The sequence below is a fragment of the Cynocephalus volans genome, chromosome 8, assembly GCF_027409185.1.
Source record: "Cynocephalus volans isolate mCynVol1 chromosome 8, mCynVol1.pri, whole genome shotgun sequence".
Lineage (NCBI taxonomy): Eukaryota > Metazoa > Chordata > Mammalia > Dermoptera > Cynocephalidae > Cynocephalus > Cynocephalus volans.
In genome coordinates this window covers 54,050,462-54,111,409 of record NC_084467.1, presented here as the reverse complement: position 1 = coordinate 54,111,409, position 60,948 = coordinate 54,050,462, and the positions used below count along the sequence as shown (strand labels likewise).

At 36.1% G+C, this 60,948-nt stretch overlaps 1 protein-coding gene and 1 non-coding gene across 2 annotated transcripts; one reads left to right on the top strand and one right to left on the bottom strand.

Moving 5' to 3' along the window:
- Nucleotides 1–206: 206 nt before the first annotated feature.
- ALG6 (ALG6 alpha-1,3-glucosyltransferase) lies at nt 207–55,606 on the bottom strand. The gene is given in 15 exon segments (XM_063104067.1): nt 207–874; nt 13,486–13,684; nt 13,811–13,879; nt 16,930–17,000; nt 20,087–20,171; nt 21,671–21,756; nt 23,577–23,712; nt 24,299–24,508; nt 27,848–27,912; nt 28,577–28,659; nt 32,382–32,470; nt 33,546–33,635; nt 38,564–38,648; nt 51,202–51,468; nt 55,522–55,606. Coding segments are annotated over 14 exon segments (1,548 nt in total). The 5' UTR covers nt 51,284–51,468; nt 55,522–55,606; the 3' UTR covers nt 207–676.
- On the top strand, nt 4,890–5,078 carry LOC134385442 (U2 spliceosomal RNA). The gene has a single exon (XR_010024406.1). It is a non-coding gene; the product is annotated as a U2 spliceosomal RNA (small nuclear RNA).
- Nucleotides 55,607–60,948: the final 5,342 nt, after the last annotated feature.

Genomic DNA, 60,948 nt, shown 5'->3' with positions numbered 1-60,948 from the left:
CAGAAAAAATTCATTTTCTAATTGGATTCAAGTAAATCTGCATTCTTGTAAATAAATAAGTTTATTTGCCTTAATTAAAAAATCAAGTTTGCACATTTTCAAACTTCAAGCAGTGTAAATTGTCTTCTCAGTAATTAAAAAGATTAGCACAATTTAATTCCCTGAGATATAACTTCTAAACAATGAGATACACATTACTTGCATTCTAAAGTATAAGGAAAACTAAATTTAAATATGAAAATTTGTGATGGCCTTTAAAGAGAAGGACCTTAATTCTCCCATAAGCTCACTATATAGTCTGATGAAGTAGGTTTAGACAAAGCGAAAATCAAGAAGTATTTCTTTCTCAAAATTTTTTCAAGACAATTTATAGAGTACTTTTCCTAAGTAAACACTGGGATTAAGGACATTTTTCTCTCATTTTCCCACTTGAATAGCCATGAATATTAATAAAAGAACTACAATATATTTTGGCCAGGCAACTTTAGAAAGTAAAAGCCTCCATTGGTCATTGGTTCACATATACATTTATTTTGTGTAGACCACAGTGGCTTTTCACCATTTCCTTTCCTATCCGTTCCGTGATTCTCAAAATGATAATTTCATTTATACATGGCAGAAAGTTCACAAAACCTTTTAGCACTGTTCACATTTTCACATTTGTTTGGGAATACAGCTAGTTGGTTTTCTTATGATTTCTTCCATTTTTGGAATCCCACATGATTATAATGTTGAAGTATATCAAGAAGAACAGGAAATTCAAGCAGGATACGAAACACACCAATACAGAAAATAAGTCCGGTAACTGCTGAGGAGGATCCAGTGTGACAGTCAGCAGCGTCAGAAGAACCATAGTGATTACTGAGATGAGAAACTAAAAGGGGGAAAAATATTTTTAGTAGTAAAAAAGGTAAAATTTAAATGTACTGGTAACATTGATTTGTAGCTATTAAATAAGCAGAATTAAAGGTGACGGTTGGGGATCCAATCTCTTCTACTTCTGGATCTCAACTTTGGCTTCATGTTAGAATTATCTGAGAGGTTTTAAAAAAATCTCAATGCCCAGGCTACACCCTCAATTAAATGAGAATTTCTAAAGTAGGCCTCAGTACTTTTTAAAGCTCTCCAAGTGATTCCCATGTGTAGCCAAAGCCTGAGAACCCATCTTATACTTCATACTATCCAGGCACTAAAGAAAGGTTTCTGGGACAGATGTTACTGCTAGAGTTAAATTCATGGCATCTCCTAGGGCCCTGGTTTCCTACAGGATAAATAATTCTAAACTAATCCTAAGAACCCATCGTTGAAAAAATTTTCAAAGGCAAATGGAAAATTACATTTCATATTCACTGAATGCTTTCAATGAGCTAATGCAAAACACCGTGGGGCACATGAAAGAAAATGTGGTCCTCTGGCCTCAACAAGTTTTCCATTTATTTAGGGGAATGTTAAATAAAATCACAAGGTCTCACTTGATTAAATGGCAAAATGAGTAGTAAAAACAGTTATCACATGTATTGCAATTGTCTAGACCAGTCTAGACCAGTGTGCTGTACAAAAGAACTTTCTGCAATGATGTAAATGTTCTTTATCTGCACAGTCTAGTACAGCAGCTGCTAACCACATGTTGCTATTAAGCATTTGAAATGTGTCTACCGTGACTAAGGAACCAAATTTTTAATTTTAATAAGTTTAAATTTCTACATGTGTCTAGTGACTACTGTATTGGAAAGTTTAGCTCTAGACTGTAAGCTCCTTTACAAGGACCAGCCAGATCTTACTCATTTTATCCCTAGCACAGGCCATAGGTATACAAAAGCTGCGTAAGTAAATGGAGAAAGCAAGTGATCAGAAACAGAAGTGACTTTCATGAAGGACATGGGACATAAACGGAACCCCCTAAAGGATGCTTTAATGGCTATATTATGACAATATTGGTAAGATTAGAGAGTAATGCAGTAGTCATTCCAGATGGAAGAGTGGGAAGGATAAGAGCCAAAAAGCCTTACAAACAGACATAAACAGAGGCTGCAAGTATCCTCAAAGGGAAAATCCCTGAGGCAACCTTACTGGTGAGTGAAAATTTCTGAAGCGAAGTCAAGATAAAAGTTTCAAACTTAAGTGTGGGACTGATTGAATTGTCATAATGCCATGAACTTGTAATAGAGTTAAACAGGCATGCTGACATTTCTCCCATTTTAAACAAAAACCATTTTCTTCAGCTATTAGTCCATTTTTCTGCTCCAGTTTACCTAAGAGTTGCCTATAACATGCTATGTTCAATTCTCCCATTCACTAGTGAACCCACACCAACTGGGCTTTCCCTTCAATCACTCCATGAAGCTTCTCTGGTCAAATAAATATCCATAATTCCCACTGTACTAAATCCAACGGTCAATTCTCATTGCCTTCATTCTTTCAGTAGCATTTGATTGAAATAAGACATCATTCCCATCTTCTTCAAACACTTCCTTCACTTGGCTTCCATGACAACATACTGTCTTGGTTCCCTCCCACCTCACCAAGTTAATCCTTCTCAGACAACTTTGCTGGTTCCCCCTCACATTCCCTACCTCTATGCATTGGAGGGCCCAGTACTTAGTCCTCTTATCAGTCTAGACTCACACCCTTAGTGAGCTCATTCAGTGCCATGACTTTACCAACTACATACTGAAGACTCAACTTAGTCTCCAGCATGGACCTCTCCCCAAATCTAGCCTCATATATTCATTTCTACTTGGATGTCTAATAGGCATCTAAAACTAAACTCCTAATCTCCCCACACTCACCTCCCCGGTCCCCCACCCCCCCAAAAAATCTCCTTCAACAGACTCCTCCAACTCAGTAAATGGCAACTCTATCCATTCAGTAGTTTATGCCAAAAAACCTTGGAGTTGTCCTTACTCCTCTATCATACCCCCAGCAATTTCCATTGGCTTTACCTTCAAAATATATCCAAAATCTAACTGGTTAGAGCACAGTGTTAATAACACCAAAGTCAAGGGTTCAGATCCCCATACTGGCCAGTCCATCGCCCCCTCTCCCTCCAAAAAATGTACACTCACACACTCTCTTCTCCAAAAATCTGACTTCTAACTACTTCCTCTGCTACTCTGGTCCACAGCAACATCATCTCTCTTACGGATTCCACTATCCACAATCTGTTCTCCACATAGCAGCCAGTGATGTTTCAAAACCATAAGTCAGATTATAGTTCCCTTGGGGACATCTGAACCCTGTTACCTCTCTGATCTTAGTTCTTATTATTTCTTCCCTTACTTGCCCTGATCCAGTCACCAAGGCCTCCATGACGTTCACTTGATGTGCATTTCTCTCTCCTGGGATGTTCTACCCTCAATTATCTGCACAGTTCACTCTCTTACTAACCCTGCCACTTTAAAATTGCAATCACCCCTCCTCCCTGCATATCATATCCCTTACTCCCTTGCTTTATTTTTCTCCATAGCACTTATCACTGACATGCTATATGCTAGTGTCTGGTTTCCCCACTAGAATATAACCTCCATGACAGCAGGGATTTCTGTTAGTTTTGTTCACTGGTGTATTCTCAGACTCCAGAACAGTGTTTGGCACATAGTAAGTGCTCAATAAATATTTGTCGGATTGAAGAACAAATAAATCTGAGAGCCCATGGTGGTCCTCAGATTCAGGCTACTGGACCAGACTGCAGATATCACAATAGGGCTAGACTTTGACATATACGCAGGGATCTGGGCCTGTGCTAACGAAAAATGAACTTTAGATATTATTACATTCCATTTGAACTCCTAGTAAGGTTAGTTAATCCTATCCTTGTCTTACTTGTTCACCTCTTCACTTCCTACCTTCCACACCCCTATCCTCCATGGTCATTTCCTAACCTCAGAACACCCATTCAGCTCTGCCCTGAGAATGCCTGCCTAATCTTCAAGATTTAGATAAAAAATATCATCTTCTTTGAAACCTTCCCCTACACTGCCCTAGCAGAGTTAGTCATTCCTTTCTCTTTGTTATCTGAGTACCTTGTGCAATCCTATAATTTGTTATTTGCCCAACTAAACTGAGTCTGCATCAGGGGACAGGAAGAAGAAAAAGCCTAATACATTCTGAGCGCCTACTGTATATCAGGCATTCTATTCCCATTTTAATAGGCATGTTTATTGATTTATTTTACATCAATAAAATGTTATAAAAACATGTTTTATTTAAAAAATAAGAGAACATTTAAAACTGGGAAAAATCACATGAAGTTCTTCCATTCTAACCACTTCATTTTGTTTTATATCCTTCTAATGCTTGTATGCAATTTTAATTGCATAAAAAGTAAGTATACTCATTTACACATATATTTTTATGTGTATTATATATAGCTATACATACACATATTCTTTTTAACTTAGCTCTGTAATAAACATTTTCCATTTATTACAAATTCTTCATAAACATTTTTAATAGTTGCAAATATTCCATGGGGCTTATATATTTACTCCTGCGTCATTTTCCAACTACTGGACATTTGAGCTATCTCTAATTTTTCACTCCTCTAATCAGATGATGAATATTTATCATTCATTCAATAAACAAAATCAGAGTACCCATTATGTGCCAGGCACTGATGCTACAAATATAAAGTATGAATGAAATGAAAAGTCCTACCTACTAAATATAAGACAACCTTAAATATAATGTGATGGCCCTTAAATATATGAACTTTGTGAATGGATAAAGACATCACAAGAAAACTAAAAATTAATATCCCTTATAAATATGAATGCAAAAATTGTCAACAAAATACTGGCAAACTGAAATCACTGGCATACAGAAAGGATTATGCACAATGACCAGGGAGTTTTATCCCAGGAATGCAAGGTTAGTTCAACATACAAAAATCAGCTTCTCAGCCTGTTTAGCTAAGAAAGATCAAGTGTAGTATCTATTCTTATCAGTTTAATCTCTGAGATGCTGTCTATTTGAGGATACAATAGTGAGTGGATTTTTGGTACAAGGAGATGGAGTGTGTAGCTTGCTCTGTCTACTCCATGCAGTCATCTGGTGTTGGCCCCTTGAGGGTAACTATCAGTTACTGCCCTGAGTGCTGACAGAGCAAGGTCTCACTGTCTCTTTGCTCCCACAACCCACTTACTATTTTGTCCTCTAATTAGGGGGGAGGGCCTGTATTGGTTATTTCACTGATAAGCACGGATACTACAAAAAATCAATGTAATATAGTATATTAATAGAATAAAGGAAAAAAACATGACTATCTCAATAGATGGAAGAAAAGAATTTGAAAGAATCCAACACTTTTTCATGACAAAAATAAACACTCAACAAACTAGGAATAGAACTTCCTCAACCACATAAAGGCCATCTATTAAAAAAAAGCCCACAGTTAATGTCACAGTTAATGGTGAAAGACTGGATGCTTTCACCCTAATATCAAGAAAAAGAGAAGATGTTCACTTTTGCTACTTGTATTCAACATTGTACTAGACATTATAAGGGCAATATAGCCAGGGTAATTAGGCAAGGAAGAGAAAAAAGGCATCCACATTGGATGAAGTAAAACTATCATGATTTGCAGATAACACAATCTTACATATAGAAAATCATAAGGATCTACTAAAAACCTATAGCACAGAATATAAGTTCAATATACAAAAATCAATTATATTTGTATACAGTCTCAATGAACATTATGAAAATGAAATTTTAAAAATTCCATTTACAACAGCATCATAAAGAACACAATACTTATAAATTTAACAAAAGAAGTGCAAGACATATATGCTGAAAACTATAAAACACTGTTGAAAAATTAAAGAACATCTAAAAAAATGGAAATACATCCTGTGTTAGTGGGTTAAAAGACTAAACACTGTGAAGATGGCAATGCTCCACAATTTAATACACAAATTCAACAAAGTCCTGAGACATCATCAAAATGGCAGAACAGATAGTCCCCCACATCACTCTCTCCCACAACTGATCAATTTACAACTATTAAAAAGCAAGATTGCCAACCTGGGACCTCTGGAGCTCAGGGGAAGAGGAAGAGAGACCCGCAGAGTTTGTGAAGGCAGGATAAGCTGCAGCAAGAGAAAGAAGGGACTGTTCTGACTAGCCGATTCAGGGCTGGACCTGGTGAGGAGCAGGAAGAAGTTGTAGCACACAGAGCAGGAGCCAAAAAAAAAAAAAAAAAGCCACAGCTGTGCCCTTTGCATGAAGTTGCATGGAGTCTGCATGGGAGAAAAGGGACTTTGAGTGCACCATACGAGCCTCCAGGCCAGCAAGATCACTGACAGGATTCCCATGAACCCACATAAAAAGGGCCACAGCTGACCAAAGGAGCCACCCAAAGGCCACTGAGTCATCATGAGGGACCACTGCATGACCCACCCCACAGGAAGCATTTGGAATGTGGGGGGAAGGTGGCCCACTAGGGGCATCCTAGGGTGCAATGAGGGCAGCTGATCCACCTTCTGATCAGGACAAAACCACTCAGTGGAGACTGGTCAGGGTGATAAAACTGCAGGTGGTACAGTTCGCTGGACAGACTCAGTCCTGGGCCAGAAATACCACACAGCCCAAGTGTATCTGACTTCATAAAACCCTGAAGTGATTAAAAGGCCAACAATCAAAATCTGACCTGCACAAAAAGCCTTCCCCAGAGAATCAGTGGCAAAACAACACTTTAGGTCAACCACAGGGCTCAAGTGCTGGTTCCCACAGGAAGTTCCCCCAATTTTGGAATTAACCAAAGGACAACAGTTCCAGTGCAAGCTAGCTGCCCGGTTAAAGCACAGTGTTATAACACCAACGTCAAGGGTTTGGATCCCCTACTGGTCAGCTGCCCCCCCCCCCCAAAAGTTCCAGTGCAGAGTTAAGTGTTGGATATAGCTAATAATCCAATACAGAACTGGAAAAACAGAAAAACAAAAAACACAGATCAGAGACACAGCTCTGCTATTAACCCTTACAGGTCTAACACCACTAAAGAACTCAAATGTCCAGGCATCAATCTAAATACACAAAGATCAAGAAAGAACAGAGAAATATGATATCATAAAAGGAAACAAACCAAACACCATCAATGGACCCAGAAGAAGAGTGGATCTATGAAATGTCTGACAGAGAATTCAGAATAACCCTCTTAGTGATGGTTAGGGAGTCACAAAAAAATGCAGACAGAAAATTAAATGACATCTGGAAAACATTCCAGGAGCAGAATGAGAAACAACAAAGGAGTCGCATAAAAAAAAAAAAAAAAAAAAATTGAAATTCTGGAAATAAAGAATACATTATCTGAACTGAAAAACTCAATAGAAAACTCCGATAGCAGATTTAATCAGCAGAAAGAATCAGTGAGCTTGAAGATACATGAAATTATCAAATCAAGGGAGCAAAAAGAAAAATGAATTTTAAAAACTGAAGCAAACATACAGCAAATACAGGACTCCCTCACGCCAAATAACCTCCCCATAATTGGTGTACCCAAAGGAAAAGAGAAAGGAAGAGATGTAGAAAGCATATTCGAGGAAATAATGGCTGAAAATTTCCCAAGTACAGAGAAAGATGACAGCATCTACATACAGGAAACTCAGAGACTGCCAATCAAATTCGATCCAAGGAAGAACACCCCACTGCACATCATAATTAAATTATCAAAAACCAAAGACAAAGAAAGGATACTGAAAGCAGCAAGAGAATAGCAGCAAAGAAAGGATACTGAAAGCATTCAACAGAGCCCCAATACACCTCTCAGCAGATTTCTCAGTAGAAACCATGCTGAAGGGTGCTGAAGGAAATAAACCGTCAGCCAAGAATTCTCTATTTAGCAAAATTAACCCTCAAGTATGAAGGAGAAATAGTCTTTCCTAGACAAATAAAACCTAAGGGAATTCACCAACACTAGACCTGCCTTACAGGAAATGCTAAAGGGAGTTCTTCAATCTGAAAGAAGATGATACTAAAGAGCAGCAAGAAAACATTTGAAGGTACATAACTCATTTGTAAAGTAAGTTCACAGACAACCTCAGAATACTCCAATATTGTAAGGGTAGTGAATAAACTACTTACATCCTTATTATGAAATCTAACAAGACAACAATAAATACAACAACTGTATAAGAGATAGGCAATATTAAAAGGTATAACTTGAAACAACAAAATGTCAAAAAGTAAGGGGAAATGATGCCAAAGTATACAGCTGGCTTTGGTTCTTTCTTCTTAGATATCAATGTTAAGCTGTTATTAGTCTAATAGAATCTGTTATAACTATAACATGTTTTTTGTAAGCCTCATGGTGACCATAACACAAAAACATAGGAGAGACATACTAAAAATAAATAGTGAGAAAGCAAAATACACTGCTAAAGATAACCATCCAATCACAAAGGAAGACAGTAAGATCAGAAAAAGAAAAAAAGGACCAACAAAACCAGAAAATAAGTAACAAAATGGTAGTAACAAGTCCCTATATATCAAAAATATCTATAAGTGTAAATGGGTTAAATGCTCCAATTAAAAGACACAGTGGCTGAATGGATTATAAAACAAGAACCAACAATATGCTGCCTACAAGAAACTCACTTCACCTATAAAAGCACACACCAACTGAAAGTAAAGGGATAGAAAAAGATATTTCATGCACATGGAAACCAAAAAAAAGAATAGGAATAGGAATAGTTATACTTATATCAGATAAAATAGACTTCAAGCCAAGGAAACTAAGAAAAGATAAGGAAGGTCATATAATGATGAAGGAATCAATTTAACAAGAGGATATAACAATTCTAAATATACATGTATCGAACTCTGTAGCACCCAGTTATATAAAGCAATTACTATCAGACCTAATGGGAGAATTGGACTCCAACACAATAATAGTTGGGGACTTTAACACCCCTCTTTCAAAGGACAAATCATCCAGACAGAAAATTAACCAGAAAACATCAGAATTAATCTCTACTCTAGGCTGATTGGACATACTGTGCATATATAGAACATTTCATCCAACAGCTGCTGAATTACACATCTCTGCAGCACATGGAACATTCTTTAGAATAGACCACCCTTTCATGATAAAAACACTCAATAAACTAGATACTGAAGGAATGTACCTCAACACAATAAAGGCCATATATGACAAATGAACAGCTAATGTGATACTGAATGGACAAAATTCGGAGACTTTTCCTCTAAGATCTGTAAAAAAAAGACAAGGATGTCCACTTTCCCCATTCTTATTCAACATAGTACTGGAAGTTCTAGCCAATGCAATAAGGTAAGAGAAAGCAATAAAGGGCATTGAAATCAGAAAAGAGGAAGTCAAATTATCCCTATCTGCAGATGACTTGATCATACACATAAAACACTCTTAAGATTCCACCAAGAAATTACTAAAACTAATCAATGAATTCAGCATAGTGGTAAGATACAAAATCAACACACAAAAATCAATAGCCTTCCTATATGCCAATAACAAAATAGCTGAAGAAGAAATCAAGAAAGCAATCCCATTCACAACAGCTACCAAAAAAATGAATACCTAGGAGTAAATTTAATCAAGGAGGTGAAAGACCTCTACAATGAAAATCATAAAACACTGGTGAAAAAATTGAAGAGGACACAAATAAATGGAAAGATATCCCATGTTCATGGGTTGAAAGAATTAACATCATCAAAATGTCCTTACTACCCAGAGCAATCTACACATGCGATGCAATGCCTTCAAAATACCAATGACATACTTCACAGAAATAGAAACCACTATCTTAAAACTTGTATAGAACCACAGAAGACCCCATATAGCTAAAGCAATCTTGAACAAAAAGAACAAAGTTAGAGGCATCACACTTCCTGATTTCAAAATATACTACCAAAGCTATAGTAACCAAAACAGCATGGCACTGCATAAACATAGACAAACAGACCAATGTAAAAGAATAGACAGCCTAGAAACAAACCACCCACTTATGACCAACTGATTTTCCACAAAGGTGCCAAGAACATACTGTGGGGAAAGGAAAGCCTCGTCAATAAATGGTGCTAGGAAAATTGGGTATCCACATGCAGAAGAATGACTCTAAACCCCTATCTCTCACCATACACAAAAATCAACTCGAAATGGATTAAAGACATAAACTTAAGACCTGAAACTATGAAATTATTAGAAGAAAACATAGCAGAAACACTACATAAAATGGGAGTGGGCAGCGCTTTCATCAATGAGAGCACAAAGGCACAGGCAACTAAAAGCAAAAATACACAAATGTGACTACATCAAACTAAAAAAACTTCTGCACAGCAAGGGACACGATCAACAAAGTGAAGAGACAACCTACAGAATGGGAGAAGGTGTTTGCAAACTACAGATCAGAGTAGGGGCTAATATCCAGAATATATAAAGAACTCAAACAACCCAACAGCAAAAAAAAAAAACAATTAAAAAATGGGCAAAGGACCAGAATAGACATTTCACAAAAGAAGACATACAAGTAGCCAACAGGTACTTGAAAAAAATGCTCAAAATCACTAATCATCAGGGCTATTCTAACTAGAGTGAGGTATCACCTCACTCTAGTTAGAATAGCCATGATCAACAAGACAAAATAAATGCTGGCAAGGAGGCAGAGAAAAAGGAACCCTTCTATATTGTTGGTGGGTGTGTAAATTGGTGTAGCCATTGTGGAAAACAGTATGGAGTTTCCTCACAGAACTAAAAATGATCTGCCTTATGATACAGCTATCTCACTACTGGGTATATGCCCAGAGGAAATGAAATCAGTAAATCAAAAAGACATCTGCACTCCCGGGTTCATCACAATACTATTCACAATAGCCAAGAGATAGAATCAACCTAAATGCCCATCAATGGATGAACAGATAAAAAAACTGTGGTACATATACCCAATGGAATACTATTCAGCATAAAAAGAAAAGATATCCTATCATTTGCAGCAACATGGATGGAACTAGAAACCATACTGTTAACTGAAGTAAGTCAGGCACAGAAAGACATATACCACAAGGTCTCATATGTGGAATCTTAAAAAAAAAAAAAAAGCGGTTCTCATAAAAGTAGAGAGTAGACTAATGGTTACCAGAGACTGGAGGGGACAGGGATGGAGAGAAGCAGTGGACTAAAGGCTACAAAACTATGCTATCTACCTTAAGTGAGTCATTGTGTAGTATAAGCATGTATTGAAACAACACACTATGCCCCCCCCCCAAAATAAATATAAATAAAATTGAAAAAAAAACAAATTCAATGCAACCCCTATCAAAATCTCACCTGGGTTTTTGGAGAAACTGACGAACTGATTCTAAAAAAAATATGTAAATGCAAGGGATATAGAATAGTAAAAATAATCTTGCAAAAGAACAAAATTAGAGGACTCACATTTTCAATTTTAAAACTACAAATGTACAGTAACCAAGACAGTGTGTTACTAGCATAAAGACAGACATATAGATGAATGGAATAAAACTGAGTCCAGAAATAAACCCTTACATTTAGGATCAGTTGATTTTTAATAACAGTGTCCATACAATTCAGTGGAACTAAGACAACTAAATAAAGTTGGACTGCTACCTCATACTATGCACAAAATTAACTCAAAATGAATCAAAAGCCTAAATACAAAAACTAAAACTTATAAAACTTTTACAAGAAAACAAAAGAAAAACATAGATATATTGGACTTTTCAAAATCAAAATTATTATGCTACAAATGACACTATCAAAAAAGTGAAAAAGCAACACACAGAATGAGAGAAAATATTTGCAAGTCATATATCTGGTAAGGGACTCATATGAAGAATATATAAAGAATTCTTACAACTCAAAAATAAAAACACAGGGCTGGCCATTTAGTTTGGCTGGTTAGTGCACAGCTTTGTGACACCAAGGTCATGGGTTCAGATCCCCTTACCGGCCAGCTGCTAAAAAAAAATTAAATATTAAAAAATAAATAAATAAAATAAAAAGACAGCCCAATTAAAAATGGGCAAAAGATTTGAATAGGCATTTCTCTAAAGAACATATACAGATAGCCAATAAGCACATAAAAAGATGCTCAACATCATTAGTCATTAGGGAAATGCAAGTCAGAAGTACTTTTGAGACAACACTTCACACCCACTAGGACAGCTATAATGAAAAAGACATTAACAAATTCTGTCAAAGATGTGGAGAAATTGGAACCCTCGCACATTGTTGGTGGGAATTTAAAATTATGCTGCACTCTGGAAAAGTGTGGCAGTTTCTGAAAATATTAAACACAGAATTACCACATGACCCAGCAATTCTACTCCTATATTTATAGTCAAGAGAAATAAAAAAAAAAAAATACGTGCACTCAATGCCTTGTACACAAATGTTCATAAGAGTATTATTTATAATGGCCAAAATGTAGTTCATCAACTCATAAATGGATAAACAAAATGTAGTATATCCATGTAATGGAATTTAATTTGGCAATAAAAAGGAATGAAATACTGTAACATTCTACAACATGGATGAACCTCAAAAACAATATGCTAAATGAAAGAAACCAGTCATAAAAGACCACATTTTGTATGATTCCATATTATGTACAGAACAAAATACATACATATATGTTTTTTTTGTTGTTGTTGTTGTTTTTTTTTGTCTTTTTCGTGACCGGCACTCAGCCAGTGAGTGCACCGGCCATTCCTATATAGGATCCGAACCAGTGGTGGGAGCGTCGCCGCACTCCCAGCGCCGCACCCTCCCAAATGCGCCACGGGCTCGGCCCTACATACATATATGTTGAAGCCCTATCCCCTAATGTGGCTACATTTGCAAATAGTGCCTTTAGAGATGAAATTAAAATTAAATGCAATCATAGGGTAGGGCCTTAATCCAATAGCAGTGGTGTCCTTATAAGAAAAGGAACAGATACCAGAGATCTCTCTCCATGTGCATACAAAGTAGAGACCATGTGAGAATACAGCAAGAAGGCAGCCATCTACAAGCCAAGAATAGACGCCTCACCAGAAACCATGAAAGCACCTTGATCCTGGACTTTGAGATTCCAGAACTGTGAGAAAGTAAATTTTCTGTTGTTAAGCCACCCAGTCTGTAGTTATTTTGTTATGGCAGCCCTAGCAGACTAATACATTCCACTTTATGAAATGTCCGGAACAGGCAAATCTATAGAGAAAGAAAGTAGATTAGTGGCTGTCCAAAGCTTGGGGTTAGGAGTGTGATTGAAAGGGGGAAATGACTGCTAATGGGCACAGGGTTTCTTTCTGTAGTGATGAAAATAATGTAAAATTAAATTATGATGATAGTTGTGGAAACTTGGGTACATACTTAAAACCACTGAATTGTACACTTTAAATGGGTGGATTTATGTGAATTATATCTCAAAAAGCTATAAAAGAAAAACATTTCAATAATTTTTTTAAAACAGTAGCATGCAGAAAAATGTACCATTCCTTAAAAACTGAGCTTACCAAATATTGTATAATTCTAGGAACAAATGTAAAACGTGGAAGATATTTCCTAACAGAAATAGAAAAAGATTTCAATTGCAGTTCTTCTTCAGAAGTCTTTTCAAATATTGAAAAGGAAGTTGCACAAGCTATAAAAAATGCCATCACTGTCACAACTGAGGGCATTAGGAGTTCATCCTTCAATAGAAGAGGTAGCATACTGTAAAGGAAAATAGAAAAACATCAAAAGAGAATCGTCAATTCAAACCATAATCATTTTTTTAAAAGTTTTAAATGAGTTTTAGAATCATACTGAAAATATTATATGGAAATTTGTTTGACTCACCTAAATGTTGACACAAGTAAAAACCAAGTAGACATAAAAGGAATTTCATGTAAAACTAAGCAGACTGGTCTAAAAAATGATAAAGAAAAAATAATTTAATATTACAGAATATAATTTCAACTCCCACTTGCAAAAAGTATAAATACATTTTATCTGATTTTCAGGAGTAGCTTAAAAAAAAAAAAAAGCCAGGAAAGTTTCCATATGGACCATTGATTCATTTTTTATAATAGTCCGTACTAAATTAGTCTAGACACAGAGGTCTCAGCTTCTCAGAACAACTGGAAAACTGCTGCTTCCAGTATGCCATTAGTGGAGCATTTTTTCTCTATCATGCACACACAGTAGCTTAAGGAAAAGATCAGATAAACAGATCTGAACATTCAGAGAAGGAAGTTTTTTCATATATCTCATCCTACTTGGTAAACAAGTGAATTCCATTAGAGTTGTTTTCAAACCTCTCTTTTATGATCCTCCACATTACATATTACTCAGCTAAGCAAAAAACTAAAGTTATGACAGACAGCAGGATCATCATGCCACTGAAGAGATGACAACAGAGACAAAGAAGAGTTATAAAGGGAAACAGCTGATAATGATAGAATAAAGGAGGAAAAAAATTAGTAGTAAAAGGCTACATGAAAAGGGCAATAATATAGGAACAGGAAGCACAATGGCAATAAACACAATCACCGGCTTTATCAAAGAACTGTTTAGGGTCATAGCTCCAAACTCTGTGACCTGCTTACCACAACCCCTGGTCCAATACCTTTTGGATTCATCTGTGGCAACGCTCGAGAAGGGGACTAGTCAGAAGCCCCTAGTCCCAGTCCTATCTCTGCCACTTACTGTGTGACCTTGAGCAAATGATTAATGTAACCTGTTTTCTTATACTTACATGGAAATAATACCATGTTAAGTACTTGAAAGAACTCTTTGCAAGTATCATCTAGTTCTTTTTCTAATGATAAAACAAAAATAAACTTTTCTAATGATGATGGTTGAATAATAATTCTTGCTATTATTATTATTATTAATTTGGATCTCCTTATTTTAAAAAATGCTCTATAAAGGTTTGAACTTTCTCTACCTTTCTTAGAATGAGGACTTTCCCCTATATCAATTAACATATATTTAAACCCTGGGATTATAAACTGAAAACTACCATACTGCAAGAAGATACTAGAGTGAAATACCATTTCACTGCTTCTAACATCCTTCTTAATTTCTTGTTTTCATTTTTTTATTAGTTTCTATCCTTGAGAATGATAGCTAAGAAGCCAGGGATTTTTGTCTGTTTTGTTCACAAATATATCCCAAGTGCACAGAACAGTGCTTGACAAACAGTAGGCACTCAATAAATATTTACTGAATGACATCTGTTTGATGATAGATCAGCTGGGACCAGATCAAGAGGAACTCTTAATGCTAACTTTAAAATCTTTGACCAAAATTCTACTAAAGCCATGCACTGTTATAAATAATCTAGGTGCGGTTGTAGAGTATGAATTCCCCAAAGTTTAGGGTCTGAGAACTAATCTGGTCAAATTACAGCTCCTGATGGGCTGCCTTTCCACCATGATTAATAGGTATCAACTCTACTAGATTAAGGAATACCTAGAAACCAGGTGAAGCATTACTTTGGGTGTGTCTGTGAGGGTGTTTCCAGAGGAGATAAGCATGAGTCTGAGTGGGCTAGGTGAGGAAGATCTGCCCTCAGTGTGTGTGGGCACCACCCAACTGGCCAGCAACTCAGAGAATAAATATAGAAGGTGAATTGGTCTCTTCTCTGAGAACTGAGACAGACTCTTCTGCTGCTGCCTTGGACATCAGAACTCCAGACTCCCCAGCCTCTGGACTCCAGAACTTACATCAGCAGCCCCCCAGGTTCTAAGGCTTTCAGCCCTGGTTCTGAGGCCTTTGGACTTGGACTGAACCATGTTACAGGCTTCCCAGGGTCTCCAGCTTGCAGACAGCCTGTCGTGAGACTTCACAGCTACCATAATTACATAAGCCAATTCCCCCTAGTAAATCTCCTCTCATATATCCATATACATAACCTATTGGTTCTGTCTCTCTTGAGAACTCTGACTAATACACTTTCTATGAGGTAGAAATTCTGGGGAAAATATACATGTTTGAAAGTAATACCTCTTCATAGTTTCATCCACTGGCATTAGAGATTTGTGTAGGGTCAACCTAGCCCCATATAATAGTGGTAAGTCTAACTCAGGTTTGGGCTTCAAGGGATAACATTAAGCAATCCTCGTAGTCTGCAGTGATATGAGACCATTTTGTTCAGGGCAAAGAAGCCTTCCAAATAGGCGAGCATAGCTTAATATAAAGCCCTGCACTACTGACGTTTTAGTCCAAAGCTCCACCTAGTAAAAGCAATACTTCCTAACATTTGTCATGGGCCATTCTGTACATGTATGTTCCACAGGAACCTAGTGAACAAAGGGTAAGGGTCAGAGTAGTGGTGGGTTGGGATTCACCTAGGGGAGGATCCAAGTATTCCAAAGAGTTCTGGGCAAATACTATTTTAATATTAGGATAATATACCCCAATGTTAGTTCTGTCTATGAAAACCAGGAAAAAATGTTAATGTTCCTAAAACAAAGTAGTCTGGTTAGGGATTGCCAATAGGGTCTAAACAAAGACTGTGGCAAAACAAACAAACAAACAAACAGAAAGGAGGTAACATAGGAAAGACCTTATGGAGGTAAATGGAGAAAACTAGGCTACTGAACAGATGCAACAGTGAATGAAATGAAAAAGGCAAAGATGACAAGCAGGCTCCAATCTGAGGAAGCCTCTTTGGAGGACATAATTTTTACTAGCATGTAGAAAATATAGATGAAGAAACAGGAAAAAATAAGTATGTCAGTGGTAATTCTATCATTTTTTTTTTTCAGTTTAAAATATTTTATAAAGAAGTAAAATTGTAAGAGATCATCATTCTGGAAAAAATGATGAAATAATTTTATACAAATATAGGAGTAAAATATTTGTGTAGTTTTGTTTTGCTTTTAAATGAATACTTATATGTAAATTATAAATTTATTTCTGTATTATAAACACATAATAATAAAATGCAAACTTCAAACATTTCTACTTACAATGATACCAAGAGAATGGACTTTTCATGTACTTGGAAAGAAAATAAGAAGAAAGACAGTGCACAGCTAACCTTTAAGAAAAAAGGGGCAAAATGAGATATAATAAATTGATATTATATTTTGCAAGTTAATAATGAATTTAAATAAAAATCATTTCTAACAAAATTTTAAAGTTTATTATATAGCTTCTACCTAGAAACAAAATATAAACTGCACTGGAATGCATAATATTTTAATCACATTTAAAAATCAAAATTATTTTTCAAAAAACAATGATTATATGACTATATTTAACCACTTAAAACAAGTTCATTGAGTCTCAGTTATTAATAAGCAAAACTACTCAACACCTCAGACACAACAATCATACTTCCATCCTCCCTTGGAATCTCTTACAATTTAAATTTAAAAGTGTGAAGGACAAAAAGGTCAAAATCTAAAACTGGCAAAACAAATCTATTTCAGTATTTTTAAAATGTGCACTTCAATAAAATTAATTAAATGGTTTATAAATTTATTATTTGTTATTTGGAGTTTTAAATAAAAAATTACTTAGATCTATTTTGTTGTTTATATTCTGCATATTAGACATGTTTATATACACCTATCCAGTTGCTCAAACAAAAAACCTGAATTACTATAAATTTAATCCATCAGCAAAGCCTATCTACACTGCCTCCCAAATACAATATCCACCCACTTCCGTCCATTCACCTCTGCTGATGGTGGCAGAAGAGTGCTCTAAGACACCCCATCTTTCTCCTAGACTGGTGCAATGATTTCCTAATTGGTAACCTCTTGCCCCCTTACCATCTACTCTCCAAACGGCACCATGTCAGATCCTGCAATTTCCCTGTTCAAAATCCTCCAACAGCTTCCCATTCCACTTAGAATAAAATCCAAACCCCCATGAGGTCTGGTTCTTGTCATCCTCTTCCAATCCATTTTATCTCCCTCACTCACTTCACACCAGCCACTTCATACCTGTCTCTTTATGCCTCAAAAATGTGCTAAATGATGATAACACCAAGGTCCAGTGTTCAATCCCTGTACCATCAGCCAGCCACAAGGGGAAAAAAAAAAAAAAGGTCCTAGATCTTGTGATTGGCTCTTTCTAGTTGGTCGTTCACTTTGGGCTCAAATGTCACTTCTCTAGAAAAGTTTCCCCAACCCCATCAGGTCTCTGTTCATATAACAGTATTTTCTTCATAGCACTTAATATTCCCTGATATTTTCTTGTTAACAGATATATTTTGTTTATTGTCCATCTCCTACCATTAGCATGAAAGGCCCCAAATAAGAGAGCAGGGATGTTATCAGTCATTCACTTACATGCCAGTTCCTAGAAGGGGACCTAACACATTACAAGGCACTCAATAAATACTACTTGAGTAGATTACGTATAAATCATTTTGCTGCTATAGTATATGAGGGTACTTCAAAAAGTTCATGGAAAAATTGAATTAAAAGATAATATGAATCTTTCCACGAACTTTTTGAAGACCCTTCACATTAGTATTCATACTAGAGATTACCTCAATTATAGATTTATACTGAGATATAATTTAACCAAACTTGATTGAAAGTAAAATACTTTAAAAATAACTATAATGGGAAATCTTTTAAAGCCCTCAGAAGTATATAATAAAAACTCAAAGCATTATCAACAAAAACAAAATAACAAAAACATTAACTTTTTTTTAACATAGTGCCCTGTGTTAAAATATAGCAAACAGAATAAAATGAGAAAATTAAGAAAATGTTTTTTTCTGGCTTATCGTCCTAAAAGTAATCTCTAACACAGCTACAGTTACTAAAACTCTCAAACTCTATTCCATTATCTTTGAAATATACCTTTATTTAGCATGTTATTTCCTAGAAAAATAACATAATCTTTCACAAACTTGAAAATATTTTAAGTTAGGCCTATTGAAGACATCAGAGCATTACTAACCATATCCATCCTGTTCTAAATGTCCTATAGAATATTAACAGTACATGACTTGGTATGCTCAGAATCCATTCGCAGAATGAAACAACAGAATCATCAATAAAAAGGTAATAAAAAAGAAAAGAACATGAAACTATGCTTTTTGTATTGCAGTACTGAGATGCACTGTTGAAATATTTCTGTTCTGGCTTGTTTTTAGAATGCCATGTACATGAATGGCAGTCCCAGAATTGGAACCCTAATTTCTAAAATGTTGTCCTCTTATAAGTCCCTTAGGACTTATTGTTTTCAGACTAAATGTTCTTGATACTTTAAAAGGTATTTTTTAACTGTCATTTTATAGACCAAGGCACACAGGAACAAAATTTTAAATACCACAGAAATACAACCAGGAGAAATTTGTAAACCCACTCAAAATAACCCTTAACTATAGGAAATATACCCAATCCATCTTCAAATTCACAGAAATAATCTTCCTAAAACAGATCTGCCCCCTCCCCTTCTCAAAAATCTTTTTTGGCTCCTCTTGCACACAAGTCACATTCCAAACCTCTTCAACTAAACGTTCAATATCTTCTATAATTTGGTCCTTAATGAACTTTATCTCTCCCCATATCCTCTCCTCCCTCAATATACACCCATAAAAAAGTCAGACAAACTGTATTGTTTAATAGCTGTTCTTAGAACATTCTCTGTCCTTTCCCACATCTGTATCTTCAAACTCTTCCTCATGTCTTGTATTTCTCTTCTGCTGTATAAACTCCTGTTCCAAATCTTGTCTGCCTTTCAAAATTTGGCTCAAATCCTACTTGCTCTAAGCAGCTATATAAGATCTCCCCACAAAATACTATCTACCTTTTTCACACCATCATAGGACTTCTTTTGTACCTAATAGAACTTAATATCATCTGCCTTACAGCATGATTATTTAAGCATGTTTATCACCACTGTTTTCTTTTTTGTATTCCCTCATTAACTAATACAAAACAGAAATTAAAATAGTTGTTGAATTAAAGTGAATGATTCTGATTGTTCTGTGTAGTGTCCAACACAGCATCTAAGTATGAGACCCTCAATAAATGTTTGCCAAATAAATGAATCTTATTTCCCAATCTAATAAATCCTATTCAGAGCAAGAAAATAATTATCTATATTTTTAATAGATTAGTTGTAAAAATTAGGTATCTAAGATAATGAGAAACTTACCAAAGTAAATTTGAATCCTTTGGGAGAGGGCTGAAGTGTTAATTTTATACACGCAGGAAGCAGGCTCAAAAATGTAAAACAAAAGCTAGAAATTGAATAAAAATAAAATATTTGTTCTCTGTAGAGGTAAATCTAGCTAAAACAAAGAAATATTTTTAAAAATTTAAGGATCACATTATTTATCAACTTAAGTTGATTTCTATTTAAAGTTTATTTTTATATTTATTAAATTTAAGACCAAATTACATTTAAATAAAATCTATACACCGAAATATGCGCACTTTATATATGATTACATGATATAATACAGAATAAAACATTATAATAATGCTTATATTACTTTAGTATTTAAAATCATGTATAGAAGTGATACAAGATATATAGCTGAAGGTTAAATATGAAACTCAAAATAAGAAAACATAACCATGTATAAAGAGACAATGCTATATTTGTAACACAAACATTCATAAACTTTATTCCCAAGAGAGTCTCTCTAGCCCTCATTTCACAAAAGTTGATTATCTGATTTTCAAGCCCATGGTAAATCAGAAGTTGGAAAGGGAGCAGGAAGCTACCAGAGCTGATGGCTGATGGGGAGAGGGAAAAAGAACTAGGGAACACAGACGGACTCAATAAGCAGAACAATCTGGAGCCATTTAGTACCATGGCAAACAGCCTTTTAAAACCCTGAAAACAAGTATATAACCTAATAAATAACTGATCTTCCCACCCATGGTAACTTTGGCTAGGCTGAACTGAAGTACCCAGAATTCCCTTCCTGCAGGCTTCTTATTAGGGTGGGCCACCAGAGATATTCTCCCAAGAGTTGGAGGACAGAGGGAAGTACTACACATCTCCCAGTTATTCAAACACTAATCTGGATGCTGTTATGAAGGGATTTTGCAGATGTACAGTCCCTATTCGGTTTATTTTAAATTAATCAAGAGGGAGATTGTTCTGGGGGGCTTTATGTAATCAGTTGGAAGCCCTTTAAAAGAGGATTTAGGCCTTCCCTAACAGAAGCTGGGTCTGAGTAGTTCTTCTTTTCCCCTAAATATTCCTTCCTGACTGCTTCCGGTTTGCTTAGCCAGCCCCTACAATTGCATAAGCCAATTAATAAACTGGGATGTGTGTACACACACACACACACACACACACACACACACACCCCCTCAGTGATCTCCTACACACACACACACACACACACACACACACACACACACACACACACACACACCCTCAGTGATCTCCTACACACACACACACACACACACACACACACACTCCCTCCCTCCCTCCCTCCCTCCCTCCCAGTGATCTCCTACATATTCTTTTCTCTGATTGACCCTGACTTAGCGTACTCTCTGTTTAAGAAGAGAATCAGGCAACAATTCATAAACACTTTCACATAAAATAATTCAAATGAAAGAGTTTTATTACATAGAGGATTAGGTTTAAGTTATATGGAATACTGACTAATAAAGAATACCTCATTCCCTAATGATGTCAGGTAAATAAAATATTACCATAATACTTTTAGAGAGTAGCTTACGAAACACTATATACAAACTCTATGCCTCTTACCTGATTATTATCTGGATATGATGTGGCAAAATATCCTTAATCTTCAGAAAGACACTGAAGCTGCACCAAATATTGGCTACTTTATCCTTAAAAGAGATTTGTTAGTTTTACATTCTGTATAACTGAAAGATATATGAAACCTCATGAAGTAAATCCCATAATCTCTAATAAACTTTTGAGACATGTGAAACTTTTATTCACAATTATAACTAAGTAGATTAAACCCTCCAAGGAATAAACATAGACACATGCATACTCTCAAGCACTTTTCATTTTTTTGCACTGGGGTTGATCTAAATCATTAGCCAACCATAATCTAGACATTCCCAAGAAATACTTACTATTTTTTAAAAAGCAGTACACTATTCCTAAATACTAAAGTTATTAATCTTTGGAAATTCTTCTAAGAAATCTTTTTATTTTTTCCTAATTTGTAGAATACATATTACATCTGATTCACTTTATCACACACCTGAATTTATTTAGAGTTACCTACTAGCTGCTAGCAATGACAAGAGCTAATTGCTAATAAATCAGGAGGTTTAAAGACATTAGCAGTTGTGCTAGGATCACTTTCAAAATTAAATTTGTAACTACAGCTCTGTGTTCACGAAACCCATCCTCTACACAGCTGCTTGACTCACAGCTGTGTAGGCATACCCTCAAGAAAGTAACTATCACTGACAACTGTACCATACCACTTTCCTCTGTCGGATCAAAGAAAATGCTCTTCAGATTTTGAGAGCAACAAGTGAATGAAAGAGACTGGCAATTCCATCAAACATATCTGATACTCATTTTTATAATTACCATGATAAATACCATTTCTGAAATGGAAGATAAGGCAAATAAAAAGGCAGCTTACATGGAAAATTAAACTTTTCTTTATATAGGTGTTAAAGTTAAGAGGACGTAAAGAAGAGATTAGGAGCACAGTTTTCAAAGTTCAAATCACTGCCACATACTAGTTATATGAATCTCTGACCTCAGTTTTCTTATCTTTAAAGTGGGGATAATAACAGCTACCTCAGTGCTACATAAGGATCAAATAACATTATATGGAAGTGTCTGGCACCTAGTAAGTGGTAGTGATAACAATGATGATTATTATTATCAGTATCATGACTACCATCATCCCCATTAACACACAGCCATATATTCCTGTTTCTTCACAACACCAAACTCCTTTCTTAACTCTTTCAAAATGCTGGTTCCATCCTCCTATAAGTCCATTGAAAAATATTCTATAGAAATTTATATATTCAAAAATTAGATTGCTATTCTAATTATTTTTAAATGTTATTTAAAAGCAAATTATCTATAAATATGTTGTCTCTGTCTAACTTTACTAAAAGGCCTTTTTATTTCAGAAAAATGATTTGTTTAATTTAATTACTAAATCTAGATGATCAAATTATTCATGTAATAAAAGTTTAACAAGTGATTAAACTAGCATTAAATGAAAGATTCTCATTAAAAATGATCATGGGTGAAGATTATATTATCTCATAAGAAATTATGAGATCTTTCTGAAGCAAACATGATTATTAGTTTAACAAATAATTTCCTAAGACTAAAAAAGAGAAAATAAGCCAAAAAATTACAGAGCTGTTAACACTGAAGCTGCACTCATGCTGTCCTTTATTATGGACCCCTTTTCATTAGAAAAATGTATAATTGAAGTATAGATCTGATGATGTCATAAATATTACCTATTGATATAATATACTAGAAAATGCCAGATAAGCTCAAGGTTATACACTGGATTAAATAACTGGCAAGAAATGACTGCAGGAGGAAAGCAGCTGAAGTTCCTATTCCTTGGTTGTCTTCTACACAAAATCCTAAAATGTCATAGGGAAGGTATAGTAATGGAAAGGAGTGAGAGGAAAGTTTATAAACATGCCTCAAATAATCCACGATCAACTGGGAAGAGTCTTCTTAGAACCTGCAAGGTTTGTTCCCTTTCTGTAAAAAATGGCAGCCAGCACAGAATGAAGGAAGCCACAACCGTACAGGATAGCTTAATTAACAACACAAACCTAGAACAAAAACAAAGGTAAGCAGTAAGATAGGTTAATAATTCTGAAAACTCAATCTGAGTCACACTGCATTTAATAAGTGAAAATGTATAGTAATGCTATATGTTACCAAAATAGGTTTAGATGGGAGTCTACTCAAATCGGAGTTTCAAAATTCAAAACTGTTAAGAAGTATACTTTTCTAACAAAAAGATTGCTATCACCATCCAATTAACATATAACTTAATGCCATTCCTGTGGGAATAAGGGAATTCAGTCATGAAGAAAAATACCAAATGGGATGTATTTCTAATAAGTATATGATAATAAGTTTTAAAGTGATGAAATCCTACAGCAATGCTCTAACAAGCCAATCCACATTACCACAGTAAATATACATTGATCAGTATATTTCTCTAGTTAGGAAGATTTACAATAAAAGAATACAGAACATGATTTAATCTCTCTCTTCCCAGTCACCCTCTGGCCAACATATTTACAAGAAATCACCAAAAGGCAAAGTGAAAGATCACCTTCCTCCAGGTAAGTATGCAAAAAAATTTCTCTGAAGTAAATATTTGAATTCCAGTGTTTAAAAGTCACTCACCCCTTTCCTTTGAGGCCTTTTTTAAAACACTTGCCAAGTAAAAAGCAAAAAAATGGCAAGGAGTGGTAAAGTTCCATCTGTTTATAATTTATAGCTAAGCAAAATGCCAGTGACCCTAGCAGGTCCCAGTCACAAGATACTCCAAGAACACCCCACAAAGCAAAACCAAGACTCACAGAATTATATATGTTCTAGTGTCAAGGAAATTATCTCAATAATTAAGAGATTTATCTTGCATTGTATAGAGCATATTTCTTACGTGATTCTTAAGATAACACGTAAAATGAAAGCTATTTCCAAATAGAAATAGAAAGTATTGGCATGATAAACAAATATGAAATTACATATAATACACAATTACATATAATATATTAAATTTACTGCTAAACAGTAATTGATTTGTTTAGGTTTGAAAGAGCTCTCTAGATAGTTAAAACATAGTTTTGTTTCTACTGGACTACTTTACAATATTACCATAATAACATACCTAAATCTAGAGAATAAAACAATGCTCTAACAGTAAGTTAAAATAAAACTTACTGAGATCTCTATACTTCCTCTATAATATGCATCGATAATATAAATTAATATGTGCTTGATTAGCAACTAATAACATTGTTAATTAAAACAACATCACAATCAGATTTTCAGTTAAAAATGGTGAACTGGGTACTCATGTTTATCTCCTCTCCTTTCAGAGACCCCCTTAAAATGATAAGAAAAGGAATTTTGAAAAGTATAAATTCACATCCTTAAATACAACAGGAAGATGAACTATAATAGATAAAGATTTCAACACATTTCTGGAAAAAAGAAGTGGTAACAAATAAAACAGGATAGAAGAAGCCACAGCTTAGAGAATGCATGGAGGTGGCTCAGGGAAGCAAGGAGCCAATCCGTCCCACAAGAACCTAGAGAACTTTGGAAACACCAAATACGTTGGAGTGCTTGAGTAATATGTGAAAAAGAAAACAAGGGAATTATCTGAAAATCCCAAGATGGAGAACTAAAACCTCATCCCACTCCTGTGCTATGATGACCTGGCAGCCCCAGGCAACATTTACCTGCAGGCAAAAAAGAAGGACTATTTATTCAAAGAAATGGAATAAACTACCCAAGGCAGCTAGGGTACAGGTTAGTACTATAGTACAAACCCACTATAGTGCAAATCCCTCCAACATTCTGACATTTAAGGATCCCGAAATGTGGTGGCCAGCTCCATTCCCACTTATCCTCCAGTGGTCCAACTATATATACAGAGCTCACATGCCGCTTTTTCTTCTGCCTTATTCTTAACTAAAAATAGAAACATTACAACGAAATAGACACTTAAGGAAAACCTACAACAGAAAAAGAATCAAAATGAAAAGCGGGGGAAAATTATCTTAGAAGGATGAAAATGATTCAGGGAACAGCAGAGAACTTTACCAAAAAAAAAAAAAAGGTATATTATAATTAAAAATTTTAAATATGTTTAACAAAACAAATGAAATTTAATAGAAATGTCAAGTTAATCTTTCAAACCATAAAGCAAAGGACAGAGATGTTCAAGATGGAGATAAGAGGTCTAACATCTGACTAATAAGTTCAAGAAAGTGAGAAAATTATCAAAGAAATAATATGAGAACTTCACAGAACTGAAGAACATGAGTTTTCGAAAGGAATGGACCCATACACTGTTCAAAACAATTGTGAAGAACATCTATGGCTAAACAAATCACTATAAAAAGTCGGAGCCCAAATAATAATAATGATGATGATGATAATAATAGCAACATGCTTAGTATCTCCCAAGAACTGAAGAGTTTTACAAGTATTAATTCACATAATTCTCAAAACAAGCTCACAAAATAAGGGTTATTATTTCCCCCATTTTTCAAATGAGGAAAGTACATAATGGTTAAAAATGTTCCCACAAAATGAAATAATCCCAAAAGCTTTGAGAGTTTAATTCAAATCACAGGGGAGACACCAGTACAAGTTTACCAGAATGGCTAATATAAATGACAACTGGTAAAGATAGAGAGTATCTGGAACTCTTATACCACTGCTAATGAGTTTTAATTTGTATACCATGCTTATAGACAATTTGCGATTATCTGAAATTGGACATTCGCACACCTATTATCTCAGCAATTCTACTCATAAGAAATATATTTATATGTACACAAAGAGATATTTACAAGAATGTTCACAGCAGCATTATTCATCATAGCCAAAACCTGGAAACAACCCAGATGCCTATGAGTATCAGAATTATGTGTATTAATGGATTGGAATATTATAAAGCAATGAAAGTGAATAAACTACACCTACACACCTTATTCTTAAAATAGATACGTTAGAACGACACAACTAAATAAATGTCTCACAAACAAAATGTTGAGGTCAATACATCAAACACAAAGGAATACCTACCATGTGGTCCCTTTATATAAAATTCAAAAAAAGAAGAAAACTAAACTTCAGTATTAGCAGTTAGCATGTGGCCACCTTTAAGAAAGGTGGAGTGAGAAGTATTTGGGAGGTATACAAGTGTAGTGTTTGGATGCTGCAGTGTTCTATTTCTTGACATGAGTAATGTTTGCCAATTCACTGAGCTGCACATTTATGTTTTGCAGTTTTCTATGAGTCTCATATTTCAAAGTAAATATAGTTTTAAAAATCTGTTAAATGCTTTTTTTTTTTCTATTCTTTATATCACCGTTCTTGATATTAGCAGAGTATTTGATAGCTATGATGCCACAAATGCAAAAAATAAAAATAAAAACAAAATCTTAATTGGGCAAGTATAGTAAAAAATATGATAAAAACAACTACAGATTTGAATCTTTTGCAAGTTCTCTGACAGACGCACATTAATTTTATTGTAACTAAAACAGATTGGCATCAAAAGGAAAAGCTGTTAATTAAACAATCATGTTGCTGTGTAGTATGTCTTTTTTTTTTTTTCTTTGAGAGAGAAGAACAGAAAGTAACATTTGGTACATGAGAAGACAAATTAGATAGACATGCACAAATTTTTATCAATTTATCCTCTAAGATTTGTTTGTCTGACTGTTCCTTATTTTAGGTATCAAAAAATATATATATAAAAGCCACATAGATTTTAATTATTCAGTTTTAGTCTCCTGAGGCTTCCAACTAATAATATCAGAGAAATATTTTGTTTTAAAACTCAAAAAACTGTAAGTTGATTTTCCTTTTTTTCAGTGTCAGCTAACATTTACAAACAATAAAAAACATGAATTTTTAGAATTTAGAAAGCAAAATCATACTCGGCACTCTTTTTCCAACTCTCAAGAAAGAACTAATCAGTTATCAACATTCTGTTCCCAAGCCAAATGTGAAAAACCAATCCTATTTCTAATAAACCTGTATTTTACCCTTCAAGTAAAAGCTTGGTGAAGAGAGTCTTCTAAATCATTGTGAAAATAGTTGATATAAGCAAGCACCCCAGAAAATAAGACATACTGGATGACATAATACAAATTGAGCCTCGATTTCATAACATGCAACTGGCTTAATTTCTAAATTAGTAAAGGATACTGAAAATGTCCATAGTCAATAAGAATAAGGCCTGGATACAGCAATATGCATAATGCATTAGCAATCTGTAAGGAAAAATATTGTGAAATAAGAAAATAATGTTACTTGAATCAAACGAGGTAAAAGTGTGGTTTTCATTTAACACAGTAGCAAATGTTCCTCTTTTCCTGAGGGAAAATATTATCAAAATATTCCATTTTTATAAAACAACTCTTTAGGCACTGAAGTTTTCATGGAGGTGATATAGAACACTTTAGTAAAAAAAAGAAAAATCACTAAAAGGTATTTGTGAGAAGAAGTACTTTTAGATATACAAATCAGAGAAGTTAATCTAATGATTAACCTATCTAAAACAACCTAAAAGAATATTTAATAACTATGAATATGAAAATATATAGTGACTTTTCAAAATGCCTTTCAGTTTAGTTATTCTCACATGTCAGGACAAAATTCAGATTTACCAGTTAAGCAATAAATTCATCATGATGTGTAGCTCTGCAGTACATAACTTCTAAAATTCAGTGCATCTTATTATTACTACAGGAGGGCTTTAAAATAATTACTGTAAGATAAGTTGATGTTTTCTAAATGAAAACTGATAGAAGATATAATGTTCCTTATTATTCTATCTACTGCCAAAAGCATGGCTTCCTTAAGGTCTATACTTCATAGTTAAGCTAATAAAGAACACATTTCTGAGATGAAATGTCAGGCTGCTTTAAAACTTACCTTTTTCTTAGTTGAGCTTTCTTTTAAACAACAACAGTATAAAACCACTGCAGGTATGTAAATCAGCAAATCAGCAATTAAAACTGAAAAAACAAGCAATTTTAAGCATGAACCCATTTGGATCTACAACCACCCATTAACTGCCTCCCTTCCTCCAACTTTGAGAATGCTAGTAACACAAAGTTCCTACCCACTATCAGTAAGTCCTTTACACAATTAGCCCTTCTCAATTTCCTTCACCTGTGCCTAATTCCAATTGCTGTGTTACAAAGGAGTCTCTTGGCTCTAACAAATCCACACATTTAATCAATTAGATGTATCCAACGTTCTCTCTTTGGCCTTACAAATTAAGAATACCCAAAGCAAGGGAAAACAACATTTTTTCCCTCAATATCTGTATACTTCACACTTCAAATTTCCTTGTGCGAAGAATAATTCAAATTCAGTGATGCATAGGAGAATCTTTTTAAAATGTTAATATTTATTTAAAATATATAAACTTTTGCTAATGCATAAAAAGAGCTTGAGAGGCCCTGGTGAGGAGGAAACTGAAAAAAATTTTTAAAAAGGCAATTCATAATTCTGAATGTGCAGTCCTTTTAGAACAAAGAAAAATACGTTAAATTCTTCAACAGTATAACATAGCTGTCCAAAGAGCCTATCTTTTTCTTGTACCTCACTAAATACAGTGCCCAGAAAAAGATAAGTGATAGTAAACTGACAATATGAGACACATGCAATCTATGTTCAGCTCCAGATGCCACATTTAAGATGACACTGACAAACTGGAACATACCCAAAGGAGCACAACAGAAGCCTCAAAATCATAATAACATTCAAACTGGTCATCTAAGAAATAGCTAAAGTATTTAGGAATGTTTAACCTGGAGAAGGTATGACTTGGAATGTCTATAGGATGTTATATATGTAAGGGATCAGACTTGTTCTCTGTAACCCAAGGAAATAGAACCTGGAATGACAGGTGGAAGTTCAACATAAGAATGAAATTTTTAATGATTGGGGCTCTCTGAATATAGAATAGGCTATCTATAAAAGTTGTGAATTCTGCACAAATACAGGTATTGGTTCAAAAGCTGAATTATTACATGGTGAGTATACAGTTCAGAAAGAATTAAAGCATTGGAGAGGGAAGAGTAATGTGGGAGAGAGAAAAACAGGCAAGATAGATTATCCCTTGGGCCTGAGATTCCATGACTGGCTGAACAGTAAAGAGAACAAACTCTGAATAAATTTAGACTAATAAAGGAAAAGTAACCAGCTAGCATTAAAGTCTAAGTCATGTAAAGCTTTTACATAAATCTAAGCTTATTACTTTCAAGCTCCTAGAACAGCACATACAGATGCTCAATAAACAGTGGTTGAGCATATTATTTAATTAGCAACAATGAGCAACAATACAATGTATGAGATACAACTGTAAGGTTTACTTTAAGAAAAAGGTGAAATGGATTTGGAATTAAAATATTAAAGCAGCCACCTAAACAACTAAAGCTTCAATTTATAGCCATCTGAACTCAGGTAAGCTATTTGCCTCACTTAACTGTGCCTGTTTCCTTAGCTTAAAATAAGGATAATAATAGTATTTATCTTATTTGGGTGTTCAAAGAATTAAGAGGAAAAAAAAAAGAATTAAGTGAGGTAATAAATGTAAAGCATCCAGAATTATTCCTTTCTACCCTTTTGTTTTTTAGCTCACATATATATTTGGTCTTGAATCATATATACATATATGTATATATGTGTAGTTATACAATTTTATTTTTTAAGGCTTAACAGATGTATTTCAAATACAACATGTTTTGTAGGAGTCCACAAGCTTTTCATCTTTGAAAAATGACTTAATTTTTAGGGTACAAAAATTCTGTCCTTCAAAAGAAATGTCCAAGGAAGGTTTTTCTATAGCTTCCAACTTACTTCAAACCTTTTTCTTTTCTTTTCTTTTCTTTTTTTTTTTTTTTGTCTTTTTCATGACCGGCACTCAGCCAGTGAGTGCACCAGCCATTCCCATATAGGATCCGAACCCGCGGCGGGAGCGTCGCTGCGCTCCCAGGGCCGCACTCTCCCAAGTGCGCCACGGGCTCGGCCCCAAACCTTTTTCTATAGCTTCAAACATTCACTATTTGACTGCTCCATGCCCCACAAGTCAAACCTGACATGAGTGAACCTCTTGATGTGTTCCTATCTTCCCCGAAAGAAAGTTTAAAAAGTTCTTCGTAAATGCAGACCTCTAATGCAATTATCTACCACAAAAAAATCTTTAAAAAGAACATTTCTTTCTTCACTTGATTAGCTAGGAGTTAATCATCTGTAAAATCAAATAAAAAACCACAAAGCATAACACTGGGGTTCCTTTTTACTCAAGATGTTTACTCAAAACGACAACAATTACATCCTTAATAGTATAATAAAAGGAGTGGAAAACAGCAACACAATTAACAAAAGGGTAGATGCTAACTAAACCGAAGATTTTTTTAAGGGCTCTTTTTAAGGAGGAGGAAGGATTAGAAGCTTGGGGAAATCCAAAATTTAAAAAAAAAAAAAAAGTGAGAGAAAAAATAAAGTGAAAAACAAGTCTTGAACTGCAACCATTCTGCTAGTCAACAGCGTGTCTCGGGCTGTAGGAACAAGATCGTGATCGTGATCTGTATCCACTATAATAAGGAGAAGGTGATCGTCTTCTGTACCAGAAATCAGTCTTCATATCTGTTATACCCACGATCATATCCTCTCTCATAGTAAGAATGTCAGCGTCTGCCGCCACCTCCACCACCACCATGAGATGGTCTGCCCAGGTAGATACCTGGTGTAGGTGTGTGTGCTCTCTTGGCGATACAATAATCCCCACAAATTCTTCTACCATCCAGCTCTTCCATTTGTCCTTTCCATAGCCTCCTTTGAGTCATCTATCCTTTCAACATACACAAAAGCAAATCCTCACGATCGCCTAGTTTGCTGATCATAAACCACACTGACACCACTCAATGGTCCATACGGAGAAAATACTTCACGAAGACCTCTATGTTGTGTACAATTTGAGGCCAAACACTCCAAGTCGGGTGTTGGGATCTGGATTCGCTCTGCTGCCTGCAGGCCTTCTCCGGTTAGACACTGGAGGACGACTCCGGCTCCTTCATGGTCGGTGTTCTGGTACATGAGCTACTTCGAGATCACCTCCTATGGGAGTGAGAATGGGATCTGGATCTAGGGTAAGTCCATGATAATGCCTCCTGGACCTTGACCTGGATTTTGATCTTGATCGAGAATGGGATTCAGAGTGTTGGGAAACCCTGGGTGGACTACGAGATCCTGACCTGCTCTCCGATTTTACAGGAGCAGGAGTTCCGGTTGGAGATTTTGGCTGAAAGCGAGACTCCTTCATAAGGCTTGTCCCATCTTCAACCTCAAGGCTTTTGCCTTTAGAGACGCAACGCCTGGCAGTTCCAACAGAGACGCGGCCGCTCATCTGCCCTCGACCTTGATCTCCTCTGCATCTCTCTGTGGCCAGGCACTCCTCAGAACTAAATAAGGGACAAGTCTCGGCTCGGGGGCCAATGGCCTGCCTAATCCACCCGCTGACTGGACCGTGGGGAGGAGGAAAGAGTCGGCAAGAACAGCTGCCCCACCCCACTCCTACTCTGTCGCAGGCTCCAGCAAAATGTCAGCAAAGCCCCAGAAACTCAGCTATACAATTTTAAGGACAGTAAGAACAATAACAGTACCTTCTATCAGTTTGTCTAAAATTTTTAAAACAAATTTTATACTGAATACCTATTAGTCTTTTTACCTGTTGTACGCATGAAGAGCTTATGTGCCTGACTCTCGTATCCACGTGATGTATGGAGAGCAATCCAGTCTGGATTTATAAACTTTGCCCTGCAAATCAAAGCATATATACATGCACTTTATTCCTCATCACTTTTAGCAATAGAACATGTGAGGACATATGAATTTATTTTCAGAATTGGCCATTGCTCTTAGAAAGTGATAGAGTCAATGTTTAAGCTTTACTCTATTTAATCATGTGAAACTGACTTAAGCTATAAACCAGCATCTGCCTTGCTCATCTTCCAACAAAACCATGTAAAGTGTAACCAGAAGCCCTACCTTCACAATTCTTCCAGTGTAAAAACAATCTGATATATCATTTTATTTATTAAACACATACTTTGTGAAGAACTATAAAATAGTATCGACAAGAGGATCATGTTTTACAATTTATAATCTTTTTAGTTATCATAACAATTGGCTAAAATAAACAGCTATTAATCATAAATCATTGCATAAAACTAAACACAACTGTTAAATGAAATTTTCAATCACATTACATTACTCTGAACACTGCAAAGTATAACTGATTATTATGATGTTTGGAAACTTATTTTCAATCCATGAAGCTTATTATTACAAAATATGAAATAGTGTTAAAGTTGAAATAATAAAACAAGAAAGATGAATTCAGGAGGTACTCCGAAGAAGCTCCTCAAATTTTTGCTGACACACTTCCATTTCTTTAAAGGAGGAGGAATTCTAATCCTGATCTTAAATCATAAGTGAAGTACTACAGTAATTCTAGTTTCTATCTTGACACACCAGTCATAATATGATTTGGACCTATATTGTTCATTTACTTAAGCAATCCAGAAAAAAGATTTCCTATGCACAACTAACCCATATTAGATATATTTCTCAGTAGTTCATGCACAATTGGTAACATCTCTACTTCAAAACAAAGCTAGGATTTGTGTTTCTTTCTAGCTTGTCCTCCAAAGAAATTACAGAGATGTTCAAACTCTGATAGTTACTGTTCTTATAACCCATTTTTAATCTATAATACAATAGTAGCTACATGTACTCTCTCCTCTATTCAACAAAGCCACATCACACTGTTTCTTACTATATCTGTTAAGGGCATAAATATTTAGAGTTACATTAGGGAAGAAAAACTTACACATATGCACATAAAAGACTATGATAAGCTGTAAGAGGTGGGTAATCCAATCCCCAGTACTGTAAATTGTTATCACTGCTGTTAAGATACCTGACAAAAAAGAAAAAAGAAAGTACCATTCCATTAATCAATATTCAAAAACCAGATGTACAACTTGACATCTATTTTAAATCGAGCTTAATAATTTAATTATTAAACTATTAAAAATCAAGCCATGACAACAGACACAAACCAGGACTGTCCCAAACTAGGTTTTACTGTCACCTTATTATCAATAGACTTAATCAGTGACTCATGCAACAAAGACAATTTGTGTCTGTCAGTCTAACAAATTAGAGAAACCATATAAAAATCACAATTTTAAAAAGTAAGAATTGAATGTCAAAGAACACAAAGATTTGGCTTATGGAAAGAGAATAACTTCATGGAACAGGTAGGCTTTGAATAAAACTTTATCTGAAAATAATTCACCCAACATGTAATGACAGCCCACTATATGCAAGATTCTGAAAATTAAGGAAGAAAACTCGATCTAATACTCATAAATTAATAGGCTCATCCAGTTGGCCAGAATGTGAAGGAACTATATACAACTACTATGACTCAGAAATAAAAATTAAGTTTATATAAATGAATGTCTTAATCATATCCTTTATGGATAGACAGCTTCTTCCATCTAATTTGTTTTCTCAGTCATAGGAATAATTTACAATAATACAGACCAAACTATATAACCCAAATAACCATTGCTCATAAGCCTGTTTCAAATGGGTCACATTCCTCAACGTCAGTCTATTTACTTTGGAATTTAAAAAAAATTTTTAAGTTAGCATTCAATATGATCTCATTAAATAAACAATTATTCATCTTCAGAAGGTCTGCTCTTCTTAGTGTTACATAAAATGTAGGTTTGTATGGAAGGGTTGGGGATTAATACAGTGATCAAAGCACACAAGACAGCCAAGAGATATGGGCATAGGGTACTACATACAGTATGATACCAGCTGGTGGCAGTTGCCCACTCCAGCAAAAACATCCACATGAACAATACTGGGTCCTGAATCTGGCTCAGACTTGAAGCCAAGAAGCAGTAAGTCCAAGAATCTCCAGGTTAGTTGGAGCCCCTTTTGACAGCTTGAATCTGGGATACTGGGCCAAGCAAACAGTGGAGACCAAAGGACCCACATCTCTAGATAAGAAGGCTTAAGATAGGCATCAATTGTGTTATTCTCAAATTCATGTTACACAGACAAATCAGCATAAAGTTTTATTGTATCTGCCTCATAGAGTTATTGAAGCAGTACGTTAAACATGTAAATCTGTTAAGTTACTGCCTGACACAAAGTAAGTGCTCAATAGCAGTTTCGATTGGCCATTAGCCACAAAACTATTGGGATGGATAAAGCAACGGAAACACCATCAAGTAATTCAAGAATCACATTTTGACCAATACAACTTGATTTGGTTTACAGCTTCTTATAAGACAAAAGATACTTTTCAGTTACTTTAATCTTGAGATCCACTGGGGATAAGTAAAAGAGGCATTGATAGTAATATGTAAGCATGCAAAGATAAATACTAACAATAAAGTCACTTGGACTGGGAGGAAAAAATGATAGGACAATTGTGTTCCCCATTCATATGGAAATTCATAAATAAGAAAAAGGCACGGAAGAAGAAAGCTTAAAAGGGTTTCAAGTAGGGCCGGCCCCGGGGCTTACTTGGGAGAGTGTGGTGCTGATAACACCAAGGCCACGAGTTCAGATCCCTAAATAGGGATGGCCACGTAGCTCACTTGGGAGAGCGTGGTGCTGACAACACCAAGCCAAGGGTTAAGATCCCCTTACTGGTCATCTTTTAAAAAAAAGTGTTTCAAGTAAAAACAAAGCAACTAGTTGATACTCCCGCTTTATATACTTTAGATATACCTGAAAAGTTGTATAAACACTATTTATACATTGAAATGTATTTTCCCACTGAATTCCCATGTAATCTCAGTGGATGTTTGTCAGTAAAATAAAATTGGCTGCCACAAGTTCTAAAGTTACATTCAGGAATATTACCATTAATTTCAAGTTGTAATTTTTTCTAAGATAAAGTCCAGTCATTATGGATATTTTTGCTTTTACATTACTGGTGGGACTGCAAAATGGTGCAGCCTCTATGGAAAATGGTATGGAGGTTCCTCAAACAATTGCAGATAGATCTACCATATGACCCAGCTATCCCACTGCTGGGAATATACCCAGAGGAATGGAAATCATCAAGCCAAAGGTATACCTGTTCCCCAATGTTCATCGCAGCACTCTTTATAATAGCCAAGAGTTGGAACCAGCCCAAATATCCATCATCAGATGAGTGGATACGGAAAATGTGGTATATCTACACAATGGAATACTACTCAGCTATAAAAACGAATGAAAGGGCCGAGCCTGTGGCGCACTCGGTAGAGTGCGGCGCTGGGAGCGCCGCGACGCTCCCGCCGCGGGTTCGGATCCTATATAGGAATGACCAGTGCACTCACTGGCTGAGTGCCTGTCACGAAAAACCAACAACAACAACAAAAAATAAATTAGAAATATTTAAAAAAAAAAAACAAAAAAAAAAAAAACGAATGAAATACTGCCATTTGCAACAACATGGATGGACCTTGAGAGAATTATATTAAGTGAAACGAGTCAGGCACAGAAAGAGAAATACCACATGTTCTCACTTATTGGTGGGAGCTAAAAATAAATAAATAAATTCACACACACAAACAAAAAAAAAAAACCAGGGGGGAAGAAGACATAACAACTGCAATTCCTTGAAGTTGATACGACAAGCAAACAGAAAGGACATTTTTGGGTGGGAGGGAGGAGAGGGAGGAGGGAGGGAGGTTTCGGTAATGGGCCACAATAATCAACCACATTGTATATCGACAAAATAAAAAAAAAAAAAAAGTTTTTAACTTGGAACAGTTTCAAAGTTACAGAAGTTGCAAGACTAGTTCAAAAAACTTCTATACATCAAAACGTAAAAATTCTGTACATGGCAAAAGACACTACAAGAAAAATTCAAAGGACAGGAAGATGTTTACTTTATACACCCATCACACACACAAGTAAAATGATTAAAATGTAGAATACTGTTGTGGCAGACAGACTTTAAGGTCATCCCCATGAATCCCATCTCCTGGTATTCAGTTCCCTGAATGTACAACCTCCTCCCCTTGAGTGTGAGCGAGACCTGTGATTTGCTTCTAACCAATAGAATATGGTAAATGTGACAGGATGTCACTTTTGTGCTTATGTTTTACATCTATGTGAGATTCAATCATACTAGAGGATATGCTAGACAGATTTCCTCTCATTGACTTTGAAGAAGCAAGCTGCCATGTTTTCGTAAGTGACCATATTAGAGCAGCCACATGTCAAGAAATTGCAAGCGAACCCTAGGAGCTGTGGGTGGCTTCCAACAAGAAACCAAAGCCCTTGGTCTTACAGATACAAGGAAATTAATTCTGCCAGCAACCTGAGGGAACTTGGAAATGGATCCTTCCCCAATCAGGTCTCTGATAAGTCTGCAGCCAAGCTGATACCTGGCTTGCAACCTTCTGAGACCCTGCTAAGCTGTGCCTAGACCTCTGACCTAAAGAAACTGCAATTTTCTAACAATAGTAACATTTACTATTATTTAATTTACTAACAGTAACAATATTGTTACTTACTAACAATAGTAAATGTATGTTTAAGTAATTACCATTTGTGGTAATTTGTTACACAGCACAAAAAATTAATATAACTTTATTTTAAAATCCTACAAATTATTACAAAAAAGATAATTGATCCATTAGAAACATGGGGAAAAGATATGAACAAGCAAGTTTGAGAAGAAATATGATGATCAATAAGTATATTAAAAGGTGCTCAACATTACAAGTACTCAAGGAAATACAAATTTTAGAAATCTGATATTATTAAATGTTAGTAAAGCTATATGGAAAGAGATAGCCTAGTGTTGATATCCATTAAAACTATCTACGTTAGAGATTCTGTTTCTAGGAATCTACCTAGAAAAAGACATGTGCACATGTACACGAGGAAAATATACTTTTATTTAATCATTCCCCTACTAAGAGATATTTAGAGTGTTTCAGGTTCCTCTTCTATTTGAAATACTCCAAACTCTTACTAGGTAACAGCTAACCTATTAATAGAAAGTTCAATTTAAAGTTCTTGCATGAAACTCTCTAATAAAGGAGTTATATAAAAACAGTGACCAAAGCAATCAACAGAGTAATATGAACAGTGTATATAGTCAGTTTCTAAAAGAACAATCTACCAGCCATCCAGTACATCAATAAGTAATGTCACTGTTACCAGATATGTTCAATAAAAATGACATGTGAATTTTTCGGAGTTGAAAACAAATCCTACAATTGTAGGCTTCTCCCCTTTGGTCCCCTTTTCAACTCCACAAATTTAGCCATCTACTATTGCCAAGGCTCTGTTTTTACCTATAGCTATAATCATAGTGATCTTTAGTGAAAGAAGCAGTGAATGAGGGAAGAGGGGAGAAATATTTTTAGTAATGATGGTATTTCCACAGTTTATGTCCAGAGGAGTTTCTAAGACATACAGTGTTTTATCAAAGTTCTAGTTCAGTAGTATATCCCAGCTAACTGAATATATGGGTACCTTTCAGGACTATGAAATTTCAAAGATAGATATGCAAGGCAATATATAAGAGGCATCAGTATACAGGAGATGAAGAAAATAGCATGTTTTCCTTTTAAAATCTTTAAATAATTTATATTAACTATCAAAAAGAATAAAGGGCCGGCCTGTGGCTCGCTCGGGAGAGTGTGGTGCTGATAACACCAAGGCCACAGATTCGGATCCCATATAGGGATGGCCAGTTAGCTCACTGGGTGAGCGTAGTGCTGAAAACACCAAATCAAGGGTTAAAATCCCGTTACCGGTCATCTTTAAAAAAAAAAAAAAAAAAGAATAAAATCAAGTTAAAATTATCCATACCATTGTTTGATTGGTAAATTAAAAGTGATTTCTTGCCAGTGTCTCTGAGCTTCATAATCACCAAACATAGGAGGTTTTCCAGCACCTAAATAGAAAGGTAAAAAAGCAAAACAACAATGTACTTTAGCATATTAGTAATTTTTATTTCCTTATAAAAATTTTCTAAATTATAGAGACGGTGTAGGTTAGAGAAAAAACACAGTAGTTACCGAAAATGTCAGAGAGATGAGGTCTGAATCCTAGCACTGCTAGCACACAATGACAGTGTGACGTTGAGCAAATTACTTAACCTCCCTAAGCTTCAGCACATTAAAAACAGGATCAATACAACCTACCTAGAGGACTACTAGAATAAATAAGACAATGGATATAAAATACCCAGTATGGTGTCTGGCACACAGTAAACATTTAATAAATAGAAACTACTGTTAACATTACTTAGTTAAAAATTAATTATAATATATCCAAGTGTATTTTTACTTCATGAGAAAGACTGTCAACTATACTGTCCAACAAATATAAAATAATGAATATCTGCATTTTACAAACTAAATATAAATAACTTAAGGTCAAGTATAGACCAAAAACAGATTATATGTTACAAAGACATTAGTAAGGTCAGGTTGCTGTCAAATGCATTATATAAAAACTGTTGGTTTGTAGTTTAATTTTTTTAATTTCAAAATTGCAAACAAGGGATAATGGACCTTTAATAACTAACACATGATCGTGCCTACTATGTACCAAATACAACCCCATGAAATGGGCATTATTATTATCTCCACTTCACAGCTGGAAAAATTGAAGGAGACTGGCTCCATAATCCATGCTCTTAGTGCCTTTCTATAATGTGTTATAACCTTAAGTAGGTTATTATCCTTAAATCACAGAAAATGATATAAGGTATTTCCATTTACTAAATAGTAAACACCCACTCAATATTTAATTAGCAGTTGACCACAAAATTATGAAAAGGCTCAAAGAGGTACAGTATAGTCACAGGTTTCTAAATCAGCAGGTAAGGTGAAAATCACATATAGTCAAATATACTCATTACTCCATTGAGAAGGTGTGCCACATCGAAGAATGACATATTACTCACTGAAATCCAACCCACATTTTCTCCAGCTTTGGAACGCTACATTAAGTAGACTGCTTGCATTTAACACCTATATTATACAAATATTCCTTAAATGCTAGAATCGCTATCCAAGGAAATACTCCCACTATGAGATAATCATGAAAAAAGCAGATTAACATCTCTGTAGCATAGACACATTGAGTGATTGGTGCAGGAAACTACCTACAGTATACACACACATATACACACATACCCCTCTGTCTCTCAAAATGAACAATGTCTTGTTCATTTTTGCATTGTCAGGATGTATAGCACCTAGTAGATTCTCAATGACACCTAGTCGATGCTCAGTAAATATTGATAACAGCAAGGATGTTGATATAGTATGTGTGACACTGCAAGGATTTTAAGCGCAAAAGAATTGAGTTGTGAGTCCTTGATTTTCTACTTACTGGAGTGCAACATTCCAATTAATTATGCCGAGACTACTTTAACACGATGCCCATATATTGGTTCTTGCCCAAAAACATCCTTAAGTTACTGTCTGGCACTTTCAAAGTCTAAGCCTCTGTTCATGCTGCTTACTCCCTATTCCATATATCTCTTCTATCAACTCATATCCAACCTTCAGGAATCATCTCAAAGCCCAAATCCTCCATGAAGCCAATCTTCCCTTACAAATGAAAAACATTTTGAAAATTAATTAAAGACTTGTCATAATGCTTATACTTTTAGTATGGTATGTTTTATTATATGACTATAGTATTTCTTAATGCTACCCAAATAAAAATTTTAGTTCCTATAGACAGATAAATTGATTTTCCAGAGTTTGAAGGAAACATATTCCTGGCATATAGTACATTAAAAACTTACTTAGGGGGCTGGCCAGTTATCTTGTTGTTGGTTACAGCATCGTGCTTGTAACACCAAGGTCAAGGGTTTGGATTCCAATAACAGCCAGCCGCCAAAACAAATAACCGAATAATCTACAAAAAATTTTTAAAAAAACAAACAAAAAGAATGCCCCAATGAATGAACTGCATTTTTGCATGTGTATTTTATAGGGGTGTATATGTGTGTGTGTATCTATTTTAAAGAATACAAGCACTGAATATGGCTTCTCTTTTAGGGGGGAAAAAGTTGATTTTTATTTTTTGTTTGTTTTTGATCCACTGGGATAATAAAAGTCAAAAACATCTTAAGTAATCTTCTATACCTAAAAAATCCAACTATCTAGATTTTCTGAAATTGCTCTAGACTTGTGGTCAATGTGGAAAAATTTATTACCATTCTCTAACAAATAGAAGAATAGATAATGACTCTCTTTAGGGTTGGGAAACAAGTTTCTATCCAGAGTCTGACCTACTTCAATAAATTCAGCTGACACTGGCTATGAAATTAGTACTTAAGTTTTTAAAACTGCTAAAGTGCCCTTAAAGCAAACCAGAAGGACAACCCAACTATACCTATGGGAGCTTCACTTGGGAAGGGCAAAAAGGATTCCTTCCACAGTGATTAATTCTACAAATCCATCTACATGAGATTCAGAATTACATAAAGAAAACACACTAACGTATATTTACAGAGCTTCAATTGCGTCTCAGGAAAACGGGCTGAAGCACCATTTAAATGTTCATTTTATTAAATGTTGAACTATTCAGAATTTTGTTTGAATTTAAAGAACAAGTAGTTTTTTCAATTAACAATACATGCTGGGCCGGCCCCGTGGCTCACTCGGGAGAGTGCGGCGCTGGCAGCACCAAGGCCGCGGGTTCGGATCCTATATAGGGATGGCTGGAGTGCTCACTGGCTGAGCGTGGTGTGGACCACACCATACCAAGGGTTGCGATCCCCTTACTGGTCAAAAAAAAAAACAAAAAAAAAAACAATACATGCTAATTGCCTTTATATTAAAACTTTAAACATTCTAAGAGAAAAGAATTTGGCTAAAACTTTCTACAGTAAAATCCCCATTTGTATGTTCCTGGCAAGAATGTGTAAGTTCTTACAAATAGCAAGGAATGGGTAAGTTGAGAGAAACTAAGCAATTAAATAGAACACAGTCATACTTTAACAATTATTGATACGTGGCAAAAACTGATTCTCTATGACCTTCTCCTCACAGAGAGCCTATACAGCTATGGGGGAAAAAAAGATTATTAAAATAAAATAACCTATACTCTGGTTTCTCTTCAGATCGCATAAATCTTTCGCCTTTTAAAATAAAATAACCTTCCTCAGTTAAAGCATTGAAGCATTGTTATTTGCTCTAAAGACATGAGTAACACTTTAGATCAAGTACTGAGGAATTGTGAGTCTCTACAAGAAATGATACTAAAATTAGATTTGTCTGCTCCCCATGGATTGTTTAAAAGCAACAAGCACCCACAGGTCTTGAACCCTACCATTGTGATTAGACAGGTAGGAAATCCAGCCTGAGGAAGTAACTGCTTGAGCTAAAGCCAACCAGAGTTAATAATAATATGTCAATACTGGTTCATAACTGTAACAAATGTACTGCACTAATGTAATAGGAGAAACTGTGTCTGTGTTGGGGAGGGGATATGGAAATTATCTGGTCTATTTACTTAGAAAAATAAAAAATAAAATTAAATTAAAATAAAGGCAACAAGCAATATTTATTTAATATTTTTTAGGTCTGAGAAAATTAATTTACATACGCAGCTCTAAAAATGTAACAGGTATGAATTTTTTAAATTTAAATCACAATATACATAAGCAATTTGCCTAAATAACATATGAATTTCCAAAAAAGAAATAAAGCATGAATACTTTAGTAGAAGTATTCATACAGAAGCTAACCTGAGCTTCTGCACTTGAGTGTGATGGGGGTTCAGGACATGCAACCCTAAAATATGGCACCATGGCATAAAGAATATTTAAGGTGAAGGAATCTGAGAAAGAGCAGGTACAGGAGTGACTCTCTAGCCTTCCCCTGAACGAGGTCAAGAGACCCTCATGTGAGAGGTGCCTCCCCTAAAACGAGAGGAAAGGCGCTTCCTTATCTCCAAAGACAAAAGGATACCCAGAAGAACCAAAACAAACAGGCTTGGCCAAGATTTCCCCAGTTAACTACTCTTATGTCATCCCCCTTTTGTCCTATTTTTTCTACAACTTTCCTCTCCCTAGTATAAAAACACTCTGATTTAACCATTTCTTCAGGTCTTCATTTCCTTTTGAAGGCTTCTTGTCACATAAAACTTATATTAAATAAATTTGTAGGTTTTTTCTCTTGCGAACCTGTCTTTTGTTATAGGAGCCCCAGTAGAGAACCCGAAGGGTAGAAAGAAAAGATATTTTTCATCTCCTACAAGTACTTCCTAATTACAATCTTAAAATAAGATAAACCAAAAGCAAAAAACATGTTAAAAACAAAAGTATTTTAATAAACAGAGCAGAAAAAAATCTCAAGGGAATCATAAATGTTATATTAATCCTCCCAGCCTCCCATAAGACAGAAGTTCTTCATATATAAATGCTAAAAATGTTATATTCTTTATGATGGGGTTGAAAACTCTCCCAGAATCACCATTTTTGTGTGTGTTAAGCATTTTTTATTTTCCTTATCTGAAAAATAACAAAAACATATAATAGCCATCTACAAAAGAAACCTACGAATATTCTACTAATGTGCAATAACAGTACTTTTCTTATACAGTAACCCAAAAGTAATCTTTCTGTTGACTTTCTTAGTGACAATTTAAGAGCAAGGTTTAAAATAAGTAACAGGAATCCTGTTTTAGAGATAAGAAAAGTAACTGAGTAAACTCAGACTTCATGAGAGAAACATTAGTTTAATAGTAGATGTAAATTACAGACACAGAAAAGTATTATATTTATTGTCCCCTTCTGAATTTACATTAAGCATTTGATTATATACACCAGCAATACTGAAATAGTGTGATTTTAAAATTTGTATTATTTTACCCTATACACTGATTTTACTTCTTTCCAACTTCACTTCATCATAAACAGTTCCAAGAAAATACCTCATCATAAACAGTTCCAAGAAAATATTATCTGTCAAAATTAGAAGACATAAGGAAAAATTAGAAGACAACCTATAGGATTGCAAACTAAATAATCACCATGATCAGAAATGAAAAGAGGATGACTTTCCAATGGTCTAATTATGAACAGAAAGCAAAAGTAACATAAATTACATGTTTTATATAATGAATTTATTTTTAATATTCTATCATTCTTAAAATTTTTTTACACATTTCTCCAACAGTCATTAATTTTTTATAAAACAACTTTAAATTGGGCTTTTCCTCAGCTCTTCTTCCCCCATTTCAGCTACCAAACTACCTTCCTCCTTCCATTCACTCACAAACTTCCTGAAAGTTGCTATGTCCATTTGATAACTACTGTTCAGTTCTCGATTCATTAGTCTGACAACTAAGAGGCTCAAATGTCCTCCTATAGATTCCTTGTCTATTTTAAATGATCATCCTACTTGACATGTCTAGACCTTCACAATGTTGGCCAGTCCTTATTTCTTAAAATTCTCTGGTTTCTTGGCTTCCAGAATAACAACCTCTCCAGGCTCTAATCCTACCTCATGATTTCTTCTCATCCTCCTTTAATCATTCCCCCTTCTCTGTGGTGGTTATCAGTGGTTAAATCTGTTTTCCTCCTGCACTATAGATGCTCCCAACCCTGGAACTTCTATCCCTCAACTCCTGGCCTCAACTATCATCTGTATGAACCTTTCAAAAACATCAGAATAACCTGTGGAACTTTTAAAAGTACAGATGGGACTTGGGTTTCCAGCAATACGGCTGACTCAGAGGGACCAAAAAACACTTCCAGTAAAAATTCCAGATAACATTAAATAAGTACATATATGTTATATATATTATATATGAGGGTACTTCAAAAAGTTTATGGAGGGCCGGCCCGTGGCTCACTCGGGAGAGTGCGGTGCTGAAAAAGTTTATGGAAAGATTCGTATTATCTTTTAATTCTATTTTTCTATGAGCTTTTTGAAGATCCCTCATATATAAATTTTATATATTATATATATTGCTATATATATTATATTTATATAAATTTTACAAATATACATATATAATTTTAATGTATGCTGAAATATTAGAGTATATAACAGTATAGCAGTAGCATAAGAGAATTCTTTAGAGACCAGAAACAAAAACAACAAAAGTGTAGACCCAGAGAAGTAAGCATTTGCCCTGAGGGTATCCAATAATCTTTGGTAGCCTATAGCCTGGCTGCAAAGGAGCCCTTATGTACTGCGTAAGGAGACAAAGCCTGCGGCCTGAACAGGTAGGAATTCAAGGTCAGAGAACCCTCTACTAGGATTTTAAAAAACAATGCCTTTGACAGATGGTGAAGATAGTACTGATGTCTGCCTTGGCTCTTGGTAGTATAGGAAAAAGGGAAAAGTCTATGAAAATCCCTAACCATAAGCCTGCATTCACCCAGTTTGGGGCCTAAATTCACACCAAGTATATGGCCCAAAGAAACCTTCAGTTGACAACTTGGTTTGACTTTTGTTACTACTAGTGCCCCAGGTGCTTAGCAGGAGGCAACACAAACCTTCCATGGAGAAATGCACAGCAAACTAAGGCCTCAAAGAATGTTCACAATCACTAAACTCATGAAGAAACAAAATATCATAAGCTAGAGTCAGCAGAAATGAAAGGCTATGAAATCAGACTGAAGATATTAGAATTTTTAGATAGGGAATATAAAATAAACATGGTTAATCTGTATAAAGATATAAAAGAAGACATTTGAGAGTATGTCAAAGGAATAAGAGACTATCAGAAATGATCGAAAATACCTGAAAAGGAACCAAACAGAAATTTTGGAAATAAAAAAATATAGTAACTGAAATTTTAAAACTCAGTGGACAGTTAAAAAACAGATTAAACACAGCTGAAGAGAAAAGTAGTGAACAAGAAGGCAGATGTGATGATTATAGAGAAAGCAATATGAAGAAATAATGAGATAGAAAATGTAAGAGATTATGAGACACAGAGGATACAATGAAAAGATCTAACAAATCTATTAAGAGTTGCACAGGAGAATAGAAAAGAAAGACATTTGAAGAAATAACTGAGAAGTATAAAGCCAATGAAGGGAAGAAATTGTTATCTATTTTATTCTCTGCTACATTACCAGCCCTTGGCACATAGTGAGTGCCCTATACATATCTCTTGAATTAATAAATGACCAAAGATCTGACATAAAGTCATGCGCCACATAACAACATTTTGGTCAATGACAGACCACATATACGAAAGTGGACCAACGAGATATAATGGCTATGTCATATAGCCTAAGTGTGTAGTAGGCTATACCATCTAGGTTTGTGTAAGTACACTCTATGATATCTGCATGACAAAATTACCTAAGGACACATTTCTCAGAACATATCCCCATCATTAAGTGACATATGACTGTATATCTAACCAAAGTTCTTCTACAAGGAAGAAAAAGAATGAGAAGAGACAGGGGCTGAGAAGTTTCTACAGAGAGAGGATACCATTCCCTAGAGACAGAAATCCCAGAAAATGCTAAGATGATAAATGTTTTTAATATGTACACCTAGATACATCATAGTGAAACTGTAGCGAGAAAGAAAAGACAAATGACCTACAAAGAAATAACAATTAAAATGATAGCTAATGTCTGAACATCAACAACAGAAACTAAAAGACAATGAAATGAGACTTTCAAAATATTAAGAGAAAATAACCGTCAACACAGAACTCTATACCCAGCAAAACTTTAAGACCAAAAGCAAAATAAAGACATTTTCAGAAAAAACTTGAGTTTGCTACCAGCAGACCTTCATTAAAAAACCCTCCCAAAGATGTACTTCAGGAAGAAAGAAAATGATCTCAAAAGAAGACATACATTAAGAAGGAAGGATGAACAGAAAATGATAAACATGGGGGTGAAACTAAATAAATATTAATGTGGAAACACAGCATTAATGTCTGATTCGTAGGATTAAAAATCATGAAAAAACTAAAATTCTAGACAACAACATTTTAATTTGGGAAGTAAGGATTTGTAACTGTGATTAAAACATTCTAAGGTCTTTGCATTGTTCAGTAAGAGAACAGAAGTATTAATTTTAGACTTTGAGTTAAATATATATCTGAAAAGCTCCAGACTAAGCCCTGAAAGAACAAAATAAAGTATAGCTTCCAAATCAGTAGAGCAGAGAAAGTAGAACTGGGGAGGGGAATTAGTTAGACAGATCTAAACATAGGGCAGAGAATAAAAGGACAGAAAAAGATATAATAAGAAAAAACTAAATTAAAGAAAATTAGTAAAGCTATATTAATTTTAGAGAAAACAGACTTAAATTTTTTTTTTTTTTTTTTTTTTTTTTAAGATGACCGGTAAGGGGATCTTAACCCTTGACTTGGTGTTGTCAGCACCACACTCAGCCAGTGAGCGAACCAGCCATCCGTATATGGGATCCGAACCCGGGGCCTTGGTGTTATCAGCACCGCACTCTACTGAGTGAGCCATGGGCCGACCCGAAAACAGACTTTAAGACAAAAGCATTACTATAAATCAACAGGGACACAACAGTGATGTCATGAAGTTCAAATCATAAGGAAAAAAATTTTAAATCACCTAGTATACAAAATATGCAAACAAAAATTAACAAAACTACAAGGATAAACTGCAGCTCTCTCAATAACTGCTAGATCAATTGGGCAAAAATCAGTAAGAATATAAAAAATTGCATCAATACAATAATACTGAGATAATAAATATGCAGAGCATTAAACTAGAGAACACACATTCTTTTCAAGCACACCCAGAACATTTAAAAAAATTGACCAAATAAGCCCAAGTGTCAACACATTTCAAAGAATTAGTACCATGAAAAGATTCTCTCTCAAAAATGCAATTAAATTAAAAATACCAAAAAGATAATTTTTAAACCTATTTACAAAATTTTAAACATACTTCTAAATAACTTATGAGTCAAAGCAGTAATCACAATAGAAATTATAAAATATTTCTCGTGTGGTGGTACTTTAAAGGAAATTTATAACTTAAATGATTTTATTAGAAAAGAAGAGATTCCTCTTGGAGGGTAATTAAAAAAGAAAAAAGAAAAGAGAGATTGAAACTTAAGGAGCTAGGGCCTCCCGTGGCTCACTCGGGAAAGTGTGGTGCTGATAACACCAAGGCCATGGGTATGGACCCCTATATAGGGATGGCCGGTTCACTCACTTGAAGAGCGTGGTGCTGACAACACCAAGTCAAGGGTTAAGTTCCCCTTACCGGTCATCTTTTAAAAAAAAAAAAGAAACTTAAGGAGCTAAAGCATCCAATTTAGCAGTTAAAGAACAAACCCAGACATACCACTGAGAGCATCAGCAAAGCTCAAATTTCTTCTTTGAAAATACTAAGATCAATAAACCTCTAATAAAACTTATTTTTTTAACGAAACAACATTAATTATATAAGAAATGAAAATGGAACTATAACCATTAATACAGAAGAGATAAAAAAAAGTAAGAAAACATTTACGAATAATTTTATTCCAACACATTTTAAAACAGGTGAAATGAACAAATTCCTAGAAAAATATAAATTACAAAAATAATTCAAGAAGAAATAGAAAGTCCAAATGGTCCTATAACCATTAAAGAAATTAAATCACCAGTTAAGTATTTGCCCATGAAGAAAATTTCAGGCCCAAATAGTTTTACCAGGAAATTCTACCAAGCACCCAAGGAACAAACAATTCCAATCTTATATACTATTTCAGATTTTACAGAAAGAAGGATCTGGAGTAACAGGAACCCTCCCTTTTAGAACTGCCTCAACACTAGAAAGGCTTAGAATGAGTAATATAGACAAAATTTGCTCTAGGAATTGGGGTAAATGTTTTCTGGTTCATCTTTTGCAATTGCTTTGTTCTAGATCTGAGAGGTTGGGCGTGAGCTTCCAGAGAAACTGAGCAAAACAAAACCTGACTACTTTGGTTCTAGCCAAAAAAAAAAAGGAGTCCTGCAATTGACCCAGCCTAGTTCACCAGAGAGATGCACTGGAGTATGAAGCCAGAGCCTAACTCTAGTAATAAAAGTGTTCTCTGTGACCAACTGAAGATGGATTTATGTGTTCCTGTGTCTCTGGCCAAACTCTCTCAAAACGTACCTTTTTTTTATGACTAAAATGCTCAAAGACGGTGCCAGTGTGGTCTTCCTACCGTCGGTCTCTCCCAGCTGCCTGTAGAGTTGTCTTTAAAAATAAAAACATCTGATCATGTGACCTCCCTGCTTAAAAACCTCTGCAGCCCAAAGGTTAAAACCCTCACATGCTAGTTTGGCTCACAGTACGGTCCCAGTTTATTTCTACCACCTCCCCTACCACCGTATCTCCATCTTACCATGCATCCTGTGTTCCACTCACACTTACATCCTCACCATTCCTCAAAGAACTTGGCCTTGGTTCATGCTATTTCCTCTAACTAGAATACTCTCCTCACCTTTTCTTCTGCCTAGTAAAATCCTCTGCTCTATTTGAGAACAAACTTAAATGTTACAGTCTAAGTTTTCTCATCTGAATTAAGTCTCGTGTTCCCAATCTACTATGTTTAAAATACACTACATTTTAATGTACTATATATTTACATGTCCGCCCTACCCACTAGACTGTGAACTTCTCTAGAGAAGATACAATTTATTATTCTTGGTCATCCTAAAGACTTGATCACTAGCAAGACCTATTTTTGCTGTACAGCAGAAACTTAATAAATATTTTGGGGTTAAATGATCTGATGTGAAGATCGAATAAGAGTTAAAAACCATAAATTTGCTGATTATATTCCTATATTATTACAAAAAAAAAATTCATATGCATTATCACAATAATCCCCACAACAACCCTGTTAAAGTACATATTAATACCCCCACCATGTAGAAGAGGTACCTGGGGCTCAGGGAGATTAGATAACTTCCCCAAGATTGGGCAGCTAACAGGTGAAAGATTTGGGCTCAAGTTTACTGCTACATACAAGTAATTTTACTTTCTCAATATTCCTCAAATTCATTTCACCATCTTTTTTTTTTAGTGGCTGGCCAGTAGGGATCCAAACCTTTGACCATGGTGTTATTACACCACACTCTAACCAACTGAACTAGCCGGCCATCCCTCCATCTTTCAACATCTTTCATCCCTCCTCTTCTTTCTCAGAAGCCACAGAGCAGGGTAATAAAAGCTCTGACTTTGGAATCAAATACAACTTTATTTGAATCCCAATTGTCATTTATTGGTTGTCTCATTTTTCATTTGTAAATTAGAGATATTGCCTTTAGTACCAAGTACTAAAGAATATAATGTCCAGAGTATCATACTCAAAAACTAGTAGCTCTTCCTGTTATTATTGTCTCACCTGTCTCTTTACCTACAACTTCTTTTTCCTACAATCCTTTTTCACTACCATAAAAGTTATTTTTCTACAACCAAATAATTTGCTTAGCCAATTGAATAACCAAATCTCCAGACACTCCCTCCCCATCTCTTTTGTTCCTTCTTTTTCTGCTACTCCAATACTGTATACTTATAACCATGCTCTCTGAGGCTACCATATCTTTTGTTTGTTTTTTGTTTTCTTCTGGGAATCAACATGCATATCTTTTTGTATGGCTGGGTTTTTTTGGGCAGCTGGCCAGAATGAGGATCCAAACCCTTGATCTTGGTATTATCAGCCAGCTGCAACATATCTGCACATGTTCCTGTTCTCTAGAATATTTACCCCACTTCATTTGCCTAGCAAATTCCAACTTATTCTTCAAAGCTTGAACTCAAACATCTTCTCTGAAGTCTTCTCTAATGTGTCCTGATCATTCACTTTTCTGTTACCTTTGCATCTCATACATATATAACCATCACATGATACTGTGACTACTTATTTTTAAACTGCTAGCCCCTTGAGTATTGGATATTTGCCTAACATTTTTAACAGGTAGTACACAGTGCATGGAACATGAGAAGTGCTAAATAAATACTGCAGAGTTCAATTTTATCCCCATCCCCACAGTCTCCAGAATGATACTCCATCAATTCCCCCTCCCTCATTCCCAATCTTATTCTGCTCCACTGATCTCTTCCTTCCATTCTAGTAATATGCCCTAAAGACAAAAAAAGCCTCCTTTTACTCTGCTTCCCCCTTAAAGCACAAGCTCATTTCTCTCTTCAATGTCTAATACATAATTGTTTAATTTGTCCTCTTCCTGGCTAGAATACATTTTTATTTTTTTACATCACAAAGTTCATGCTTCTATTTAGCTCTTATACATATTCTTTGTATTAGAATTAGATGTTTAAAAGTATTTTCTCATAAAGAATATTTTAAAAATTATAGAATTCTTTTAAAAAGTATTTTCTTGACCATACAAGTAAAGTCTGAAATTCTTCTGTCCCCGTCAGAAACCTGTAAACTGTTCTCCCACAAAAAAAAACCAATAAAATACAAAAAAACCTATTCAAAGAACATTTACCTATCTTTTAAACAGTAAAAATGTATTACCTGAATAAGAATTAAGAGAAATTGCCCACCGTACTGTTAGTCCTATCAAGACCACTACTGTCATCAAGTACAATTTTTCCATTGTTCTTCGAACTCAGGGAGAAAAAAAATAAGACCAGTGCCAGAGTACTTTTAACACACAGGCAGTCACTTCTTTTCTTGTTCAGAGAAATGTTATATCTTCTTTGGAATTAGGAGTTTGAGAGGATTTTAATGATACTTCATTTCCAAACAGTCAAAAGTTGATTATGTCTATGAAGAAGTAGCCTAGGGAGGAAAAAAGATACCAAGATTTAGCTTAGCATAGTACCTGTAACAATAAACCCATTAAACCAAGGAGAAAGATGGAGAATTGGGGAAAGAGTTGGGGGGAATATGGATGGAAAGAGGTAGTCTAAAGTTCCTTATTCCCTAGTCCTCTAGTTGGGAAATACCTCAAAAGGTAGCTCTCCTATTAAATGGGACTCAAAGTGTCTAAAGGTATAGTAAGGATTTGCCCTCACAAAGGAATATTTCTGAGAGAACAGAGACATGTAGATAGTAGCACAGATAATTCTATCTAGAGCACGTTTACCTGCAGATAAATATAAGACTGCAAAGGTAGACAAAGGGGTAAATTATCTTTGGTACAGAAAGAGGAATTTTATCTTTATAATGTAGTTTGGGAAGCCTTCCACTAAAGTAATTTCTATGGTTTGCCTGTTACTTCTTTCCTTCCAAAATAGACTTGCACTAACCACACCAACCTTCAATCTTAGAGAAATCAACCTTTGCAAAAATCAGTAAGAATAGCCCCGAATCTTAAGAGAAAATACAAAAGCAGTAAAACTTAATTAACTATTTACATGGTTTTTTTTTTTTTTTTTTCACTTTTTACCTCAGGTTGGAGGTTTACAAGTAAACCTCCTCTTCTGTTTGAAAAATGATAGGCCATTATAAATACAGGATATACTTTAAATACATTCAGAAGAATATAATTAATAAATCAACTGAAAAATTGAGGGGCAAATTGGCACATTCTGCCCCTTGGGCTAAAATTATTTGCTTACTTAAAATGAAAACATCAAGGGACAACTTCAGAAGTAAAAAGTCTAGCATCTCAATCAGGTAGAATGACTCAAAACATTTAGGAAGCTATGTAGCTCCATTATTCAAATTTAGATTATATAAATTCCTTTTCTCTTTCCTCCCTTCTACTACATTCACCTTCAATACTTTCACTATTCACTGGAACTTACTTCTATCACAGAGCAAGATAAGAGAAAAAATCAAATTAAATCACTTTCTGATATCGATTCTGGATTTGACACAGGTTACAGGCCATTATAAACTATTCAAATTCTTTTGTAGTCTAACTCAAAAAGCTCCTTTCATCAACATACTGCACTGTATATTCCAGAATTGCAATACAACACTCTATTTTCTGCTGAGATATTATGTTTAAAATCTATTATACAAACACTAATTCTCAAATTTGAAAACATAGCTTAACTAATATTCTACCAAGGAAATTGAAATCATTAATATGACCAAGTTAAGTGTCCACAGTTGCAGGTAAATATATTTAAGTACTTCCTCAGGAACCTTAAGTAACAAAAGTAAGACTACCAGGGCTGACCAATTAGCTCAGCTGGCCATAGTGCAGTGTTGTAACACCAAGGTCAAGGGTTCAGATCCCCGTACCAGCCAGCCACCAAAAAAAAAATTTAATTTAATTAAAAAAAAAAAAAAAAGACTGCCAATAACACTTATACCACATTATCTTAATGAACTTATAAAGAATATAATGCTTAACTGATATCATGCGGATCAAGTTTGTTAAGAGCACACGGTGGAAGGGATAACTAACAGGCAGATGAAGAAATCAAATCCAAGAAGATGTGGACAGCATCTATGGATGAACTAAATCTAACTCCAGAAACCATAACAGAGATAAATTTACATGAATTCAAAGTCCTGCACTTAAATGTGAGAAGAAAAAAAAAAATCAATGGCATGTGTACTGAATGGGAGGCAACAGATAACTGATGATGATTATTAGTTCTATGTGGACCTAGAACTGATGATCAATGACACGGCATTTTGATTAAATATTAGAAAACTTTTCTAACAATTAGAGCTGTCCAAAAACAAGATGAGCTTCTTCTTGAGAAGGGAATTCCTCTTTAACAGGTTCAAACAGAAGCCGAGCCACTACTTGACAGTAATATTTGTAGAGTGTGAGAATATATGGCTAATTCTGATGTGCTTTCTAAATCTGACTTTGGAAGAAACTTGTGTGTTTGAATTAATAAAAATAGTGACAATACAAAAGAAGGTTTGGTCTCCCCACATGTTGTTCCCCCAATTTCCAATGGCTTCCTAGTATTGCCACACTTGTAGGGCTTCTTTGATGAGTGCCTTGGGCTGAATGTCCCCCCCCCCCCAAATTAATTCCCACTGTAACTGTTGAGGGTGGGAAATCCTATTATGATAATTGAAAGGTGGGGGCCTTGAAGAAGTGACTAGATTGTAGGACCATACTGTAGTGAACGGATTAAAAATGGTGGTCATGAGCATGGTTTGAAGGGCTTTAAAGGAGAGTGGATGAGGTTAGCCTCTCTCTCTGACCCACCATTTTTTGCATTGTGATACCCTGCTGTCACTGTTGCCACCGCCAAGGCCTTCACCAGCTGTGTTCCCTGTACTTTGGACTTTCCAGCCTCGGAAACTGTAAGCAATAAATTTTGTTTTCTTTATAAAATACGCAGTTTCGTGTATTTTGTTATAAGCAACAGAAATGGACTAATACAATGAGTAAAATGGATAGGACTTCCCATCTTCCACAAATGGTTTATGCTAGAAGCTAAAGGACATCAAAAACATCTTTTGCATACATGTATTACACTTAAAATAAAACCTAAAAACCCCAGCTACAAGACCCTCTACTATCTAACCCCTGCCTGCCTCTCCAACTTCATCTCCTCCCACTTTCCCAGTCTTCCCTCTCTTCCTAGAACCTGTCAAGTTCATTCCTCTATCATTTCCTTTCCACTTCTGTCCCCTCTGCTTGGAATGCTCTTAACCCAGCTCACCGGCTAATCTTCTGTCATTCATGTTATATCTTAAGTTACCCCCTCTTAAATATCATATCTGACCTCTCTACTAGTTTCCTCCCTTTAATGTTTGTACCATTATCTCCTTTAGTTTTCTTCCTCTTTTCACTATCAGAAACTATATTTTGACACAACATGGAACAATCTCACACACATAATATTAAGTAAAAAGGCTAGACAACAAAGAATATATATAGCATGTGGTTCCATAAAAGGCTCATAAATAGGCAGAACTAATGTAAGGTGTTAGAAATCAGGAAAGAGATTACTTTTGGGGACGAAAGAAGGGATGGTGATTGGGAGGATCTCCAGGGAGGTCTTCTGAGATGCTGTGAATGTTGTTTCTTGATTTGAGTGATGGTTAAAAGCCACACTTACTTTGTAATAAATCAGCAAGTTACAATTTACGATTTGTGTACAGTGTTTTTCTGTACGGATGTTATAGTCCAATAAAAAAGTATAAAAGGAAATTACATTTATTTGTCAACTTTAATTGAAGCTCCATGTGAGCAGGGGTCCTCCTGTCTTAGTCAATACTCCGCTCCCCGCATTTAGAACAGTGTTGGTAGAAAGCAAGTACCCATGCAGTATTTGCTGAATGGAGATGTGTGTGTGTGTGAAGAGGAGAGGTACTTAATTTTACAGAGTCCTTGTGGTTAGATACCATGTGAGACTTGTTAACTGCTCTCTTCTTTCACAGTAAAAAGGATTCTTCCCGACCTTTTCCACCTGTAAAGCAAGGTCAGTAACTTTCTAACCCATCCATACGGCATGAAGCTGCCACGGAGGCGGCAGAGGAGCTTTCCGTCCTACTTTGCCTTGAGGGTGCATCGAGACAAGAGAAAAGTCGGCCGTCCACGTCCCAGAGCCGACTGTGTTCCCTTTAGTCTGAAGGTCCTTGCCCCACGGCGGACATAACACCCAGAGAAGTACAGCTATTCCGGGTGAGCACATTTGGCAATAGGGACCCCTCCTGACGTTTCTCTTCCCTTTCTCCGAGGGCCAGACCCGTAGGGCCGCACCACCACCAACACTGCGTCCCTTCCCCCGACCCCCAAGCGACCCTGTACGCTGGGCTGGGGAGGCTTCGCCTCCCGTCCCTGGAAGTGGAGCGGGTCCGAGAGCCGGGGCGCCAACTCCGCGCAGGCTCGAGGGGCGTCGCGAGCCCCCAGCGCCTCCCCACACTAGCCCGGTGTCCAGAACCCCCAGGATCCCCAGTTCTTACCACGCCGTCCGCCGGCCGTAGGGATTCTCGCCTGCAGCGTGTGCCAGCAAAGCGCCTGCGCGCTCGCCCCCGCGTCGGAGTCCCTCCGGCCTTCCGCCCTAGCGTGCTCGCGCACCGTCCGCGCGCCCGGCTCGGGGGCGAGCCCGTCGAGCGTAAGGGGAGGGGCGGCCAACCTGGACGCGGAGAGGAGGCGCGGGTTTAGGAGGAGGGGCACGAACGGCTGGAACCCGAGAGGCCGGCGGTCCCGGGTTAGGCCCGGGGCAGGTGGAAAGCCCCTTGCTCTTCTTTCCTGGGATCGTGGCCAAGGCCTGAGCGGCTGCTTAGCCCGCGGATTCCTGTCAGGGGCGGGTCCTGGCTCGCTTCACCGAGAGGAGGGCCCTTGGTAGGTCCTCACCACCAGGCAGTAGGTCTTTCCCAGGGCCTGAGCCCTCATGGAGCCAAAAAGCCAACCTACTTCACTATCTTCGAGCTACTTGCCTCACGTCATGTGAGAAACATTATTGACTGTCCGGCCATTTTCTTGAGCCTGTGGATTGTTCAGAAGAACAGCGCTGCCCTCAAGTAGCCACTACTCGGGCCCCATCGGGCAGCTTGAATCACTTGTTCCCAAACTAGCCAAAAATACATGTCTAGTACGTTACCAAGACATTTTTCCTCTTGCCCTGATCCTTTTCTTGCCAGTTCCACTATTACCATCTCAGTCCAGGCCCTTGTCTAATCATGCATGGACTACTATAATGATTTCTGCTAGTCCTCCTCTGTTCAGAGAATGGCCTCACTCCTCCCTTCTGAATCCCGCTGTTCTGTACAAGCCAACCCCTCTAACTGATAAGTATTAGCAAATATGTGGCTATGGCTGTGGCTGCCTAAGTGGGTCTGAACAACTTCTCTCCTGGCCTCAGTTTCTTCATCTGAAATGAAATCAGTAGGGCTAGGTGAACTTCCAGATCTAAAATTTTATTCTATTATATTTAAAAGGCCATCAGCACTGGAAATATGGAGAAATATGGCCAGGTGCCTGCCCTCAAGGGATTTAATTCTCATTGGAAAGACATGTTCATGTATAAAAGGACAGAAGGCAATAGAAGGCCACTCACCCAGTAATTAGCACAAAGTTGGTGCTCAAAATGTTCATTGAATAAATAGTGGAACGGACTTCAAATCCTCTAATTCATAGCTCAACTGCCCCACCACTGCCATCTGCATTACCTACTCCTTATCTTTCCCTCCAGTAAGTACTGTCTTTCACATCTGAATGTCCAGTGTCTATACATAACAAATGTTCAGCAAATGCATTTTGAATGATAGCATTTACTATAAGCAAAAAGAATAAGCCATAGCAAAACCGTAGAGCAGATCAAGTTTAGAGGCAGTATAGAATGGTGGTTAAGAACTAGTGTCTCACTCTAGAGACAAACAGATTTAGATTTAAATCTCAGTTCTTCTACTTTAATAGCTGTGTGACCTTGGTAAAGTTTCCTAATTTCTCTATGATGTGATTACTTCACCTACAAAAAAGAATTAATAGTAGTACCATCTCCTTTGAACTGTAATGATAGTAAAATGAAATCATGCATGTAAAGCTTTCAACATATTGCCCGGCATATAGTATGCAATCAATAAATAATAACAATTGTAATTTCTCTTTAATATATTCTCACTTTTTGATAGCCTTTTCCTCTCTTTAAAGCACCTTCTTTCTTCTACCATATAACAGCCCATACGTATGAGGGTACTTCAAGAAGTTTATGGAAGGATTCTTATGATTTTTTAAGTTCATTTTTCCACAAACTTTTTGAAGTACTCTCATATGTACATTCACACACCCCACCAAAAAACCTACTGTTCTTACTATCTGAAAATTTTCTCTAAAATCAGTTTACACTAATATGTAATCCTTCTCAAGAGCTGTTGCATTTAAAAGAAAGATGACCTGAAAGGAGCAATATAAATCTCAAAAGCCAGTTTAGCCAATACATGATGGCTTCAATTATCTACTGCTGTGTAATAAATTACTGCCAAAACTTGGTGTCTTAAACATCAATCATTTTATTTGTTCATGATTCTTGGATCAAGAATCCAGGCAGGGTTCCTCTAGGTGGTTCTTCTGTTCCACTGGCATTGCTTGGGATCATTCACAGTGTTGCATTCAGCTGAAAGATCAGCTGAGACTAGAACATCCATGATGGCTTCAGTTTTCTCTCCATGAGGCCTCTCTCCAGCAGGTTAGGGGAACTTTTTACATGGCAGCTTGCTTCCCAAAGAGAGCATTCCAAGTGTCAAAGGCAAAAGTTGCAGATCTTTTATACTCCAGCCTTAGAAGTTATACCACATCACTCCCTCCACATTCTATTGGTCAAATCACAGAGCCAACCCTGATTCAAGGAGAGGGAAAATCGATTCCACTTCTCAATAGAAAGAATGGGAAAAAATTTGTGGTCATCTCTAATTGACCACAGAAAAGTTGGGATGAAACAAGAAATAGGAAAGAGCCCAACTAACTGTCCTAATCATATTATTTGTCACCAGCCAGGAAATCAGAGTTCAAATCCTCTTAATTTCTTGTCTTTCACAAAAACAGCAGCCTCTGGTTGTTATTTCATGTGTACAAAGTGAAGATGATAATCTCATGGTACAAATTGCATGTACCTAGTTGTGGGCTGAATTGTGTTCCCCAAAGTTGTATGTTGAAGTCCTAATCCCCAGTACCTTAGAATGTGACTGTACTTGGCGATAGGAATTTTAAAGAGGTAATTAAGGTTAAATGAAGTCATTAGGGTGAGCCCCAATTCAATATGACTGGTGTCCTTATAAGAATAGGAAATTTGGACACAGATATGCATGCACACAGAGGAAAAACCATGTGAAGACAGGAGAGGAAGGTCATCTCCAAACCAAGGAGAGAGGCTTCAGAAAAAACCAACCCTTCAAACCCCTTAATCTCAGACTTCTAGCCTCCAGAACTGTGAGAAAATAAATTTCTGTTATTTCAGCCACCCAACCTGTGGTATTTTGTTATGGCAACCCTAACAAACTAATACATACGTTTTGAAGGTACTTTCAATACTCAGTGAGCTAGGCAACCTTCCTCACACAAATCATACTTTTATAATAGTTTCTAGTCCCTTTCCCAGATCACTATCACTCTAAGAAAAACAGGCCTTTTTCTGTATAGGTTCCAGGACTTCCCTGATTCCAGGTGAAAACCATTCATCTGATTATAACTGTTCTTTGAAACAGAATCCCTTATCCTGTCAGTACATCTTCCCCAACTGACCTTTACATGTCATTTTCTATTCTTTGAAATCTCTGATTCTTCTGAAATCTCCAACTCTCACCCCACTCTTGTCCCCTGAAAGGCATAAGTCCACCTAAGTAGCACAGAGTTAGAGTTAAACTCAACATTCCCAAGTATCAATATAGGCATTAGCAAAAGTCTTTCATATCCAGCTCATTGAGCCTCACAATAACTGAGAGAATGGTAGTACTGGTATTATTATCCCTTTATGCCACACCAGTACAGTACAAGGAAACTTGAGAGCAACATTTCCCAACCAAGCAATCCCTCCTTTGGGTATATAACCAAAGGAGATGAAATCATGCCTTGTAAAGATATCTGCACTCCCATGTTCACTGCAGCATTACTCACAATAGCCAAGATCTGGAAACAACCTAAATACCCATTGATGGATGAAAGGATAAAGAAAATGTGGTGTGTGTGTATATATATATATATATATATATGAAATATATGAAATATTATTCAGTCTTAAAAAAGAAAGAGATTCTGCCATTTGTGCCATCATGTTGTGACATGAATGGAACTGGAAGACATTATGCTAAGTGAAATAAGTTAAACACAGAAAGAAAAATATTGCCTGAGCTTACTTATATGTGGGATCTTTAAAAAAAAAAGAGCTCAAATACACAGAGGTAGGGAAAAAATAGTGGTTACCATGAGATGGAGGGGCTGGGGAAATGGTCAAAGGGTATAAAATACCAGATATGTAGGAAGAACAATTTTAGAGATCTAATGTACAACACAAGGACTAAAGATAATAAAATTGTATTAGGGATTTTTAAAAAATAAGTAGTGCTCTTGTCACACAAAAAGTAAATATGTGAGATAATAGATATGTTAATTTGCTTCACTATTCTAACTATTTTACTATCTATATGTATCCTGTAACATCATGTTGTAAACTTCAGATATACACAATAAAATTTATTTTTAAAAAAACACTTCCCAGAGGGCCGGCCTGTGGCTCATTCGGGAGAGTGTGGTGCTGACAACACCAAGTCAAGGGTTAAGATCCCCTTACTGGTCATCTTTAAAAAAAAAAAAAAAAAAAAACACTTCCCAGAGAAATCATTTCCAGCTTCCGGTCAAGATGGCAGAATAGACGGTCACCAGCGTCACTCTCTCTCACAAATCAATCAATTTACAACTATTAAAGAGCAAAAACAGCCAAGCTGAGGCTGCTAGAGCTCAGGGGAAGAGGAGGACAGATCTATGGAGTGCATGAAGGCAGGAGAAGCCATGATGAGAGAAAGAAAGGATTGCTCCCACCATTTCAAGCCCCAGCCTCTTCAAGGCTGGAGCTGGTGAGCACATGGAGCAAGTGCTGACAAAAACCACAGCTGTGCACTTCCTATGAAGTTGCCTGGAGGCAGCAGGGGAGAAGAGGGCCTTGGTGGCCCCCAGGACAGCAAGACCACTAACAGCGTTCCCGTGGACCCACATAGGAGCAAGGAGCCACAACAACTGAAAAAAGTAGCCACTCAGAAGCCGGTAAGTCATTGCAAGGGACCAGTGCATGGCCTGCCCCATGGGAAGTGTTTGGAGTATGGGGGTTGGGGGAGATGGGCCCATCGGAGGAACTCTGGGGCACAGCATGGACAGCTGATATGCCCCCCCCCATCAGTGCAGGACCACTCAGTGGAGACAGGTCAGGAATACAGATATGTAGGAAGTGCAGTTTGCTGAAAAAACTCAGGCCCAGCTCAGAGTTTCCACACAACCCAGATGTACCAGATCTCATGAGACCCAGAAATACCTACAAAGTCAACCATTGTAACCTGAGCTGCACAAAAAGTCTTCCCCAGGGAATCAGCTGCAAAGCAGCAATTTAGCTCAACTGAAGGGCTCAAGTGTTGGTCTCCACAGTAAGCTTCCCCATTTTAGAAGTAAGCAAAGGACAACAAATTAGCACTTATAAAACCTAGATGGACTGGGAGCAGGGAGAGCAGGGAGGGCCAAGGGCCTCAGCCGTGCCCCTAGATACTCTGAGCTGATGTTAGTGATGACCACTCAGTGGTGACCACTGAGCTGCCACAGGAAGCACCCTGGGCTGGGCTCCTGAGCTGGGGTGGTGGGGGCACTGAGGGCTTTGGCCACACCCTCCTGACATCTGCATATAGCCCAGC